At 49.2% G+C, this 71338-nt stretch overlaps 2 protein-coding genes and 2 pseudogenes across 3 annotated transcripts; 1 reads left to right on the forward strand and 3 right to left on the reverse strand.

The window, feature by feature from the left end:
- Positions 1–3179: 3179 nt before the first annotated feature.
- On the reverse strand, positions 3180–30002 carry LOC129627150 (liprin-alpha-1-like). Of its 2 annotated transcripts, XM_055546796.1 has the most exons (5): positions 29928–30002; positions 29142–29293; positions 28124–28299; positions 3998–4064; positions 3180–3283 (listed from the first exon to the last, which is right to left on the reverse strand). In XM_055546796.1, the coding sequence occupies exons 1-4, from the start codon at positions 29943–29945 to the stop codon at positions 4009–4011; spliced, it is 402 nt and encodes a 133-aa protein (XP_055402771.1). In that variant the 5' UTR covers positions 29946–30002; the 3' UTR covers positions 3180–3283; positions 3998–4008. The 2 variants fall into 2 exon arrangements, with proteins under 2 accessions (XP_055402771.1, XP_055402770.1); XM_055546795.1 differs by lacking the exons at positions 3180–3283; positions 3998–4064 and having other exon boundaries at positions 27944–28299.
- On the reverse strand, positions 8885–9003 carry LOC129627420 (uncharacterized; annotated as a pseudogene).
- LOC129627409 (uncharacterized) lies at positions 24395–24514 on the forward strand (annotated as a pseudogene).
- Positions 30003–34921: 4919 nt separating the features above from the next.
- On the reverse strand, positions 34922–48710 carry LOC129627262 (liprin-alpha-1-like). Its single transcript, XM_055546867.1, has 4 exons — positions 48686–48710; positions 48130–48203; positions 36892–37119; positions 34922–35116 (listed from the first exon to the last, which is right to left on the reverse strand). The coding sequence occupies exons 1-4, from the start codon at positions 48708–48710 to the stop codon at positions 35066–35068; spliced, it is 378 nt and encodes a 125-aa protein (XP_055402842.1). The 3' UTR covers positions 34922–35065.
- Between the last annotated feature and the right edge of the window lie 22628 nt (positions 48711–71338).

Consider the following 71338-nt stretch of genomic DNA (forward strand, 5'->3'; position numbering starts at 1 on the left):
TGCCTCTTCAGCCACAAATTTGTTGAGTCTTGTTTGTGCTGGGTGTGGGATGTACAGGGGTAAGTAAAGCAGATGTGGTCTGGAGCACAGCTAAGTGACAAGAGAGAAAAAGGAGCAGATTATTAAATGCTATCCCTATTATTAGTAAATACAATGCTGAGATGGATGGTGCATTGATTATGTACCAGATGCTGTGTGCGCCTTAGCAAGCAGGTGCTGCCCCCTCCCGATTCACAGAGGAGGACACAGTGACAGTCACGTGGTTAGGGAGCGGTGAGGGCAGGTTCACACCCCCCCAGTGGGACCAGGCACTTTGCCGAGCCCCAGCCACCTCTCTCGTGGATGAAACAGGAATGAGATGGGTCTATGGCATGATGGTTTAATGGACATGAGTTGGAGCAAACTCCAGGAGATAGTGAAGGACAGGAAAGCCTGGAGTGCTGCAATCCAAGGAGTGACAAGAGTCGGACACAACTGAGCGACTGAACTAAAACCTGAGTGTGTGCTAACCTGCTTCAGTCGTGTCTGACTCTGCGACCCCAGGGACTGTAGCCCGCTAGCTCCTCTGTCCATGGGATTCTCCAGGCAAGAAGACTGGAGTGGGTTGCCATGCTCTCTTCCAGGGCATCTTCTCAACCCAGGGATCGAACCCACATCTCTCGTTATCTATTGCATTGGCAGGCAGGATCTTTACCCCTAGCACCACCTGGAAAGCCCCAGTGAATGCTGACAACTAGAAACGCGGAACATAAGGGCCGCTCCTAAGTTAAACTGGAAGAGCAGCAAGCACAGGTTGTAAAGAGGAAAACACACGATGAGCGACAACAGCGAAATATCTGTGCCATTCGGAAGAGGAGCCCGTCAGCCCTTGGAGGGACAGCTGGAACCAGAATGAAAACCGAGGCCATGGTCAGCAGTGCCCACCACACGGCCTGGGTGGCGTGGTGTCACTCACCGGGCTTCCTGCATCCCCAGAGCTGCTGGCAGTAACATCTCTGAGTGCCAGGCGGGGCAGCGTCCCCGAGTGAGCTCAGGCATCACCGCTCTCCTTCCAGTGCTGCTCCAGGGCCCTCTGTGGGCGGCCACCCTCATCCCCTGCCCTGCCACTTGCTGGGGCCCAGCTGTCCCCCTGGGATCCTTTCAGCCCTTGAGCTTGGGTGTTCCCAGCCCTCTGCCACGCCGGACTGGGACGCAACTCAGGACTTGGGCTTGAGATATCAAGGAGACCGTGAATCTGGAAGGACACCACCCTGGGGCCTGTGAGAGAGCAGGAGAGCAAAGCCCCTACGGGGAGGAAGCAGAGCTGGGGAACGTGCACACAACCTCCACTGCCTCCTGCACAAGTGCCTTTTCTTTGTCTCTCCTTGACCTGAAACAAACGCCAGCTGCTGCTGCTCTGCAGGTGATTCCTAAAGATGCACCTCCTGCCAGAGCTATTGTCCTGCTGCTCTGGGGCTGCCTGAGTGTGCTCAGGAGTACCAGACAAGTTAGGGCTGCCACACCTCATACTGGAGGTGGGGGGCCTGATACTGGGGAAGGGTCGGAGGTGGGGGGAGGGTCTGAGGGTGGGGGAGGGCCTGATGCTGGACTGGGATCTGATGCTGGACTGGGGTCTGATGCTGGACTAGGGTCTGATGCTGAGGGAGGACCTGATGCTGGACTAGGGTGCATCATTCGGGTCCCCGTCAAGGTTGCCCTCGGACACCCCGCCCTGTGACCGATGGCGAGCCTCGACACCTGCACTTTGTTCCCACCCTCGGCCCGCTGCCCACGCCTCAGCAGCAGAGGGGCCCTGTCCCCGCAGATGCTGAAGTGATGGAGCCTCTTGTCTCCGGAGCCAAGGGAATGAACACACCGTCGGGCGCCCTCTAGGGACACCTATGCTTCCGCCTTCTGGCCTTTCCTTTGCATCCGTCCGTTTCTCTTAAGAGAATGTCCGTGTGATGACACGGGCTCCCGTTACCAGCTCTGGTCTGTTCTCAGTGAGAGTACAGCTTACCCTCGGCACTCTTTATTGGCCCTGGGAAATTTTGCTTCAGTACTTGATTGAAAGAAAGCAATAAATAATACTGTGATAAAAATAGTTCAAAAGTAGACTGTACATACTTTGTCACATATTCGGGAAGTTCACAAAAGATTAATAGGAAAATAGAATGATAACAATGAATTGTACAAGTAAATTAAAGGCGGAACCCACATGTAAAGAGACATGCTGTCTCTGTCTACCAAGATACCAGCTGCATAATAAATATCACACTGTGACCTGAACGCATCTCTTGCTGGCTTTTTTAATGTGCTGCTGAAAAAGTAAAGATTACATTTGCTATTTATACAATCCAGAATGGCTATGTCATCACAATCTAAAAATGTACGCCTAGGTCCATTCTTTACACGTTTACAAACATGTAAAAAGATGATTTACATAAAAATAAGGCCTTTGTCAGAGCTGCACTACCCTGTCTGTCTGGGAAGTGGCACCTTCACTGTCCAGCTCGATGGCTCTGCAGCAGGTGCAGGGCATCGCGATTGGTCCCCAAAGAGTCTCACGGGAGAGGAGGGATCCGGGTCCACAGAGACTAGGTTACAGGAGAGATCTTCATAGTCGTCTTCTAGGCATCCTTTCAGCCCAAATTTCATTAGAAGCTCACATTTAACACCCAGTACTTTTAAATCACTTCACGCTGTGGACAAAAACCATTTCTTGCTAGAAAAAGTACAGTTTAGGCCAGTCGTTAACATCCACCAACAATTGGTTGAAATTAAGTTTGCTTATTTCAGAGTGATTGTTGGAGAGCTTGGTTACATTCTGGAAGGATAATAATGCACACCGTGTTATGATGATTTTACAATCTCAGGAAAACCCCTTCTCTCATGGTTTAACATTGAAAAACAAGAATAATGACAATAAATGCATCATTTACAAAAGCCCTGTGTTTGTTCATAGGATTTATACAGACAAGCACTACAGTACATTCATTTGAAAGACTGAAATCAGGTATCAGAACATGAATGGATCTGAAAGGATATTCATAGCCTGAATATACAAGAAAAAGGAAGTAATTCTATAAATGAAGTCATAAGTTTACATAAATATCAGAAACATTAAATTCTAAAATATTTTTTCTCTATGGTCTTCATGAATTTTTCACTAATTAAAAACCCTGTAATATCTTCGGATCCATGTAACAAGTATTAACAGAGTAAAGATGACATCGAGTTCAAAATGTAGTCTTTGTTGTATACTGGATGCTGTATAAACATCTGGAGAATTCGTGCAGGTAAACTGGAAACAAACACACAGAAAAGTCAGTCCTGGGATGGCAGCTGGTGCCCCAGCCCCTGCCCCTCCTGACACCCCCACCCCCTACCCCATTTGGGGCTTCAGCTGCTTTGAGAATTCAGAGAAACATGGAGGACCAAGCAGATCAAGGAGAGAACTCGGTGGCTGACTTTATTCTGACATATAGCTAAAAGCTGCTGGTAAAAAAAAACCCTCAAAAGCCCAATCCAGCTTTCTAGCTGAGATGTGAACAGGACAGAGCAGACAGCCTCCTGCCCTCAGAGTTGCTCGAGCAGGGCTGGGCCCCAGGGCCGGACCCACCAGAGGACCACCCAGAGCAGCACCTGCAAGGGAGGGTGGCCCCTTAGTGGCCACCGAGCCCCAGATGCAGGTGCACCTCCGTGTGAAATGCTGGCCTCTGCACGGAGAGGTCCAGGGCAGGGCAGCCTCGTGAACCCTGACGGTCTGGGCCCTGTTCCCTCCGAGAACGTGCACGCAGGGCGTGGCCGGCAGCACTGCCACTGTGGGAGGGATACCCACGCGTCCCTATGCGAGGGGCCTTGGCCATGCTCTGACCACTCCGGCGGCAGTGGGGCGCCAAGGTCACGTTCTCTGCTGTGAGGGTTCTCCCAGGCTAACCTCCGGAGACCCGCTGACCCTCCACTCCCTGGGGCGTGGGCTCCGTGCCCCCGCAGGACCAGGCCGGCCTGTACTCACCCCGAAGCACATCAGGAGCAAGTCCTGACTGTAGCAGAATCCAGCCCCTGCGTTCCCGCCACGCTGCCTGGTCCCATGAGCGTGGGAGGAAGGGTGCAAACACAGAGTGCGGTTAGTCGTGCAACGTCACATGGGGCACGAGGACACACAATGCACACCTGCAGCAGTGCCCACTCCTACTGAGGGTCTGGGGAAACTTGTAGAGGGTGGATGAGCTGGAGAGAGCGAGCCTGGAGGCTGCCACGTGGGGGTCCCTGCCCCCCGGGGTGGGGGGAGGGCGGTCAATGGCACATTTGATAACGTAAACGTGGTCATGGGGACAGATACTCCACATCGGCAGCTGCCAGTCTCTCCTTAGACCTACGGATTCACAGAGCTCCAGATTCACAGATTCCACATAGTCTATTGTTATTCAATTTTACACTTCCCTCATTCCCTCAGCTGCCAGCTTTACGAGAAAGAGGTACGAGATGACAAGCCCACCATCAAATGGGAGCCCTCGAGATCAGACGAGATCAGGCGCGTTCAGGGTGGTATGGCCGTAGACGGAGGCGGCTGCCGCCGGGCGCCCTAAGAGCCCTGCGCTGCGCCTCCCTTTCGCTCTGACCTGCCGGTCGGGCCAGCCAGCCGCACCTCTCCACGGGGGCGCGCGCTGTACCTGAGCCGAAGGACCCGCGACCAGACTCCGGCCGGCCAATGCCGCCACGCCCCCGAACACCGCCGCCCCGTGGCCAGCAAACGCCTGGCCAGGTTCGGCAGCCCGGAGGGCTTCCAGGACCCCCAGCGGCATGCCGGGCGTGCGTGCGTGCGGGGCCTGGGGGGTGGGCTGAGGGGCGCGGAGGTCTCGGTGCCCTCCCACCCCGGGCCTCTCCAGGCCCGGCTGCGCTCGGCGAACCGGGCCTCCCCGGATCCCGTTCGCTGCTCAGGGCCGTGCGGCCCAGAGGTGTCTGGCTTTCGGACCTGCCGCCACCCGCTCCCCCGCGGCCCGCGGGCCTCTGAGCCTCCTGTGGGCCTAGGCGCAGCCCAGCCAGGGCCCTGAGCGCCCATCCTGCCGGACACCTGCCCGGTGCCCAAACCCACCGGGAGCCACGGAGGCGCAGTCCTCCCGAGCGCCTCAGTCCCGCCCCTTCGCCCTACCGAGCACCACCCCCCCTTTCCCCCACGCCGCCGGACAAGCACAGAACCTTCCTGAGAGAGCAAACGAGCGACAGGCAGTCACACGGACAGACACACAGACAGTCGACAGCCCGCCGTCGCAAGCTCGTCAGCCAGAGCCATAGCACCTGTGAGAGGCTGGGGCCAGAGGAACGGACGGGCCGCCGGGTGTCAGGAGAGACAGAGGCAGAAAGAGATGAAAGTTCAGAGACAGACTCCAAGACTGCGAGAGGGAGATACAGACAGACAGACAGACGCATGCGCACGCGCGTGCACACACACACACACACACACACACACACAGGGAGGCAGAGACAGATGGAGACACAGAGCGAGTGACAGAGAGACAGCAAACAGGAGACAGGGGAGAGAGGATGGCATCGGATCTGAGACAGACACACTGGCACAGCCCGTGACGCACCTCAGAGGAAGGCCACGCGGAAGAAGCAGCTTCCCCAAGGGAGGGGGCGTCAGCCTTGGGCCGGGCCCCAGCTGGACGCGGTGCCCTGGGGCTGGCGGTCACCCGTGGGGACCCCAAGACTTCCTCGAAGCCGAGGTCTCAAAGGTCCCCTTCGGCCTGGCTACCTAAGGCGAGACCCAGCCCCCACCCCCAGGCCAGAGGGTGAGTGTGTGAGAGTGTGTGTGAGTGTGTCGGTGGGTGAGGGTGGGGTCGGGTCGACTTGGGGCCGGGTGGATACCCAGAGTGGAGGGGGAGGGTGTGGAGGCCGGGGGTTGGGAAGCTTGCGTGTCCTCTTGCTGTCTCTCTCTCCCTCTTTCTCCATCTCCCTTACCTGTGGTTTCTAGCTCTTGACCTGTCTCGGCGGCAGGGTGTGTGTGTGTGTGTGTGTGTGTGTGTGTACCTCCAAACCCAAAGCAACTTTCTATGGAGACATAGTGAAGGGTAAATGCACTCTGACTCATCTGATATATGAGTCTAAAACACTGGACATGTCTGGACTCAAACTTCCAGGGCCGCCTTCCTGCCACCTCTGGCAAGCATTGATGGTGCCACTGTAATCCTCTAAAGGACCGAAAGTCCTGTACAAGTCCAGACATCTGCTCTGTACAGTCTCTGCCTACAGTACAGAAAAGTATAGAACAGAATGACACATTCTTTTTTAATTGTACAGATGAATCAGCTGCTATCTGCTGCCTAGTCAACATGGTCAACATGAGGGAGTCAAGCAAGAGTTCCAAATCTCTTGAATGTGGTCCTTGGAAATACTTCTGCTCTTAGTTGCTCAGTTGTGCCCAACTTTTATGCTACCCATGGACTGTGGCCCGTCAGGCTCCTCTGTCCGTGGCATTTCCCAGTCAAGAATACTGGAGTGGGTTGCCATTTCTTTCTCCAGGGGATCTTCCCGACCCAGGGATCAAACCTGAGTCTCCTGCAGGTGGATGCCTTCCCATCTGAGCCACAACTAATTGCCTACTCAAAATACAAAGAAAAGAGCTAGTGTTCTACTAAGTGGAAAGATGATTTAAGAAACGGAAGCTTTCCTTTGTTGGTATATTTGAATCTTCATTTAGTTTTATTTTATTTTTACGATTAAGGCTACATGAATTCAACGGAAAAAAAAAAAAAAAGGCTACTTGAACAAGGCAATGGAGAAACCCCAGAGTTGAAAAGCAATTGACTTTTTAAAAGAAACATGTGGCAGGTGAAACTTTCTTCATTTTTTAGAGTTGGTTCAATGCAAAATCTTTATTTGACAAATATGACTCTTGTGAACTTTATTTCAAATCTCCACGATGAATCACTAAGGCATCAAGGAAGAAAGGAGTAGAGGTGGAGAAAAAAAGAGCAACCTTTCCCCTTGGCTCCATCTCAACCAGCTGCTTAGTTCCTTCATCTCATGGACTATGATCTGGGATAATCTTGTTTGTCTGATTTTTGTTTGGGGACCGTTTCTAGTCACAGGGCTAGAAACAGTGGAGGGGGGAAGCCCTTCTTTCCATTCCACATCAGACCCAGTGGGCAGTCCAGGCCCTGCCCACTGCATTGAGTCTGTAGCAACAGAATCACCAGTGATGTTGGTTAACAATGCATGTTCCTGGAATCCACTCCATTCGCTACTGACTCTTTGAGGTGGTGGTCTGGAACCTATACCTGGAAACTTTCTTAATGATTCCAAATGACACCAAAGTCTGAGGACTATGGAAGATCTTCACATTTCTGGAAGAGCCACACACCTCCAGAAGGAACCACAAGACTTGCCTGAAATGGTAAAGGTATAAGTATTGGACTGAAAGTTGGAAGGTCTCCACCTTTGCTATGTAAGTAAAATGATCTTTCTTTGAAATGAAAATGGATAATACTAAAAGTTCACATTGTTCTAGAGCATTAAAAAAAACCCTGAATTATAGAAATATGATGTACGAGTTCCTGGAAAGCAAGAACCTATATTTATTGATATGTCTTCATGCCTTAGATCGTGCCTTGAATATAGTGTGCACATCAACAGAAGAAAGAAAAGAACTGAATCGACAAAGATACAAAGAGATCAAAAGTGCTGAGCCAAGTGAAAAGTTGAGGCTTCACAGAACTTTTCCGTCTTTCACACACTGAATAAATATTGAGCACCTACTATGAGCTAGTAGGCATGCAATATGTTTCTGGAAATAGAATGCGGAGAGAAGAAGAAACACAGTTCCTTCTTTCCCTGCGACTAATCTAATGATAAATAACAGGCAGATCCTTTGAGAACTTCTATAGGAGCCTCTTCCCTCACCAAAAACTGGGTGTCAGAGAAGGCTTTTCAGACTAATAATTGAGTTGAGATCCATAGGTTGAACCAACGTAAACCAGGGTTGAGATGCAGGAAGAATTTCAGGCAGGTAAAATAGCATCTTGGAAGGCTACGTGACAAGGGAACCTTAGTACATTCAAGAAATGAAAAATGCCCTATGGGATGGAACCAAAAGAGTGCAGAGGGCATTCCAGTGAAAAGAAATCAGAGAAGAAAGTGGGGACCAAGCAATGAAGGGATTTGGTCATATCTTCACTATGATGGGAAAATACAAGAGCAGTTGGAGCAGGGAGGTGATAGAACTGCATCTGCATTTTAAAAAGGTCATCTTGCTCCACATCAGTCATGATTGGACAGACTCAACTCCAAACTACAACGAGGTACCACTTCACATTAGTCAGAATGATCCTCATGGAAAAGTCTGTAGATAACAAATGCTGGAGAGGATGTGGAGAAAAGGGAACTCGCCTCCACCGTTAGTAGGAATGTGAGTTGGTAGAGCCACTATGGAAAAGAGTATGGAGGTTCCTGAAGGAACTAAACCTAGAAGTACCATATGATTCAGCAGTCCCACTCCCAGGCACATATCCACCAAAAGTATAACTGAACAAGATACATGCACCGTCTGTGCACATATATCTGTGTGTGCACGCAGATGCGCGCAAGCTCGGGCGTTCGCCTGCGAGGATGGGGGGGTGGGGGTGGGGCTGGGGGTAGGGCTGGGGCTGGGGCTGGGGCTGGAGCTGGTGCAGCCCCCCGGGGATTGACTGAGGCACGCCAAGGGAGCCCCAGACGGAGACCCGCGGGACGGTCGTCTGGTTTCTTGGAAGCCAAATGCGGAGGGGCTCGCGGGCCGCGCGGAGGCACCCCAGGTCTGCAGCGGGAGTCGGTGCCCTGGCCACCCACCCCCAGGAGGGGTTGGGGTGCGGGAGCCCAAGAGTTGGGACGTGGGGGCGGGGGCTAAAGGAGAGGGAAGGCAAAGAGCCTACAGCACCCGGTATTCCCAGGCGGTCTCCCATCCAAGTAAGAACCAGGCCCGACCCTGCTTAGCTTCCGAGATCAGACGAGATCGGGCGCCTTCAGGCCGATAAGGCCGGAGAGGGACGCGGCTTCCGCGGGGCGCCCTAAGAGCCCTGCGCTGCGCCTCCCTTTCGCTCTGACCTGCCGGTCAGCCATTCCGTCTACAAGTAATTTTACTCCCTCCCCTTTCTCTCCCTGCTTTCTGAGAGTCTCTCTCCTTCCATACTCGATGGTGTAATGAATGGATGCCTTAGATCATTTTCCCTCAACATTTTTTTCTCTTTATTTTTACATTGATTTCTATGAATTCATCTTCAAGTTTATGGATTATTTCTGCCAGCATCTCATATGTGCTATTGAACCTATCAATTTTTCATTTCAATTATTTTCGTTTTCAAATCCAGAATTTATGTTAGTTTCCTTTAAAAAAAATAATTTGTAGCTCTTCATTGGGTCTCTCTGTTTGTTGACTTAGTATCATACTGTCATCTAATTCTTCAAACATGGTTCCATTATTTCATTTTGTAGTTATCATTACTTTGATATTTTATCTTTTGACCTTCATACTGAATTTATAAGTGATATACTTATATGAGTTATCAGTGGTATGTTATACAAATGCTTTACTCACCACCATTACAACATTAGAGTTTTCTGATTTTAACTGTATACTTACCTGTCCCAGCAGGTTGATAAAGAGTCCAAGCCTAAAGCCCCTTTAAGGAGGAGGCAAGCTTGCTTGCTTTTTCACATTCTTTGGCCTAAGACAAGTAGGCATTGTAGGGAGCAGTATCTCAGGTTCAAGGACATTCCTCTTTTTGAGCTTTGGATGTATGCTATAGGAAAGGGTCTGGGCAAAACGCTCACATCCTTGAGATGTTTTTTGTCTATTCTCAGAGGCTAGTTGAGACGTATATATGGCCCCACTTAAATTAGTGAGCCCCTTCTGATGTCTGTGTCAGAAGCTTTTTCTGTCACCTTCACTTTAAATAAAATATACACAAAGCTCTGAGTGACTGAGACTGTCTTTGGCCCCAGAGTAATATCTTCTTCTTCAGACACCATGAATCCAGTGGCATCGGTCACCGTTGACTGCTAGGTTATCATCTTGGGGGCTTGTCCAAGATCTTCAAGACAAAGTAAGAACACTCAGAGTTGAGATTCTTTTGCTCGTTTACTGTGGTCTCTACTTTACTACGGAGAAGGCAATGGCACCCCACTCCAGTACTCTTGCCTGGAAAATCCCATGGGCGGAGGAGCCTGGTAGGCTGCAGTCCATGGGGTCGCTAAGAGTTGGACACGACTGAGTGACTTCACTTTCCCTTTTCACTTTCCTGCATTGGAGAAGGAAAGGGCAATCCACTACAGTACTCTTGCCTGGAGAATCCCAGGGGCGGGGGAGCCTGGTGGGCTGCCAACTCTGGGGTCTCACAGAGTCGGACACGACTGAAGCAACTTAGCAGCAGCAGCAGCAGCAGCAGCAGCAGCAGCAGCTACTTTACTAAATCAGAAGCATGTGGACTGAATTTCTTTTCCCCAGTCAGCTTTTCCTGGTCCCTCTGACCATTTCATATCTGCTTGGGGAATTAAAGTTATTAACCTCGTGTGCCGGATTGTAGACTTTCAAGGGACTTGCAATCCATGCTGTTATTGTGCTTTTCTAGCAAGGCCCCCATTCCAAGTTTTACAGGACACTGCAGACAGGAGCACTTTAGGGAGCAAGCTGGAGCTCTAGCTCCAGGGACATCTCTCAGACTGGAAATCACCATCCTGACCCCACAGACACACAGGCAAGTTCTTGTCGTGGCTATGCCTCTGGACTATATGGATTGAGGCATTGCTGGTGAGCATGAGATTTCTGAGGACACAGATTGGGACACCCCAGATTTGGGCAGATTGAAAGTGCATTGGGCTTCTTCCCTTAGAAGCGCTAGCTCTTAGCAGAGCAGACGAAGCCCTCCAGTGGCTCTTGTCTCAACTCCTTAGGTATTCTTTTTGTACAGTCTGAGGGACAGGAATCAAAAGGATGATGTTGGCACTCCATGCATATGAAGGATTAGTTTTTCCTCGCAGGCGGGCCCTCCATCGCCTCCTTTGTTATTAAATAGACTCGTGTGGCCACTCTCAGGAGGATGTCTTGGGTTTTCTGTTCATCCCTTTATGACTTGCCACTTATACTGTTATGAGGAATGTGCGCAGGTACACAGAAGTTGGGTGCTTCCCCTAGTGGTCTTGGCTCGGCGAGCATCCGGAAAACTACTCTGTTCCACCCCAGGTGGTGCCGGAATAAAAGGGAAATCAAACCAAGGTTTTAATGGTGAGGACCTGGACATCAATCTGGGATGCCATCAGGTCTAACCCTGGTGCATCTCCACCATGCCTGGGTGGTAGAATGAGGGGGGGGGTGGGAGTAGGACACCTTCACCTGTAAGAGACAGGTTAGCTCTGGCCAGGGAAGGAAGCTTAGGTGGAAAATCAGTCTCCAACCCCGTCTAGAGCAGGGGCAGACACCTCTGGTAGAAAAAAGCCATGGCACTGGGCACTGCTTTTTTCTCTCTTACAGATGGGGCTTAACAGTCCAGAACCACCACCCCCCCTTGAATAATATCTTGAAAAACTGGGATAATTTTGATCCTCAAGGCCTAAAAATCCCTTATATATGGGGTTTCTTTGCTTTAAGAGACGACCTCACCTGCCCAGAGAGATAATCCCTGCTGGGACATCTTCTCGATCAGTCTACCCCTGTCATCAGAGCCAATTTGAGCACTCTCTGGTTTAAATTTTAGCTATGAAGCTATGACTACATGAAGGAGAAATGACATTTTGAACCCTGAATGGCCATGTGTATTCTTTAGACTCCGGAGAAAACTAGGTAAAATGGAATCTTTTTGAAATTGCAAAACTGGTTCCTTTTGCACATGTAATTACTAAAAGTTTGACTTGTGAAAATACTCTTTTGGGGAGCTCTGATCCTGCCTGAGAAACAGAAACATGCCTGGGGAAAAACCTGAGTTAACTCTTATCATGTCCTTGAGATACACAGCCCACTCGATCCGGGACTCCAGCCATGAGCTGGAACTCAAGCCAAGAAAATAAAAGGGACAAAGAGACAATTTAAATTTCAGGTGGAAAACTGTGAGGTTTCTGTCTGTCCAGATTTGTGTGTGTCTCGGTGTATGTCTCCATCCTTGGAAAAAATTGCTAAAGGCTAAGTGGTTCAATGAGCTCTAATTAATTGGCCTAAAGAGAAGTAAGTGCTTACAAATCAAACAATTCTAAATTCAAGGAAATTAAAGTAAATGAATTCGAGGCTTGTGTGAACTGGGAAATAATCATTATTGTATTGATACGTGATACTGATGTTTGTTTATTGATCTAATTAACAGAGACATTGTGCAGATACTTTTATAAATGATATAACTTTGGGTGATTTATCCTTACCAATCGACAGAATGATGATGTAAAGTACAAGTCATGGTTTCTGAAGAAAAGTAAGATGTGTGTTTTTAATAAAAAGTAATAAGGAATGGAATTACATTCTATTAAGGAAAAGCAAAGTAAGTCTAAACGTACAGGTGGCTGTCCTCTAAGTGGACAAATGAAGTGACGAATACAGAAAGTGCAAAAAGGTGTGTTGCAAGTGAAAGAAGAGTTTTGTGCATGCTACAAGTTTGTTAAGACATTAAACTGCCTTTGAAGTCTTATTGTGACTATGACTAAGTGAATAACTATTGTTTCACAGTGAATATAAGCTGTTACCAAACTGGAATTTGGTTTTCTCTCACTGATTAAAAGAACAAAGTTTTCTTGGAATGTGGCTTTTGATAACAGACTACAGCACATATGAACACAGCTCATTCTGCTTCTACAAAAGTTAACGCCTCTTCAGGGAATTTAAAATGGATTAAAAATGGCCATAAACCAAAGGGTTGGGGCTATGAGAGGTCCAACGTGGCCACTTGGCTTTTCCTGGCTCCCTGACAAACCTCATTTTTATTTGATAATGCCTTTCCTGGCTTCAGAATTAATATCTCAGAATAGAAAAAATGGTTAAAAGGTGCTTTCCACAATCTCCAGTGATCAGGGCACCCACTTTGCTGGACAGGTCATACAGACATTCACAAAAGCTTCATGAGTTTCTTCGAGACTACTGCTTTCACTGATGTCCTTGGCCATTGGGCAAGGACAGCAGAACAAAGGGATCAATTGCATGGGATGGAGTAGACTGCTAAATATGACCGCAATTTTCACGACTTTTTGTCTGACATACTGTTGATTTTTACTCTGTGTTTTCAGATATAAAGAAGCACTTCTCCTCGAGTTACTGGTCATTTAAAACAATCTAGTGATTTACTCCTACGGGTGAAATTATACCTTTTTTCTCTCTGCCTCATCCCTCCAGAAGCTGGAGACACTTGGGTTCTGAACAGCCTTCTCAGGTAAATAAAAAGACTGTCTCCCGACATATACAGAAATCTCAACGTATACTGGGGAGCTCTAAAAGAAAAATCCACCTAACTGATGTCAGGCCTATGGCATCTATTATGTTTCACTGAATATTAAGTTCCAGTTTTTTAAGTTAAGGTCTGTATTTACTAAGACGCACTCCTGAGATAGTTCCTTGTGGTTATGTTACATTGCTAAGAGGTTTAATTAAGTTGTTAAAAAGGACATTCTGAGTTTGTTTCTAAAGCTTATCTCAATAACCAGTCTTTGAATCAAGATCAGATGCTCAGGATCTACAACCAGGATATCAACAGCAAGCTATAGTCATTTAGCAAACTAAGTCAGATGACATGGAGATGTCACTGGGCTACACCTACTAGAAGTTCTTGACTTAACTTCTTACTTATGATTCTACTATTACTGCTATTGTTTTCTATATTGCCTGTTTCAAGAAGTGTTGTTCCTTACATTATCAAGTGTGTGACTGAGCCACTAAGTGAGTCACTGTATGACTTAGCTGGAAAAAGAAGAGAAGTGAAAAGCAAAGGAGATAAGGAAAGATATAAGCCTCTGAATGCAGAGTTCCAAAGAACAGCAAGGAGAGGTAAGCAAGCCTTCCTCAGCGATCAATGCAAAGAAATAGAGGAAAACAACAGAATGGGAAAGACTAGAGATCTCTTGAAGAAAATTAGAGATACCAAGGGGACATTTCATGCAAAGATGGGCTCGATAAAGGACAGAAATGGTATGGACCTAACAGAAGCAGCAGATATTAAGAAGAGGGGGCAAGAATACACAGAAGAACTGTGCAGAAAAGATCTTCACGACCCAGATAATCACGACGGTGTGATCACTGACCTAGAGCCAGACATGCTGGAATGTGAAGTCAAGTGGGCCTTAGAAAGCATCACTACGAACAAAGCTAGTGGAGGTGATGGAATTCCAGAGGAGCTGTTTCAAATCCTGAAAGATGATGCTGTGAAAGTGCTGCACTCAATATGCCAGCAAATTTGGAAAACTCAGCAGTGGCCACAGGACTGGAAAAGGTCAGTTTTCATTCCAATCCCAAAGAAAGCAATGCCAAAGAATGCTCAGACTACCGCACAATTGCACTCATCTCACATGCTAGTAAAGTAATGCTCAAAATTCTCCAAGCCAGGCTTCAGCGATACACGAACCGTGAACTTCCAGATGTTCAAGCTGGTTTTAGAAAAGGCAGAGGAACCAGAGATCAAATTGCCAACATCTGCTGGATCATGGAAAAAGCAAGAGAGTTCCAGAAAAACATCTATTTCTGCTTTATTGACGATGCCAAAGCCTTTGACTGCATGGATCACAATAAACTGTATAAAATTCTGAAAGAGATGGGAATACCAGAACACCTGACCTGCCTCTTGAGAAATCTGTATGCCGGTCAGGAAGCAACAGTTAGAACTGGACATGGGAAAACAGACTGGGTCCAAATAGGAAAAGGAGAACGTCAAGGCTGTATATTGTCACCCTGCTTATTTAATTTCTATGCAGAATACATCATGAGAAACGCTGGACTGGAAGAAACACAAGCTGGAATCAAGATTGCCGGGATAATATCAATAACCTCAGATATGCAGATGACACCACCCTTATGGCAGAAAGTGAAGAGGAACTCAAAAGCCTCTTGATGAAAGTGAAAGTGGAGAGTGAAAAACTTGGCTTAAAGCTCGACACGCAGAAAACGAAGATCACGGCATCTGGTCCCATCGCTTCATGGGAACTAGATGGGGAAATAGTGGAAACAGTATCAGACTTTATTTTGGGGGGCTCCAAAATCACTGCAGATGGTGACTGCGGCCATGAAATTAAAAGACGCTTACTCCTTGGAAGAAAAGTTATGAACAACCTAGATAGCATATTCAAAAGCAGAGACATTACTTTGCCAACAAAGGTCCGTCTAGTCAAGGCTATGGTTTTTCCTGTAGTCATGTATGGATGTGAGAGTTGGACCATGAAGAAGGCTGAGCACCGAAGAACTGATGCTTTTGAACTGTGGTGTTGGAGAAGACTCCTGAGAGTCCCTTGGACTGCAAGGAGATGCAACCAGTCCATTCTGAAGGAGATCAGCCCTGGGATTTCTTTGGAAGGAATGATGCTGAAGCTGAAACTCCAGTACTTTGGCCACCTCATGCAAAGAGTTGACTCTTTGGAAAAGACCCTGATGCTGGGAGGGATTGGGGGCAAGAGGAGAAGGGGACGACAGAGGATGAGATGGCTGGATGGCATCACTGACTCGATGGACGTGAGTCTGAGTGAAGTCCAGGAGTTGGTGATGGAGAGGGAGGCCTGGCGTGCTGCGATTCATGGGGTCACGAAGAGTCGGACACGACTGAGCGACTGAACTGAACTGAACTGACATAACATAAGAAATCCCCACATAATAGGAATTAAACTCAATATATGAGTTTTCTCATACAGTGTGATTTACTAGCAAAAAGCAACCACCACCCCACAACCTGAACTGCTCATGAATCCAGACTGAATGAGGCAGGCAGAATAATGTCTTATTTTAAGCCTCATTCCGAGAGAGAGAGATTTGTATGAATGATGTCTCTGTGAAATGAAGCAATATATTCTGGCCTCTTTATTTCCTAGTACTTGTATTTATTAACAGGAGAGATAAGAATGGCATATATTGTAAGCATCTTTTTTAAAAATTCCTCACCCAAAATATCTGGTATTAAACTCTGTAGTTCATGGCTGAAGGTCATGGATTATGGTTTCTGCCTAATTTACACATGAAGGCAGAGCTGAGGTCTCTATGGAAGGCTGTTAAACACTATAAGCAAACACAGAGATGGGGATATTGAAAAATATCAGTTATTACCAGATATTCGCAACTATCTGGGAAGACGAATGGATGATCTTTATGAAAATGTAACTCCAAACAACTGATCCACTTGAGGAGATAATTCAATTGGGAAATTAAGTAAGATTTGGTTGATTTACATTATTTACAACATATTCATTCAGTTACTTTGATAACTTCTGCCTCCTTAAGATTATTATTTACAATTCTGAAACACCATTCTTTTTTGACATTTAAATATTCAGCAAAATATGCAAAATAATATTTGCAAAGTATCTTGCAAGTACAAACATAAGACACATACATATTCAGTTCAGTTCAGGCCCTCAGTCGTGTCTGACTCTTTGAGACCCCATGTACTGCAGCACACCAGGCCTCCCCGTCCATCACCAACTCCCGGAGTCCACCCAAACCCATGTCCATTGAGTCAGTGATGCCATCCAGCCATCTCATCCTCTGTTGTCCCCTTCTCCTCCTCCCCTCAACCTTTCCAAGCATCAGGGTCTTTTCAAATGCGTCAGCTCTTCTCATCAGGTGGCCAAAGTGTTGGAGTTTTAGCTTCAACATCAGTCCTTCCAATGAACACCCAGGACTGATCTCCTTTAGGATGGACTGGTTGGATCTCCTTGCAGTCCAAGGGACTCTCAAGAGTCTTCTCCAACACCACAGTTCAAAAGCATCAATCCTTCGGCCCTCAGCTTTCTTTATAGTCCACTCTCACATCCATACATGACTGCTGGAAAAACTATAGCTTTGACTAGACAGATCTTTGTTGCTCGTAAAGTAATGCTCAAAATTCTCCAAGCCAGGCTTCAGCAATACGTGCGCCATGAACTTCCAGATGTTCAAGCTGGTTTTAGAAAAGGCAGAGGAACCAGAGGTCAAATTGCCAACACCTGCTGGATCATCGAAAAAGCAAGAGAGTTCCAGAAAAACGTCTATTTCTGCTTTATTGACTATGCCATAGCCTTTGACTGTGTGGGTCACAATAAACTGTGGAAAATTCTGAAGGAGACACACACATAATATAGCCAAATATTAATATGGCCTATCTTTGTGTGGAGAACAGTTAACAACATTTTTATGACATAGTAATAATATGATTCTTTAAAATCCATCATCTGTCCTATTAATTCTAAAAAATATTACATTATTTGAGAGAGAAACATTAGAAAATATCCTATTACCTAAAATAAATCTATAGTATTAAATATAGTTTAACTCATTATATAGAATACAAATCTATACTAATAGTTACATTTTATATCCAAAACTATGCACATTTTCATAAGAAAATGCAGCAATCTTAAAAATGTATTTCAAACAAAATGTATACTTTGCCCTAGAAAATCATGAAAATCCTATAGGTATGGATGTATACACATTAGACTTCCCTGGTAGCTCAACTGGTAAAGAATCCACCTGCAATGCAGGAGACCCCTGGTTGATTCCTGGGTCGGGAAAATCCCCTGGGGAAGAGATAGGCTACCCACTCCAGTATACTTGGGCTTCCCTGATGGCTCAGTTGGTAACGAGTCTGCCTGCAATGTGGGAGACCTGGGTTCAGTCCCTGGCTTGGGAAGATCCCCTGGAGGAGAACATGGCAACCCACTCCGATATTTGTGCCTGGAGAATCCCCATGGACAGAGAAGCCTGGTCGGCTACAGTCCATGTGGCCACAGAGTCAGAAACACCTAAGCACAGCAGCAGAATATATATATATATATATATTCCCATCACTGAGTCTGATCTATATTTTGTCAAATATTATTTTAGGATTATTCTACACTTGAATTTAGATAGTAAGTGAAAGTCTTTTACTTTGAGATAAATCATCTGTTTTGAGGAACTAAAGGATTTATATTTTCTTCTTTTTTGTAGCAAAGTCAGTTGTAGTTTATTTATTCCTTGATCATGTATACTTAATGTCAAACCCAGTTCAAATCGCATGAGTTTGTATATATATATATATATATATATATATATATACACACACACACACACATACACATATATTTCCCCCAATACTTACAATGTTACTTCACAAACAGATCACACAGTGACTTGCTTTTCAGACTGTAAGACTTGCCATGTCGACTATAAGGCTGGACTTTACACTATGTTGTATTTAGATCTATATATTCTTTTCACTTAAGTAAAATAATAGCAGTTCACAAATACACACAAAAAAAATCTCTAGGTACTTGATTAAAAGAAATCTAGAGTTGTAGGATACAAGGCTAGGTATATAGTTCTGAAAGGAGTTTGCAGTATGTGATTGTTCTTATTTTCCTATAACTGCCTTTTTGTTTTTGTTTAGTCGCTGAATCATGTCCAGCTGTTTTGCATCCCCATGGGCTGTAGCCCACCAGATTCCTCTCTCCATGGGATTTCCCAGGCAAAAACACTGGAGTGGGTAGCCATTTCCTTCTCCAGAGGATCTTCCTGGCCCAAGGATTGAACATGTGTCTCCTGCATTAGCAGGTGGATTCTTTAACTGTCTTTTACCTTGTAACATATTATTACCTTTTATACCTTGAGGCCAAGTATTTTGAGAGCGAAGTCTCCCCCAGGTTTAGCCTTCAATACAGGCAGGATCACTCTCCCTCCAGATTTTTCAGTGTGTTTTTACTCTGTAAAAAGTTTCCTTTTCTTTTTTTTTAAACAAAGGGGATTATTAGTGAAAAGTGAAATCAAGGAAAACGCATTGAGAGGAAAATAAAGAAGAAACCACTGAAGGCAAGCTGTTGTTGGAGGCTTGGCTTTTACACATTCTGACTGATTTTCCCATTAGCAGGAGAGACTCAGCAACAGAGGGAGTGATGAGAAGACAGTCACTGGCGTCAGAGATGAATGACCTTCAGATCATTAAGCTCCTTTCCCAGAACCTTTTATTGCACCAAACTCTTCTTATGGAATTTTTCATCTCCATGTTTCTAAGTGTGTAGATAAGCGGGTTGAGCATGGGGACAATAATTGTGTAGAAGAGCGTAAACACTTTATCCTCTGGTAATGTTGTGGCAGGTCTAATGTAAACAAAGATGACAGGTGTGAAAAAGAGGATCACGGACTGTGATGTGGGAACTACAGGTGGAAAGTGCTTTATGGTGGCTTTCTGCAGAATATGTGCACACATTATACAGAATCAAAATGTAGGAGGCCATCAAAACCACAAAGAGCACCAGTCCCATCAAGCCAGAATTGGCAATGACAAAAAAGCCAATTTTGTGTGTATCAGTGCAGGCTAGTTTCAACAAAAGATATGCATCACAGAAATAGTGGTCTATTTCACTGGGGCCACAGAAAGGTAAAACAATCGCAAGAAGAAAGAGACCAAGAGAATGAAGAAGTCCCCCTGCACACGACGCTATGAGAATTGAGTGACGTTTTTGCCTGTTCATGGTGATGGCGTCGTGGAGAGGTTTGCTGATGACCACATAGCAGTCACAGGCCATCCCTGTGAGGGTGAAGACCTCATTCCCCCCTCCCCAAAGAAGTAGGTGGTGAAAAGCTGTGTCATGCAGTTTTTATAGGAAATGGCCTTTTTTCCATCAGTAAGTCAGTCATGAGTTTGGGTGTCACAGTGGAGGTGTAGAAGAGATCTGAGAGTGCAAGGCAGTTAAGGAAGAAGTACATGGGCTGGGTGATTAGCTGACTGCATGTAATAGAAATCACAATGATCAAATTCCCCAACCAAATAGCCAGGTAACAGAATAAGAAAAATAAAAAGCAGAGGATCTGGACTTTCTTGTCCATAGAAAGTTCTAAGAGGATAAATTCAGTAACATTATTTCTATCTTCCATGATCTGATGTTCAAGAAAGTTATCTGAAATGACAAAACCAATGAAACGAATCATTGATGAGAAAATGGAAACCTAATATCTACTTTAAATGGCACCAATGTGCCGGTGCTAGACGGCAAAGTCGATCAGGTCCCGAGAACGTGCACGGCGGGGCTGAGAAAAGAAACGAAAGCAAGAGAAATCTCCATCAAAGATGGGGTCGAGAGGTTCAGACACGTCTCCACGAAGGGACGCAGTCTGACACCAACTTTATTCAGCATCTCACATTTATACAGAAGAGCGTGAGAAAGACAAGACAGTTAACATTTTCTTTGTTTGACCTACACATCTTACAAACCGTCACAAGAAATCTTGAGAGCATGGGAATGGCACCCTGTTATTATTTCTTACACCAGATAATATTTCTCTGTGCGTGAGAAGTTTGCACAGAACTCCAGGTGCCTGCAGTAAATAAGCGCCTAATCTCGGGTGGCGGGACAGAGAGCTATGTTTGCAAGCAAACCCTCAAGGACTGAGGCAGCTCCCAGAGCTGTGTCCTTTGGACAAAGGACCCCGTTCTGACGGGCAGCTCCCCGCACCAATGCCTTTTAAAGACAAGTTCTTTTGAGACCCACTGAAATCATTTTCATTTAATACGAGTCTTTTGAATATCTAGTACTAATATTCCTCGAAGAGCTAAGAATACAGTGATAAATTAGACAAAGTTCCAGTTTTTATATAATTTAAATTATTTTGTGAGGAAGCCAGGAATTATATTTATCAAGAATTTTAAAAAAAGAGATAATCTTAATAGTGTTAAGTAGGGCGACATATAATGTGCCAATTTAGGATGTAAAATAGAGGTAACTATAGAATTTGCTTGATTAAGTGGTTTCTAATGAAGTCACAAAATTGGTGTAGGGTGTGTGGGTGGGCTTTGCAGTGCTGGCACAGAGTCAATGTTAAATAAATATCAATTAAATAAAAATCTGGAAAGTGAACAATGTGCTATAATTTTGAAGGAATAATACAATACATAATCATCCTTTAGTCAGGTAATTCATGATAAAACTGAAGAACAAATCATTTTTATGAGTGGACTCATGATCCTTTTTGACTTTTAAGTTAGTTAAGTTGCTCAGTAGTATCTGACTCTTCGCAACCCAGTGGACTGTAGCCCACCAGGCTCCTCCATCCATGGGATTCTCCAGGCAAGAATACTGGAGTGGGTTGCCATTTCCTTCTCCAGGGGATCTTTCTGACTCAGGGATCAAACCCAGGTCTTCTGCATTGCAGGCAGATGCTTTAACCTCTGAGCCACCAGGGAAGCCCTTTTGACTTTTAAGAGGAAATAATTCCTTCATGTGAAATACTCCATGAAACTTTCATATTTCTTAAACAATATTTGTAGCATCTCTAGGTTAATATATTGACAACTATGCTTTTCCTGTTTGTCTATATTTCTCTTGCAAGATTATTTCCTCTTTCAAAATCAATTAACATTCAGAAGTTATTTGAGTTACATCTTATCAGACTGTAATTATACTTGCCTAGTTTGGAAATCATATACTGAGAAATGGGCTCCTCTAATTCCAAAATAGTTCCCCCTAAACACAATACAATAGACAAGATGTAGCACTCCTTCCCTTAATTTCTTAGAGAATTCACCTACACAATCTGCATGTGGAGTCGAGTTCCCTTTGGTCCACATCTTCTCTAGCATTCGTTATTGACAGACTTTGCAATGAGGATTATTCGAACTCGTGGAAGTGGTCCCTCCTTGTAACTTGGAGTTGAGTCGCTCCAAACATGAGTGTTATGGAGCAAGATGACATTTTGGAAATGCAGAGAAATTCTATCATCTCCCTGCCCCAACTGCTCTTGTATTTTCCCATCATATTGAATATATGATCACATCCCTTCATGCTTGTTCCCCACGTTAGTCTCTGATGTCTTTTAACTGGAATGCCCTCTGTACTCTTTGGCTTCCATCCCATAGGGCATTTTTCATTTCTTGAATGTTCTAAGTTTCCCTGGTCACATAGCCTTCCAAGATGCTATTTTCCCTGCCTGAAATTCTTCCTGCATCTTAACCCTGGTTAACGTAGGTTCAACCTATGGACCTCAACTCAATTGTTACTCTGAAAAGCCTTCCCTGACACCCAGGTTTTGGTGAGACAAGAGGCCCCTCGATAAGTTCTCAAAGGATCTGCCTGTGATGTATCATTAGATTCGTCTAAGTGAAAGCAGGAACTCTGTGTCTTCTTCTCTCCGCCTTCTAGTTCCAGAAACTTATTACATGCCTCCCAGCTCATCGTAGGTGCTCAGGATTTACTTAGTGTGTGAAAGACAGAAAAGTTCTTGGAAGCCTCAAGGTGTCACTTGGCTCGGCACTTTTGATCTCTTTGTATATTTGGCGATTCAGTTCTTTATTTCCTGGGTTGACGTGTACACTATAATCAAGGCACAATCTAAGGCATTAAGACATATCCATAAATATAGGTTCTTGCTTTCAAGGAACTCGTACAGCAGATTTCTACAATTTAGGGCTTCTCAAAAGCTCTAAAAGAACGTGAACGTTGAGTATGATCCATTTTCACTTCAAAGAAAGATATTTTGATTTCCATAGAAAAGGTGGAGACCTTCCAACCTTTAGTCCAATACCTTGACCATTTCAAGCAAGTCTTGTGGTTCCTTCTGGAGGTGTGTGGCTCTTGCAGAAATGTGAAGATCTTCCATCGTCCTCGGACTTTGGTGTCATTTGCAATCATAAAGAAAGCTTCCAGATATAGGTTCCAGACCACCACCACACACAGTCAGTAGCCAAAGGACTGGATTCCAGGAATATGCGTTGTTAACCACCATCACCGTTGATATTTCTGCTGCACACTCAATGCAGCAGCAAGGGCCTGGATTGTCCACTGGGTCTCATGTGGAATGGAAAGAAGGGCTTCCCCCCCCTCCCAAACATCCACCCCACTCTTGACAGCCTTGTGACTAGAAACAGGCCCCGAAACAAGAATCAGACAAACCAGATAAGCCCAGATGGTAGTCCATGAGATGAAGGAACTAAGCAGCTGGTTGGGATGGCGCCAAGGGGAAAGGTTGCTCTTTTTGTCTCCCGCTCTACTCCTTTCTTCCTGGACGCCTTAGGGGTTCATCATGGAGATCTGAAATAAAGTTCACCAAAGTCATATGTGTTGAATCAAGATTTTGCATTTCACCATCTCTCAAAAACGAAGAGTGCTTAACCTGCACAGGTTTCTTTCAAAAAAGTCAATTGCTTTTCAGTCCTGGGGTTTCTCTCTTGCCTTGTTCAAGTAGCCTTAAGAGTAAAAATCAACGAAAACTAAAGAAAGATTCAAAGATACCAACAAAGGACACCTTCTGTTTCTTCAATCATCTTTCCACTTAGTAGCACACGAGCTCTTTTCTTTGTATTTTGCTTTGCCTAGGGAATTCGCAATGTGCTGGTTCAGATGGCAAGGCATCCGCCCGCAGGAGACTCGGGTTTGATCCCTGGGTCGGGAAGATCCCCTGGAGAAGGTAATGGCAACCCACTCCAGTATTCTCGCCTGGGAAATGCCACGGACAGAGGAGCCTGATGGGCCGCACTCCATGGGTCCTATAAGAGTTGGGCTCAACCCAGCAACTACGAACAGAAGTATTTCCAAAGACCACACTCGTGTGTGTGTGTGTGTGTGTGTGTGTGTGTCTGTCTGTCTGTCTGTGTGCCTGCCTGTGGTTCGTCTGCTCTCTCAGGAAGGTCGGGTGCTTGGCGGGCGGCGTGGGGACAAGGGGGGCGCCTCGGTAGGGCAAAGGGGCGGGGCTGAGGCGCTCCGGTCGACCGCGCCTCCGTGGCTCCCGGTGGGTTTGGGCAGCGGGCAGGTGCCGGGCAAGTTGGGCGCTCAAGATTCGCTGCGCCTAGGCCCGCAGGAGGTTCAGAGGCCCCCGGGCCGCGGGGATCGGGAGGCGGCGGGCCCCGAAGACCGACACCTCCGGGGTCGCGCGGCCCTGAGCAGCGAAGGGGATGGGGGGGGAGGCCCCGCTCAGCCAGCGCGGCCGGGTCTGGAGTGGCCGGGGGTGGGAGGGCGCCGAGACCTCCGCACCCCTCAGCCCACCCCCCAGGCCCCGCGCGCACGCACGCACGCCCTCCCGGTCACTGGGGGGTCCTGGAAGCCCATCGGGCCCCCGGGCCCGGCAAGGCGGTTGCTGGTCTGGTGTTGGCGGTGTTCGGGGGCCGGGCCGGCGTCAGCAGGCTGGAGTGCGGTCGCGGGTCGTGCGGCTCAAGTACAGCACGGCCCCCCGAGGAGAGGGGCGGCCCGTTGGCCCGACCTGCAGGTCAGAGCGAAAGGGAGGCGAAGCGCAAGGCTCTTAGGGCGCCCCGCGGCGGCCGCGTCCGTCTCCGGCCCTATCGGCCTGAAGGCGCCCGATCTCGTCTGATCTCGGAAGCTAAGCAGGGTCGGGCCTGTTCAGTATCTTGGATGGGAGACCACCTGGGAATTCCGGGTGCTGGAGGCTTTTTTGCCTACCAGAAGAGGTCCTTTAGCCCCCGCCCCGCGTCCCAATTCTTGGACCCACACCCCCCCTCGCCCCCCCGCCACCCCCGCAGCCCCAGCCCCTCCCGGGGCGGGGGGAGTGAGTGGGTGGCCGGGGCCCCGACTCCCGCTGCAGACCTGGGTTGCCTCCCCGCGGCCCGCGAGCCCCTCCGCATTCGCATTCGGCTTTCAGGAAACCAGACGACCGGCCGTCCCGTCTCCCTCTGGGGCTCCTTTGGCTTGCCTCAGGCAATCCCGGGGCTTGCACCGACTCCAGCCAGAGCCCCAGCCCCCGCCCCACCCCCAGCCTCGCAGGCGATCGCGCATGCGCATGCGAGCGCGCGCACAGATCGATGTGCCCAAACGGGGCATCTAGCTTGTTGGCTTGGACTGGGGGTGGATCTATGCCTGGGAGTGGGACTGCTGAACCATAGGCTACTTCTACGTTTAGCTCCTTCGCGAACCTCCATACTCTTTTCCATCCCGGCTGTACCAACTCCCATTCCTACTCAGCGTGGAGGCGAGTTCCCTTTGCTCCACAGCTTCTCCAGCATCTGCTATGGACAGACATTGCAATGAGGCCCAATCGGACTCGGGCGAAGTGGTCCCTCCTTGGCGTTTGGAGTTGAGTCTCTCCAATCATTAGTGATGTGGAGCAAGATGACCGTTTGGAAATGCAGATGCAATTCTGTCACCATCCTGCTCCAACGGCTCTTGTATTTTCCCATCATATTGAAGATACGACCAATTCCCTTCATGCCTGCTCCTCACGTTCTTCTCGGATGTCTTGTCCCTGGAATGCCCTCTGCACTCTTTGGCTTCCATCCCATAGGGCATTTTCATTTCTTGAACGTCCTAAGTTTCCCTGGTCACGTAGACTTCCAGGATGCTGTTTTCCCTGCCTGAAATTCTTCCTGCATCTCAACCCTGGTTTACGTAGGTTCCACCTATGGACCTCAACGCAATGGTTACTCTGAAAAGCCTTCCCTGACACCCAGGTTTTGGTGAGGGTAGAGGCCCCTCGACAAGTTCTCCAAGGATCTGCCTGTGATGTATCATTAGATTCGTCTCAGTGAAAGCAGGAACTCTGTGTCTGCTTCTCTCCGCCTTCTAGTTCCAGAAACTTATTACATGCCTCCCAGCTCATCGTAGGTGCTCAGGATTTACTTAGTGTGTGAAAGACAGAAAAGTTCTTGGAAGCCTCAAGGTGTCACTTGGCTCGGCACTTTTGATCTCTTTGTATATTTGGCGATTCCATTCTTTCCTTTCCTGGGTTCATGTGTACGCTATATTCAAGGCACAATCTAAGGCATTAAGACATATCCATCAGTATGGGTTCTTGCTTTCAAGGAACTCGTACAGCAGATTTCTACAGTTTAGGGCTTTTCAAATGCTCGAGAAGAATGTGAACGTTCAGTGTGATCCATTTTCATTTCCAAGAAAGATCGTTTGACTTCCATAGCAAAGGTGGAGACCTTCCGACGTGTAGTCCAATACTTAGACCTTGACCATGTCAGGCAAGTCTTGTGGTTCCTTCTGGAGGTGTGTGGCTCTTGCAGAAACGTGAAGATCTTCCATCGTCCTCGGACTTTGGTGTCATTTGCAATCATCAAGAAAGCTTCCAGGTATAGGTTCCAGACCACCACCGCACACACTCAGTGGCCAACGGAGTGGTTTCCAGGAATATGCGTTGTTAACCAGCATCACCGTTGATATTGTTGCTGCACGCTCTATGCAGTGGCCAGGGCCTGGATTGTCCACTGGGTCTCATGTGGAATGGAAAGAAGGGCTTCCCCCACCCCCCACCCCACCCCCCACTGTTGACAGCCTTGTGACTAGAAACGGTCCCTAAAACAAGAATCAGACAAACCAGATAAGACCAGATGGTAGTCCATGAGATGAAGGAAGTAAGCAGCTGGTTGGGATGGCACCAAGGGGAAAGGTTGCTCTTTTTGTCTCCCGCTCTACTCCTTTCTTCCTGGACGCCTTAAGGTTTCATCATGTAGATTTGAAATAAAGTTCACAAAAGTCATATGTGTTGAATCAAGACTTTGCATTTCACCATCTCTCAAAAACGAAGAGTGCTTAACCTGCACAGGTTTCTTTCAAAAAAGTCAATTGTTTTTCAGTTCTGGGGTTTCTCTCTTGCCTTGTTCAAGTACGCTTAATAGTAAAAATCAACGAAATCTAAAGAAAGATTCAAAGATACCAACAAAGGACACCTCCTGTTTCTTAAATCATCTTTCCACTTGGTAGAACACGAGCTCTTTTCTTTGTATTTTGCCTAGGGAATTAGCAGTGTCCTGGTTTAGATGGCAAGGCATCCGCCCGCAGGAGACTGGGGTTTGATCCCTGGGTCGGGAAGATCCCCTGGAGAAGGAAATGGCAACCCACTCCAGTATTCTCGCCTGGAGAATCCCATGGACAGAGGAGCTAGTGTTCTACAGTCCCTGGGGTCTCAGAGTCAGTCACGACTGAAGCAAGTTAGCACACACTCAGGTTTTAGTTCAGCCACTCAGGTGTGTCCCCCTCTTTGCCACTCTGTGGACTGCAGCACTCCAGGGTTTCCTGTCCTTCACTATCTCCTGGAATTTGCTCCAACTTACGTCCATTGAATCATCGTGCCATAGAACCATCTCATTCCGGTGGCATCCACCAGAGAGGTGGCTGTGGTTTGGCAAAATGCCTGGTCCCGCTGCGTGTGTGTGAACCTGCCCTCACCACTCCCTGACCGTGTGACCGTTCACCATGTCCTCCTCTGTAAATTGTGAGGGGGCAACACCTGCTTGGGAAGGGGCACACACAGCATCTGGTATATAATCAATGCACCATCCATCGCAGCGTTGTATATATTAATAATAGGGATCGCATTTAATAACCTGCTCCTTTTTCTCTCTTGTCACTTAACTGTGCTCCAGATCACATCTGCTTTACTTACCCCTGTAAATCCCACACCCAGCACAAATAAGACTCAACAAATTTGTGGCTGAAGAGGCAGGAACATATCCTGTCTTCAAGAAGATGAAGCCAAGTGAGATGAGGGCCTAGTGATAACCCTGTGTGATGAGGGGACCCCAGGAGGACCTGTGTGGCTGTGGGGTGGGGTGGGGGCATGGGCAGAACCCCTGATGAGCTCCTGGGATGGGGAAGGTGGCAGGAAGGAGGGCAGGCTATTCCTTTTGGGGTGTCCACAGATTGTACTTCACCCCTCACTGATGAGCACTTAGGCAGTTTCCAAACACGTGTCACTGTTAGGAGGAAACAATCATTGCCCAGCTCCTATTCAATCAATTTTGTACAATATGTTTCTAGCATTGGAGTACAATCATCTGCTTTATTCATTCCATGCTCCGTCCATCCACCCAGCCAGCCAGCCATCTGTTCATTCATCCACCACTCACTAATCAATCCATCCATCCACTCGTTAACTCATCTGATCATCTCAGACTCATTGAGAAGACAGACCCCTCTTCCGCTCCTGCTCCCAGGAGGACTCCCAGCGTGAGTGACTGGAGCCTCGTGGGGACAACAGGGGAGACACAGAAGGGAGATGCCTGCAGGCCCTCCTCCCTCTGAACGGTGAAGCACCCACCTGGTCCTAATGCCTCCTTGTTGGGGTGTTCAGCCGGCCCTTTTCCTTCTTGCGAAACAAGCAGCTGATGGAGGACTTGATTGATGCCCTTTTTCTTTGGGGCTTTGTGCAGCGAGTCCTGCCTGCTGGTGCTGCTGCTGGGGTTGTTCCCGGGGTTGTCCTGAGAGCCTGTCGAGCTTTAGGGAGAGAAAAGGACCTTTAACTGGCACCCTCGTGCAAACACACAGCCCTCCACAAGAGCTACTGATAGAAACAGGCACCCAGCAACACCCGCGCCTCAACCTCGCAGCAGGCAGTGGAGTCTCCTTCACCAAACACACTCCACACGAGCAATGCAGGCTCCGAGACACAGAGAACCACCCCAGGAAGTTGAGATTCTCTGCCTTGAGCTCTCCCCTGAGGAGGGCTTGACTCCAGGCCAGCTGGTGCAGAGGGCACTCCGACCCTCCATCAGGGTCGCTGCTCAGCAGGTGAAAACGCTCCAGCAGAAGGCAAGCTCCCCTGCTCTGGGCAGTTCCCCCCACCTCCTGCAGGGTGACTGTCCCCGGCCATGGCAGGAGAGCGACGGTCACCATGCAGGTCAGCTGGCCAAGTGACCACATGTGTCGTCCATCGAGTGCTGCCTGGCTCAGGATGGGAGCTTAGGTGGTGGTCTCAATGAGGACAGTGTCAGTCACAGGAGGGGACGGAGTCTCCTGAGAGGAGACCCCTGAGGAAACAGGAGGGACACTCAAGAGCGAACCTGAGAGGCACAGGGCCGTCACTGTCAGGAACGTGCCCCGGGCCGGGCAGACCTCTACCAAGATCAGGAAGAAAGCTCCCACAGGAGTCAATCTGTAGAGAAGGACGTTTTCTAAAATCACTGAGGTCACTGAGCTCTTCTTCCCCAGCACCTGAAGTTCACCACTAAATACAGGCACTGAACCCAATGGTATTCCTTTAAAATCATCCTTGCAACTCCTTCAAGACAAGAGGCGCAGGGCTCCTGAAACTGACGACGCGCACACAGGCCGCTTACTTGTGGGCGTCCCTGAGGTCCTCGTGGGTGGCTGTGTGCAGCGCCCCCGTATGCAGGCGGCTCAGCTGAAGGGACTGCGGCGAGGCGGGGGTCGAGGTTTCACATTTGATGGCGGTCTTGTCATCTCCTACCTCTTCCCGTAAAGCTGGCAGCTGAGGGAGTGAGGTAAGTGTCAAATTGGCTAACAATAGACTGTTTTGAAAATGGCAATCACACAGGCGTTACATTATAACCAGAAACTTATTTGAAAATCTATTAGCTATGCTTTCCCCCAAGTACAAAAAACCCCCTTGTTCTAGCTTAATGCCATCTTAAAGGACTGTCTTGTTCAAGAGAAGCAGGGCTATGGGGCAGCGAGAGCATCTGACTGAGTGCAGAGACCCCGGACGGGAGCCTCCCTGCAGCCGGCCTCGGCCCTCCCTGGAATCCAGCGACCAGATGGCCCTGCCGGGCAGGACAGCAGAGCGACCCTGGCACCGTGGACCCTGCATGGCATGAACTGCCCTGATGACAGGACTGTGCTCATCGCCAGATGCTGCTCAGAAGCACCACAGCTAGAGTACGAAACCTCTCAGCAAAGCCGTCCAGACCTTTCTGTTTGAAGGAGAAAAAGACACAGCTTGTGCCACCATCCAAGATCATTTGTAGTGATGATGCAGGTTACTGGAACCCATGACAACAAGAGAAACACAGAAAAGGTACCTAACCCCTCCACACCAACACCATGTGCCTGGATCATATTTCTCGGTAACATACAGACTCGGGGCTCCCCACTGAAGTACTTACAGGCAGTTCGAGTGTCATTCGCTCACAGTGGTTTCCATAAAGCACCCCCTGGTCTTCACTAAGAGATGATCTTGTATCACCCTAGAGGGGTGGGAGGTTCAAAAGGGAGGAGATATATGGGTACCTATGGCTGATTCATGTTGAGGTTTGACAGAAAAGAAAATTCTGTAAAGCAATTATCTTTCAGCTAAAAAACAAACGAATTAAAAAAAACAAAAAGAGAGATGATCTCTCCTGGACTCCCAGCTTTTCTGCTGGTCCTGGGTGTGAGGACAGGAAAGACAGTGGTGGCAACAGTGTGGGGACAGATTAACCCATCAGGGTCCAGACAGGTCTCACTCATACATCTGGGTGTGTGGTTAAGCCAGGGGAGGTTTTAGGAGACATGCATGGCATGTATTTTTATAAACAATGAGTGTGCTGTTTTAACCAACTAACCTGTGCCAATTTAGTGGGATTCTGTAAAGAATACGGACCCTGTGCAGTCCCACGAGAGCTTGGTGACAACAAAGTGACAGTGCAAAATGCAGCTGAACTCGTTTAACAGCAGCTGGATAAACTGGGCTCCCTCCCCTGAGCTCTAACAAGAACCCTCAGACAACAGAAGGCTACAAAGGCTAGAAATTTTCCACATGGAACTGAACAGGGATCAATCTCAAATTCAAGTTAAAATAAGCATTTATAAAAATCAGAAAACAGCAACGAACAGAGCAGGGAAGTGACACACCTGGGTTGACTATGGACTCAGTGGAGACAAACACCTGCCTCAAAGTCAGGGACTTTGGCCAGCCCCTTCCCCCGGGCCTCCTCCTGAGGAAGGCCTCTGGGTCCACAGCCTGGCTGCCCTCCCCCAGGATGGGAGCCACACCACTGGTGCCCACGTGGCCAGGATGGGCAGCACCGTGTCCACTTAACAGGAGGGCAAAGCAGGCCACAGAGCAGGCGAGCGGCACACCCAGGTCACCAACCCCAGGGGGACGGCGCTGGTCTGATGTGCCCAGCAGAAGGGCTCCCGGGCACTGAGCCGCCTGAACTGGAGCACAGCCACCCCAGTCCTGCGGGAAGGCCCAGGAGTGCTCGGTCAGCGGGCTGGGAGCAGGAGAGGGACAAGGAAGGCCAGCCCTTGGGGCACTGGACTCCAACAACAGGGGCTCATCCAAGTGACCCGAGGGGAGAGGCAGCGAGCTCCCTCCTGATGCTCCCTCCATCAGGGATGCCGTGATGGACACGAGAGCCTCAGGAGGAAAGGTGGCTGGATGGCACCATGTTTAAGTGTCCAGGCTCTGATCAGACCAGTCTGCACCATGCTGCTGGGTGTGAGAGCCTGGGCAGGGTGCCCGGCCTCCCTAAGCCTCAGTGTCTATGTCTGCTGAACGGGGATAGCAGTAGACTGGACCTCACCTGGGGATGAGATGACAGACTCGGAAAGCACGTGCCCGGCACACAGAGTCTCCTGCACACTGCTACCCACCATCATTAAATTGGCTTCCCGCAAATCTAACATCTATGGCTCTGATTCAGTCATTTCTTATAAGAAAACACTAAGTGGAAATTCCATGGTGGTCCAGAGGTTAAGACTTGGCACTTTCACTGCCAGGACACTGGTGTGATCCCTGGTTGGGGAACTAAGATCCCATAAGCTGTGCAGCATGGCCAAAAACATAAGTAAAGAACATTTTAAAAATAATAAATAATACTATGTCTATTATAAACAAGCATGAGATGATCAGAAGGCCAACAAGTGGGAGAAAGGCACACTGTTACAATTGTCCCAACGAATGACCAATTTCCAACAGAACCATCAGCACATTTTAAGTGGTGGGTGAGTTTCATCACTTCCATTAAACCGTCAATTATTCACCAGGACATAACCACACAGTGTTCATTCACGTTAAACGATAAGGACTCTTCAATACTTCACAGAGAAACAAAGGCCTGCTAAATTACTAAATAGTTTACCTTTTGACGCTGCTTCCTTAAATCACTAGGCTGACAGATGCATGCAAAGAAATGAAGAGAAACCAGATTCATTGCGACTTTGAAGCTAAAATTTCAAGAATCCGTAGAGGCAAATACAGTAAAGCAAAAATGATGGCAAACATGTAAGTGACATGAAGATTTAGAGAAATGTGACTGGAAGCAGAACATTTTTTTTTGACCACAGAAGTTAAATAAGCTATTCAAGATTTACTAGAGGAACACTATAAATTATTACTCAGGAAGATACCATTCTATTACAACATCATGATTTATTAAAGCACAGCATTCTGTACAACAAAGGGCCTTAACAGGTGTCTATTCTCAGCCAAATCTCTCTATAAGTTAGTTTCTCTTAATCAAAAACATGTTATACTTTAAATTAGTAATTTAACTGATGAGGAAGTTACCATAATACCTAGTTTAACGTTGAACAAATCTAACCACCTCTTGGACATTAATGTAAAATCCTGACATAGAATTTGATTTAAAACTTCTCACAATAAATTCATTAAAGCAAGTTCCCTGTGAAAATACGTAAGAATGAAAGCTAGCATAATAGCAGGTGCAGTCTTTACATTTTATTAACCATAGAAGATACTTTTTTAACGAGTCTAATAGAGACATTAACTGTGCAAAAGCTGATGAGATTTACAGTCTTAAATACAAGCACCAACACAGAAAGGATATTGTGTCAGTTCAGTTCAGTTCAGTCGCTCTGTCGTGTCCGACTCTTTGTGACCCCATGAATCGCAGCACGCCAGGCCCCCCTGTCCATCACCAACTCTCGGAGTTCAACCAAACTCATGTCCATCGAGTCGGTGATGCCATCCAGCCATCTCATCCTCTGTCATCCCCTTCTCCTCCTTCCCCCAATCCCTCCCAGCATCAGAGTCTTTTCCAATGAGTCAACTCTTCACTTGAGGTGGCCAAAGTACTGGAGTTTCAGCTTTAGCATCAGTCCTTCCAATCAACACCCAGGACTGATCTCCTTTAGAATGGACTGGTTGCATCTCCCTGCAGTCCAAGGGACTCACTCTCAAGAGTCTTCTCCAACACCACAGCTCAAAAGCATCAATTCTTCGGCACTCGGCTTTCTTCACATCCCAACTTTCATATCCATACATGACCACTGGAAAAACCATAGCCTTGACTAGATGGACCTTTGTTGGCAAAGTAATGTCTCTGCTTTTTAATACCCTATCTTGATTGGTCATTAACTTTCCTTCCAAGGAGTAAGCGTCTTTTTAATTTCATGGCTGCAATCACCATCTGCCGTGATTTTGGAGCCCACAAAAATAAAGTCTGACACTGTTTCCCCATCTATTTCCCATGAAGTGATGGAACCAGATGCCATGATCTTAGTTTTCTGAATGGTGAGCTTTAAGCCAACTGTTTCACTCTCCTTTTTCACTTTCATCAAGAGGCTTTCTAGTTCCTCTTCACTTTCTGCCATAAGGGTGGTGTCATTTGCATATCTAAAAGTCCATTAATTCTACACTTAAGAGGATCATTTCTTTATGTAAGCACAATCTCATTTATGAATTACACATAATATGTAGTTTAGGATCCATCTACATTATGCTTATACCTGCGTGCTGCTGCTGCTAAGTCGCTTCAGTCGTGTCCGACTCTGTGCGACCCCATGGACTGCAGCCTACCAGGTTCCTCCGTCCATGGGATTTTCCAGGCAAGAGTACCGGAGTGGGTTGCCATTGCCTTCTCCTGTAACTGCATAGTGATACACCAATTCAAATTACTGCTATGGGGGAAAAACACCATTTAATGAGACATGAGGACAAAGCACAAACCCGACTAAGGGGACTCACGCTGTGGACCACAGCATGGCTATGACCACAGGCAGTGGGGGGACGGGGGAGGGGAGATGGATGGGTAAACAACAGCCTCCGGGGCTGGGGGGAGGGGTCTGGATTGACGACGACTAAGCAGACAACAGGATGAGACAGGAAATCAAAACCAATGATGAAAGCAGACACACTGTCAGAGAACTCCAACAGCAAGGAAAACATACAGAACTGTTCTTTTCATAAATATTCGGAAAGAAATCAAGCATGAAACCACAGAGAAATCGTCAAAGAATTTTAAATATCAACTAATTAGCCAATGATGCAAATTATAAAAACAGTGTGTCAAAAGACCACAAAATGGACTAGTTACCACTTCACAGGCCTCTAAAATGATTCACGGTTAATTTAATTATAAGCTGACTAACAATGCAGCTAACATGAAATGGGTGGTAACAGAAAAAAGAGATAATACAAGTCCAGTTACAAAGCAGAGTGTTGTACACGTGATTTCATGGGGTAAACAGCAATGCACTCACAACACCTAAGCTAAACACGCAAGAAAGCTGGAATATGTGCTTTAGGGCTGCACACTTTGTCACCAAAAGCCCTAGGTCGTCATCCCAGTTTTAGACTCGGAAAAATGAGGCAGCCCGATGTCTTCCCTGGGGCCCTGGGGCCCTGGGCTTTTAACCTGGTTTCACATGCAGAGCTGGCCGGAGTGCGTGGCCAGGTTCATCAGCAAGCAGACCAGTGTAGATTCTTGGTTTTGTTCCCACCACATGCCCTGCACCCTGTAGCCAGGCATCCCCAGTGGAAAATCTGCTGCATGGCTTTCCCATGCCATGAGAGCTGCCTATGGTTACTTTCACGAAGCTGTCTGCTCCCTGAGAACAGAAACTTCCCTGCAGCTGCTGTGCCCTGCACAAGGCCAGGCCCAACGTTACAGAGGCAGGCTCTGGCTGAGTTCATGATGACGTGCTAAGTGGTGGTCCAAATATCAAGACTAATTTGTCGCTGTGCCATTGTGGAATGATTAAAGACGAGGCAGTTTAAAAACTTTTAGACCTCTGAGCGTAGCAAATGTACCTGATTTTCTTCTGGGTATAAAGAGAAAAAACAAAAAACAAACAAAAAACAGCATGCTGGGGGAGGGATGCGGCAGGGAGGAGGCAGTCACATACCAGAGTCATGATGCCCAGCTGGTCTGCCTCCTGCGCCAGGCTCTGCTGCCTCCTTCTGGGCTTGGGCAGGGGCGGGCAGGAGCCAGCATGCGAGGAGGTGGGAAGCAGGTTGAGGGAGCTCACTGATTTAAAACGACGGAGGCTGCCTAAGCTCCCCCTGCCCTCCCTGCTCTCAGTCTCCTCGGCCCGCTGCTCCGTGTTCTCCTTCTCTTCTTCGATCAACCTAAAATAGAATAAAAGGCGTCACCTGCCTCTGTCAGCAGAGGAACCTGTCTGGACAATAAATTTGGGCTGGCATTCTGTGTCATGATTAGCAAATTCCAGAAACAGTTGCTCAATTAACATCTCAGCCAAAAGGTTCTACCTTTCCTCTTTGGAATATTCTCAAACTTAGAATAACTTAGCCTTGAGTCTTACAAACTGGCCCTGATCATTCATGCTTGATTTCACTTATTTACTCTAACATTCTGAAGGGGCCCCGGTGGCAACTCTCTTTCCTGTGAAGAGAAACCTCAAGTTGACAACCCTTGCCTCCCCTGCTCTCAGGGCAGAGATGCACGTCAGTGCCTCAAGTCTTTTCCGCTGGGAATCAGGAACTCTGTATAATCAAAACAGCAATTCACAAACAAGCTGCAGTTTCTAAACACAAGTCTCCAGACCAGATGAAGTGCTGAGTTGATCATTTTTTTTTTTAAGGTTGTATATATACAAATGCATCACTCGATGAAGTTCTCCACCAGCTTTGTGTGAGTTTCTGGATTCATGTCAATGTGCTGCATTAACCTAGAATTCACAGTTTCTGCTCTTCTCCCCTAATGTGTGGTGGATGTTTTTATATAGCAGTTTAAATACACGATTATGCGAATAAAATGATTTTCAAATTAAAATACAAGATTCTTATAGGAAGTAAACTCTCCAGCTTCACTTCTACTCATACATCTGGAAAGTTTTTCACTGTTGATAACAATTTGAAGGACAGAATTGACCATTTACATCAAGTCAACTTGTCGCATAAGGAAAAATCACTTTTACCTGACAACTTGCTGTAAAATAAAAATAATATATAACCGTTCCATATTTCCTGCGGGAACGTGGAAAGACCATCTTTCTGAGCTCATCTGTGCTCAAACACGGCCCACAAAGCTGTGTGTCTCGGCGTCAAACGGGCAGGGGGCACCACCTGCGTTTGCTGGCTGTCCCATTCACCCCCTGCCTTTCCCCCAGCCCCCACGCTCGGCCGACAGAAACGGGCACCTTGGCCTGGGCTGACGTGACGAGAAAAGTCTGAGCAGCCACTCTGTCTGGTCCTGTGCAGGGTCACCGGCCTGCGGCCACTCTGAACATGGACTCGGGACACGGGCATAGCTGTGCGGGTGTGGCATCAGGCGGCCTCGGGGCCCCCAGCCACCCAGCTGCACCCAGACCCAAGGCCCCCTGCTTACCACCAGGCGGGCCTTTGGATTCTATCCCATTTTGAAAATTGTTATAACTGCCAAGAGGGTGTCTAAAGAAAACATCTTAAATATACTGATGAGATGAGAAAAACTCAAACATATGTCCTTGGACCACTGTCTTACAACAAGCCAATCTTCATACTACATTAAGTTAAAAAGGAAAAGGCAGATCTGAGTGGGAATTTGCCAACCCCAAAACCCCAGCTTTCACCAGGTGGCTTTTCACCAGAACGTGGGGGGCTCTGAGGGACACAGGAAGGTGCATGGGCCGCAGGGGACACCGCCTCGGCACCTCACCTACCTTGGGGCTCAGAGCTGAGGGGGGACACCCCACAATGCCCCCCCCCACAGAGTTCTGACACCACACCGTGGACAGAACGCCCCGGCTGCCCGAGCTCTGTAATCAAGGGCCATCTCAAAACTGAAAATTCTTGAAGCAGACCTGAGGTCAGGTTTCTTACTATGGAACACTCAGGTGTCCCTAGGAGAAGACAGCTCCTCAGAGAAACCGAGTTTCTGGGGACCTGAGTTCGCGATCACCCACCAGATCTCTTCGTTGATGGCGTCCAGCTGCTCCTGAAGCAACACGTGTAGTCAGAGTCTTGGCATCGGCCTGCCCGCTGGGTGACAGTTGAGTGGCCAAGCTGAAGAGGGTGACCCTGTCGCCCTCACCGTCAGACATGCCCACGTCACTCTTGAACGCCTGGGCCACGTCGGCCAGCATGCTGGCTTGCTGCGTGTGCTCCCAGTCCTGCTCCTTTGGGGTCTGCACCTGGGCACGAGAGGACCAGGTCTCGTCAGCGACATTCAGGGCAGCTCAAGTCTATCAGGAACTGAACCCAATTTTACATGGAAGCCCTGACTGTGGATAAATGTGCCATGCTCATGAGATACTGCCATCTCTTAAGCGAGCAGGACTGAAGAAACGGGCAGGGCAAGAATCCAGTTCCTATATGGCCTGGTGACACTCAGGTCTCATCGTGGACGGCAGGCAATCCTATGAGGTTTTTCACACGGGTGTGCTGATGGAGTCAGAGACAGAAACCATAAATTACAAAAATACATCCATGCCTCCATCAGCCAGGCTGGAGGAAAATAGGAAAAAAGAACCCTTCAGCTCGGCAGCCGCTGGGTCCCCTTCAGTGGTCATCACTGGTCCTTGTTCACTGGAGAGTGCCATCCTCCGTTTCCCAGGCTGGTCTGAACACCCACAGACAGGATCGAGCAGGGGCAGCCAGGGGATGGGAGGGCCAGCCCCACTGTGGCTCTCCTCTCAGGGCACAGGCCCTCGGGCTGTTCTGGGGGACGGCCCCTCGCACCACAAGGGCGGCTCTGTCATCAGAGGCACACAGGGCAGTGCCCACAGTGCCCCGTGCTGGCCTCCCATTCTCACACCTCACACCCTTCTCTCTGCAAATCTCCCCCCTGCCACAATCTCAACCCAGGTCCTGTCTTCTTTTCCCAGACATGACCTCAAAGCAACCGAAGGGCAGCCTTGAGGTGCTGGCTTGTTGGCTCCCTGTCCCCTATGGCCAGTACCCTCGCCTCCTGTCTTCATCACGACCCCGCCCCAGGGCGGGGCCACCCCATCACTGGCTCCAGGATCACCTGCCATCATTCCTGCTCCACTCCAGAGAACCAGCTGCCTATGAGTTCACCCCCATCAGCCCGGTCAGCACGTCCTCTCCCTCCTCTTGCCTTCTGATCAACCAAGGGGAACCAGCAGATTCCTCATCCAGGGCTCCCTGCAGCACCCACTGCGGGTCTCTGAAAGCTCCCTGGGAGCAGCCTCTACGGTCCCCCTCCCCACCCAGTCTCCAAGTCTCTGCCAGCAGGCAGTGTGCCCCGCCCTGCAGGGCAGCTCCCTGGGGGCTCTAGGAACCCACGTTACCAAACCCCCCTCCCCTGTTGCCCTCCCCCACGCCTGCCCCAGCATGTCTCTCCCTGGGCTCCAGGCCCCGCCCTCCCTGGGGTTATTCCTCAGTCCCTTGCACCCCTTCTCAACCTTGGAATGTGGGGCACCCCACGGCTCTACCCTTGCACCCCATCTCTCTCCACCAGCACCCGCCTGGTGACTTTACCGTGCTCATACCTTTAAATGCCATCTGTATGCCCATGACCTCAGTCCACCCTGAGCTGAGTGAGTCCTCTCCCGGATGCAGGCCGGAACACTCAGCTGCTCTCCTGACACGTGCCCTGGACATCCCATGGGCTCGTCCACCTCAACAGGGCTGAGGCCCGGCTCTTAGCTCCCCGCCCCGGCAGCCCTCCTCACCTCAGGAAACAGGCTCCGGCCTCGAGCTGCTGAGGCCTGAGCCCGGGCTCCTCCCTGATGCGGCCCACTCTCTCCCTTCTCCCTGCTGGTTGACATGACCCTTTTTCTATCTCCGAGTGGCTACTTCTTTTCCTGCCTCCGGGTCTCTGGTTCAAGGTCATCCTCCTGGTGTCACCTCACTGGCCACTCTTCACACACAATCATCCCTTCCTCCTCAGACAACTCGGGCACTCTGGTCTCCTTTCCCTGCTCATTACTGTTCGACAGGCTGCAACGGGCTTAAAAAGGGGTCCACAAATTCTTCCATCCTCCTCCTTTCAAGAGGCAGAAGGGGCGACTCCTGCTCAGGCCCTGAGCGAGGCAGGACTTTGCAGCTCACTCTCGCAAACAGAAGTGAAGGTGTGTGGCTTCAAGACTGGGGAGCGAAAGGCCCCGGGCTACACCCCACAATCTTGCTCTCAGAGGGTGTTCCAAGGAAAGCCAGGCCATGAAGAGGTCCACCCAGCAGGGACCTGGGCCTGTCCCCAGCAGCCAGGTGAGTCTGAAAGCCTGCCATCCAGGCTGTCTGTGCCCTCAGGAGGCCCTGAACCAGGCCCGCCTGCTACAATGCACAGGCACTGTGGACTGTGAGCTGCTCCCTGGGAAGTCACTAAGTTTGCCGTGATCCATTACATAGCAGTGGATAAAGAACACACACAGTTTTTAATTCACTGTTGGAGTCCTACTTCTGACCATGTCTGGCCCAAACTAACTGTTCAACAATATAGAAGCTCAAAACACAGACATGTATGAACAAATACATGCCATGAATGAGGTGAAAAGATAAAGGCACTTAAACTTCCAATGAGAATTCTTCTCACTATAAGCTGATGGATATGTGTATCCATTTACTCGTAGGACGATTTCAAAACTGTGCTAATTAGTACCATGCTGAGCCTCACAGTAGGCCACAAATTATCAAAATTGGTTAAGAAAAAAAAGCATGCCTTAAAAGCAAACTCTTAGCCAGAAAAAGGAAAATGGGAAAATGTAAAGCGATCTATCAGTGCTTTGTTCCAAACCCACCTCAGGACCACAGTGTGAGGGGGCAGGTGCCTCACAAGGTGCCCACCAGGGATGGGAAGGGGGCGGCGGGGTCCTTGCCTTGGATGGCTCGTTCTGCAGCGCTGCCAGCTGGCCTTTCTGGGGGGCACCGCAGCAGCGCCCTGTTGCCCGAGGAGTCTGCCGGCCGGTCCGCCACAGGGAATCTGAGGTTTGGGGCACTGCCCAAGTAGGGTCGGCTGCCGGGAGCCGGCATATTGCATATTGAGTGCATATTGCATATTGAGTGCAGCACTTTCCACAGCATCATCTTTCAGGATCTGGAATAGCTCAACTGGAATTCTATCACTGCCGGGAGCCAGCGTGAGGAGCTCCACCCATGACAAAGGTCATGAGGAAGGAGGCTCGGCATACGCAAAGGCGGGATCGAGCCTCAGGAGTCCCCCTGGAAATTCTCGAGCATCTACCCCCCAAAACCAGAGTCTGCCTACTTTCTGCTTTGTGCCCTGGCGAGCTCCCTCCCGCTCTGCGCAAACCTTTAAAAAAAAAAAAACACAAAAACTTATCCACCACTTTCTGATTTAAGGCCATCGCCGCCACCTCCGTTTGCGCCTTTCAGGGCTCAAGAGTTCCCCACTTTGCCCCCAAAGCCTCTCAAAGTGTTGCCTAAGCCTGAGGAAGATAAAAAGTTTTTGAACAGTGGAGCTTTTAAAATAGATTGCGTGCACAATATGCAGAGCGTGCTCCTTGGAGAAAACCCCCTCAGGGGGGTCTCACCCAGGCTAAGGGGATTTAGCAACAATATTAACCCCTCACATGCCCCGATTCCAATGGGAGTGGCTGGGCCCCTGCCTGAGGGCATTGTAGGACTTGTGCTAGGGCGTAGCTGGCTTTCTTTTCAAGAAATTTTGGTGGTGTATGGTGTGGTAGATTCTGATTATATTGGAGAAATTAAAGTTTTGATCTCGCCGCCTACCAAAACTGTGCAAATTAATAAAGGTCAAAGAATAACACAGTTTTTGCTTTTACCTTATCAGACAGGAAAAAATTTGACTTCTCAAGCTAAGAGCCACAGAGCGTTTAGATCTAGTGATCTAGCCTTTTGGGTGCAGGAAATTACAGCTCCAAGGCCTTTAAAAGATCTTTTAATTAAAGAAAATAAAATGTCAGGGCTATTAGACACAGGAACAGACGTCTCTTAACATTTCTGGGAAAGACTGACCCAGCTCCTGGCCAACACATACTACTGAAAATGAGTTGGTAGGATTAGAGAAAGTGGTATGCAGGGTGGGAATGCTGTAGAGAAAAAGGTGAGAGAGAGTTTAAAACCTTGAAGAGTAGTGAGTTCCCCGTTGCTGGAAGTATTCAAGCAAAGATTAAATGGTTGCTTGTTATCTAAAAAGCTATAGACCAGATTTAGGTTACAAAACGATAACTGGAGAAACTTATAAAGATGTTGTGCAACACCTCTTTACTTGCTTCTCATATTTAGGTCTGCCAAAAGTTTTAAAAACTGATAATGCCCCTTTGAAGCTGTGGAGAGATTGTTTACTAACTTTAAATGATTTCCAAAAATTATTAGGGGACATTAATTGGATACGCCTACATTTAAAACTGACTACTGCAGATTTAAAGCCTTTGTTTGATTGCTTAAAAAGCGATCCTAATTCCAGTTCTAAGAGAAAGTTGACTAATGAGACAGAATCGGCTCTTGTTAAAGTAGATGAGACTTTAAATGATCAGTTAATTAGGATTAATATTACCAAAAGATGAGATTAAATTATTCTTGCCACAAAACATACACCTACAAGGTGCTTGTGACCAAAAGGCCCATTGGTTCCATCTACCAGTGACTCCAAGAAAAATAGTTTTATCTTATCCCAGCTCGGTGGCACAATTAATTATAAAAAGAGGAAAAAAGTGTGGAACTTTTTAGAAAAGAAGTAGCAAATATAATCATTTCACTCAATAAGGATCAACTGCAAGTCTTTTACAAAATAGTGATAATTGGCAAGTTGCCCTGATAGATTTCAGGGGTCAAATTTTGTTTCATTTGCCCTCAAGCCCCCACAGTAGTTAAAAGTTCAAAAATGTTAGATTGGCAGTTTGAGGATACCTGTGGAGCTTTCCAACCCTATGTAGTTCCTACGCTCCCCTTTACCCTATGGGGGAGGGACATGCTATCTCAAATAAGAGATATTCAGAGAAGGAGTTTTCTCAGTTTCTTAGTTATCAACAGGAGGTACAATTAACAAGACTTTATATGTTGTTATAAATACATAATATAAATATATTTGCATAATTACAGTTTGCCTAATTAGGTATGGGTATAAATAAAATATAATAAAGGTATACCTAATTCTATTTATAGATCTATACTTAATTAATTTGTATATAAATTAATATGTATGCTATATATGCATATTATATATATACTGTATAATTAAATGTATATTGCAGTAATATAATGTGTGTGTGTGGCTGATATTAATTGGTATAGATTGATGTGCTGTGATGATATATGTTCTATATACTGTATAATTATATATGTGTGACATGTATTATTGCAGTACATTGGTTTGTGTTGGTTGGTATTAGCTGTGTACGTGTTGTATTGCTGTAATATATATATTAATTAATATATTAATTATAAAGATTAATTCAAGTATATCGATTTATATATATTATATGGCAACAAGTATAAACTATATAAATACATTTTGCATTTAGGTATATCTGTATACTAAAATGAGATAAGGAGGTTATACATTTATTATTTAAATTTATACAGAGACCTAAACTAAGCATTAGACCTAAATTAACATATCTCTAAATTTATGTTGTTAAAACGTAAATTTTAAAAATTAAACTGACAACTGCTTGACAATTCCTTTGCCATAAAACCCCCATAGGTGTAATTTGGGTAACCAGACAAAAAATTGGTTTTATGGCAAAACGGCCCCCTAGAGTGGGTCCATCTTCCCGCTCAAACTAAAAAAGTAGCGGCTTCTTATCCAGGATTGATAGCTACTTTGATACTAAAGGAAAAAAGCGGAACATTAAATTACTTGTTAAAGAGCCATCAGAAATTGTAATTCCATATAATAAAGAACAACTTGATGCTCTTCTAATGTTTGATGAGGACTGGCAGATTGCCGTCGGAAATTATTGTGGTCAAATTCTGCATCATTTACCTTCGCATGTTTTGCTGAATTTTATATCCAGACATCCAGTTATTTTTCCTGTCAGATGTAAACAGTCTCCTATTCCAAATGCTCAGATAGCCTTTACTGACAGGTTAGCAAATAGTAAAGCTTCCATAGTGACTAAAAATCACCAAAAGGTTTTAGAAACACAGGAAACTTCAGCTCAAAGAGCTGAAATAACAGCAGTCATAGAGGCTTTTGCTATGTTTGCAGATGAGGAATTTAACCTTTATTCTGATTCTCAGTATATTGTCAGGTTGTTTCCACATATTGAAACTGCGGTTTTGCCTGAAAATAAAACTACCATATTTCATTTGTTAACTAAATTACAACAACAAATTTGGAAAAGAAATAAAATATTTTTCACTGGACACATTTGGGCTCATTCCGGATTGCCCGGCCCTTTAAATGCCTTTAATGATTTGGCTGACTTGTTAACCAGAAATACAGTGGCTGCTGTGATCGAGGAGGCCAGAGCCTCTCACTCACTTCATCATCAATACGCTACTGCCTTAAGGTATCAATTCCAAGTTCCCAGAGAGACTGCTCGAGAGATTGTGCGTTCTTGCTTACACTGCCCTACTGTTTCTAATAGTCTACCTATGGGAGTTAATCCTCATGGTCTCAAACCTAACGAACTCTGGCAAATGGATGTAACTCATGTTTCTTCATTTGGAAAACTGTCCTTTGTTCATGTAACTGTAGATACCTTTTCTCACGTTATTATTGCAACTGCTTGTACCGGAGAGGCAGTTAAAGATGTGATACAACATCTCTTTACTTGTTTTTCATATTTGGGCCTGCCAAAAGCTCTGAAAACTGACAGTGCTCCTGCTTACACTTCTAAGTCTTTTCAGGAATTTTGTATAAAGTTTCAAATTAAACATAATACAGGCATCCCTTATTATCCACAGGGACAAGCCATTGTGGAAAGAGCACATCAAACATTAAAAATCCAAATTCAAAAATTAAAAGAAGGGGAGTTTAAGTATAGCTCTCCCCATCAAATCTTGCAACATGCTCTTTTCATAATAAATATTCTAAATACTGATCTGGCTGGAACTACTGCAGTGCTTTGTCATTGGTGCCTGGAGCAATTAAATGCAAAACCATTAGTCAAATGGAAGGACCTCCTCTCAGGACAATGGAAGGGTCCTGACCCATTATTAACTAGCGGTCGAGGATGTGCTTGTATTTTTCCACAGGATGCAGATTCTCCAATTTACATCCGGGACAGGCTGATTCGCCATGTTGCAGTCCCCCAGACATCCAGTTCCCCCACTGCTTCGATCACAAAAGAGGAGCCCGCCAGAAGGGGAGGCAAGATAAACATCGAGATCCCGGCGAGACCGACAGGGCTGCTGCAGCGCGAACTCCAGCCAAAAAATAATTCTACTTATTCTGTTTTGGCTTGTCTACCCTCTTCTTATGTTTTTCTCTTTACCAATGATTCTGGAAAACTTAATCTACATATGACTTTCACTGGTGGACCCAATGTAGTGACTTGTGAACAATGCATGCTCTCATCTTGTTTAAACCCTCAATATAATGTTTGCTCCTTTGTAGTATTACAACGTCCACCTTATCTTATGATGTAACCACTTATTGATATGATAATTTTGATCTTGCTGTATTACAACAACTACAGGATTTAATGCGATCGTGACAGTTTGTGGGTCTACTTATTTTAGGAATATCAGCTTTAATAGCAGCTTTAGTAGCAGCAATATCATTGACTCAACAAGTGCATACTGCCCAATATGTTGATACCATGTCTAAAAATGTTTCTTTAACTCTAGCAACACAGGAAGCTATAGATAGGAAATTAGAGATGAGAGTAGACGCCTTAAAAGAGGCAATAATGCATATTGGGACTGAGTTACAGGCTTTAAAAGTGAAAATGGCTTTGTCTTGCCACGCTGATTAGCGGTGGATATGTGTGACATCTTTAAAGGTAAATGAGACAGATTATGAATGGGAGAAAATAAAAAATCATATCTCAGGTGTTTGGAACAGCTCTGACATTGGCCTGGACTTAGGGAAACTTCATAATCAAATACAGACCCTGGAACACTCTCGACTGGATTTTACCGCCGCTGGAGCAGCTAATGACTTTTTTCACACCTTCTATAACTTTATTTCTGGAAAAAAACATTCTGTCTAATCTTCTCATAATCATTTTTCCTTGTATTGTCAGGATTCTTCGGCAGAACATTCAGAAGCTTGTGACTGAGCTGCATCTGGCTGTTTTAAGAAATAAAAAAGGGGGAGATGCCGGGAGCCGGCATATTGCATATTGAGTGCATATTGCATATTGAGTGCAGCACTTTCCACAGCATCATCTTTCAGGATCTGGAATAGCTCAACTGGAATTCTATCACTGCCGGGAGCCAGCGTGAGGAGCTCCACCCATGACAAAGGTCATGAGGAAGGAGGCTCGGCATACACAAAGGCGGGATCGAGCCTCAGGAGTCCCCCTGGAAATTCTCGAGCATCTACCCCCCAAAACCAGAGTCTGCCTACTTTCTGCTTTGTGCTTTCACCTGCACCTCTGACTTTACGGGGGGCTGTCCCCCACTACCTCTCTCTGAAAAAAGAGTTGGCTTACAGCTCCAGTTAACAATTCCTGGGTGTGACAGTGTTTCAACCTACAAACTCCTTTGGAAATCCTCTAGCCTGCATGAATAGGTTTTTCCGGCCACATGTGATTGCTCAGAGCCTCCCAACTGTGAGAGGCATGAGATGTTCTAAACTGTCTAAACACAGATTCCTTTGAGCAGTTACAAGATTGATTAGAAATTGTATTTGGTGAAGGGATTTTCACTTGTTGGGCCAATGTTTGCTGCTAAGTTTCCATATCCCTTACCTGCTGTGTCCCTGGCAGTGTATTGATTAATAAAATTGGTGTAAGTAGTAGCTTTAATGTTTGTAACCTGGGACCCTTGAGTTAATTCTTTTTCTTGTTATAGCCCACCACACCTTTGCTCTGTAGGAATGCAACTTTAATGCTTTTGGAGGGTGGCTCCTGACCAATCACCTTTAGAGAAAAATAAGCCTTCTGAAGAAAGGGTCTTAAAATGTTAACAGGCCTCCGGGCCAGAAGATGATGCAAATCACCTAAGCTTTTGCATATGATAAGTTTGCAGGAAGAAAGCCTGGCTTGCTGCATGACTCTACCCCTTCCCCCATTATCCTCTATGCATAACTTAAGGTATAAAAACTACTTTGGAAAATAAAGTGCGGGCCTTGTTCACCAAAACTTGGTCTCCCCATGTCGTTTTTCCTCTCATCTTCTGGCTGAATTATTCAGCCTCTTTTCTCCACTGAATTTCCTCACTGAGCTATTCTTATTTCAGCCTCTTTTCTCCACTGAATTTCCTCACTGAGCTATCCTTATTCTATTACTCTATATCCTTAATTAAAGTTTAATTAAGCAGTTGTTTCCTGATCCTCGCTGACGCCGTCCCCGCTTCGAATTCCCTGGATCCACCGGGGCTGGACCCCGGCAGTCGGCTGAAACACACGGGAAAGAATAGCACTGTTAGAAGAAAAGAGTTCACTCTGTCAGTCGAGCCAGAGCCTGTCCATTTGGAAGATCGGCAATTTCACAGCAAAAGGGCCCCTGGGAGGGCCCTCCTGGCTCCAACAGCAACAGGCTGCCCACTGCCCCACATACACTGAGGGCTCAGCCCCACCAGCTGGAAAACTTCTGTATGTGGGGAAGGCAGCGCTGATGCGAGGGTGTGGAGCTGACTAGGACAGGATCGGCTGTCTGGGATGGGGCGTCCAGGGTCGCCCCAGAACCCACCCTCAGGTCCCAGGGCGGGGCCTGCACCTGCTCTGCTTTCTCCTTGGCACCCCACCTCCTCTTCGGCCTGCGCCTGCTCTGATCTCCAGGAGAAGGTTTCAGAGACAAGGTGACCAATTCCTCTGGGAGGTCCCACCAAATACGCCGTGCCTGCCCTGCCTGTGAGCCAGGTTTTCAGTCCCCACTCCCTTTCTCCTGAGCCAGCATAGTGCCCCCCACCCAGCCCACAGTGCCCACAAGCCCCACTCCGAGGCCCCACCTGTGCTGCTAAGTCACTGCCATGACCCCTCGAGAGCTGCCTCCTGGAGACACCCCTCCCTCGCACCAGCCGCTGTGGCCCATTGCTTCCTCTTCTCATCTCTCACTCTCACTGACACACAGGGGACTGGTGACCAGGCCCCAGGCTTCTCCATCTGAGCCCCCCAACCATGCCAGGCCTCGGGTCCTGGCACCCGGGCCCTCCTCTTTACCCAAAAACCCCCAAGAGCAGGAGGGCATGTCCACCTCCTCTTTCTCCACTGTCTACACAGTCCGCCTCACACTCACCTTGTCCACCCCGGGAGCAGGGGTTCCCCATTTCTGACAGCACCAGCCCCTCACCTTGGGGGAGCTCTACCAGCAAGTCCGGCCATGTCCCCTATCCGTTCTGCAGGGCACGGGCTCTCCTTGAACTCCACCCACTGTGGTTTCGGACTCCACCTGCCAGTTTCTGGCTCTGCCTTTGTCTCAAATGATATCCCCTTACTCTAGAAGAAAGCTGGGTTGGGGCCCTGGACTTCGAGGATCCCCTAAGCACACAAACACAGAAATATGCATATGGGCTCCAAACTGTCTCCTAAGTCAGGCTTCAAGCAGTAGTCGATTTCCTACAGATGAATGAATGTCACCAGTTAAGCACTTAATGACCTTTGCTAAAGTTTATCTCTCACTTGTGACCATTTTCCATTAAGAAGCCAAAGAAACATTTAAATACTTAATAAGAATTATCGCCCCTAGAACAACAAGTAAGAAAAAATCAGAATGCTCAGTAATCTGCTCGCCTCATTCACAAGCCAGGTGATTCCTCCCACCACAGTCAACGGCAAGTCATGTCTCAGTCTCCATTCATGTAAAAATGACTACAGGTCATTAACCTTCTGCGACTCTTCAGAAACATCAGTGTCACAGTCTGTCAGGCCCCTCAAATGAATACGCCCAAATATCAACTGATCGCCCCCACACTTCCAAACCTCTGCCTGTGGTTTTGAGTGTTCTCAATCCTGTGACTACCACTCCATGGTACCAAGTTTGACCCTAAGGAACGATGCTTGTCTCTTCCCTCTCGCTGGCCACAAAGCTACAGGCTCCTTGAGGTGCGACCATGAGCAACACCCAGTCATACTGTCCACACACCAGACAGGCCCTTGTCACACTCGACAGCGCTGAGGGGAGCTGCCCGGGGGAGCAGCCTACCTGTGGTGGAAGGGAGCCCCTCGCAGTCTCGTCTGGTCCACTTCGGCTCTCAGGGGTTCCAGGTTTAGAATCAGCTGGTCCTACGAAACAGCAAATGACACAGCCTGCACCGCTTGCTTTCCGGATGCAAAATGACTTGCACCGAAATGTGCAGAACAGGTTACGTGAGTAGGTATCAACTCCCAACATTTTAATTCTGAGAAAATGTTCTCTAGGTGTCCCTAGAAAATATAAACACTCAGAACAATATTCACCCATAAACCATAATGAGGAGGAAGTTCCATCTCAGGTGTAGAAAAGGTTTCTCTGGAGGAAACATGGCAAGCCATTAACAACGACGAAGTCTGTAGAGAGAAGCTGGACTTCAGGCGGGGGTTCGGGTCAGGGGGACACGACTCACTCTATTGCCCTCACTCCTCTCATTGCTTTAAACGGTCTCCATGGAGCTCACCTGCATTCCTGGGCATTCCTCACATTCATTCCTCTACGCCCACTTCACTTCCTCATGGGGTAAAACAAGTCAAACGGGCCAAGTTTCCGAGTCACTCGCCTCAACCTGGCAGCTCTGTGCTGTCGGCCATGGCAGTCACTCGCCTCGTGCCGCCCCTGGGCACGTCAGACAGGCTGGTGCAACACTAGATGTGGAAATCACACAGAAGATTTCAAGACTCACAGTGAAAGAAGGATGTCAAGTAGCCCGATGGGTTTTAGGAAATTTTAGATTGTGTAGGTGGCTCGTATTATCTTCCTGATGCACAGCACAGTCCACGTGAAGGGCTCATGCTTTGTCTCAGCTTTCGGGTGATCCCAGAAAGGACTACTCAGAATTCTGAACCACACATAATGGCCACACACTCTAAACCCAACTATAATGCAAACACATTCAGTGTTCAAAACCAGAAATGCTATACGTGTTACAGCAGTGGATTAGCCATAAGGAAAATGTAACTCGACTATTGCTAAGCATCTGCTCAAACTCATGTCCATTGAGTTGGTGATGCCGTCCAACCATCTCATCCTCTGTCATCCACTCTCTTCCTGCCTTCAATCTTTCCCAGCATCAGGGTCTTTTCCAATATGAAAATTCATATTAAAAAACTGGAAATAATTACCTCAAGCAATTTTTAAAGTAATAACAAAGTTGGCAAGGCTGTGTTTTATAAAATGAGCATCAATTTCAAGGTTTAAAAAGCTGTTTTAGAACCTACCGTATAAAAAAAAATGGAGAGAAGACAGAAGAATGATCTATTTGAGATGGGCTTTGTGTTAAAAATTGCTGAGACTAATTGACGGGTCATGGGTATTTATTATACTACTCCATCCACTTTTGTGCCTGTTTGAAATTTTCCATTATAATACATTTAAAAACAGTTTATTTTCTGTTAGAACAGAGTCTTCTCCAGCAACACAATTCGAAAGCATCAGTTCTTCAGGGCTCAGCCTTCTTTATGGTCCAATTCTCACACCCATCTGTGACTACTGGAAAAACCATAGCTTTGACTATATGGATCTTTGTCGGCAAAGTGATGTCTCTACTTTTCAATATGCTGTCTATGTCTTGTCATGGCTTTCCAAGGAGCAAGCATTTTTTAATCTCATGGCTGCAGTCACCGTCTGCAGTGATTTTTGAGCCCAAGGAAACAAAACCTGTCACAGCTTCCACAATAAGGCATTGGCATTCAAAGATTTTTAAAGCAAAACAAAAGTTGACTTTGAATTGGCTTAGTCATAAACAGCATCCTGATCTCAACAGCCTCTGAATAGCAGTTCTGAAAGTAAGGAAGAGCACCCCTGATTGGGAGCCATTGAGCTCTCTGCCTAAGCCGGGAGGGCGCCTCACCACAGAGCTCACTATGGGAGTCAGAACCATTGCCCCCTGGGAGTCCATCTTTGAGGCTCTGCAGTCCAGGCCCAAGAACACAGGCATAGTGGGGACAGTACTGACATGTGAAGCTGGACCCGGGATCCCCACTCCATTTCCTGAATGGTCTGTATCGCCGTGTGGCCAACCTTTCCAGGAAACCTCTCTCAGGACTCGGTGACGCGAGCCTCCACCATCACCCTTTCCTGACGCGCCTTCTGTCGCAGCGCAACTGCGCTTCTCCTGTCTAGAGGCAGCCATCCTACACACACACCGTGTCTGGACCAGTGGTTTGGCATGTGGGACTCCAGCGCCACGTCCGAGGCAAGCAGGCTCCACACCTGGGCGCCATGCCTTCAGTTTCATGGGCCCCGGGCTGGCACCCCAGGTTTGTCTGAGGGGCAGTCGTGAGGTCCACCTGTATCCCAAGCAGCTCCCCGGACTGACTGGTCAGAGCAACAAGCAGCCTCTTTGAATGTGGGGAAACCCTGGCTCCTGCCCACTGCCTATGGGCGACCACCTCTGGCCCTGCTCCCGAGGAGGTGGGTGCCCAGATCAGCAGATGGGGCCACACAGGCACACACTTGGAGGCAGAGATGGGAGCAGCGAAGAAAGGCAGCACTGGCCCCCACCCAAGCCTCATCTCCCGCCCAGACGCTGCCTCCCCATCAGCACAGGCACCCGCTGCAGCTCCTTGTTCTTCTCCTCCAGTTGGGCCTCCATCTGGTACAGCCTATCCTCGATGCTGCCGTGACTCTCTCCCACCTGTTGGCCAAGAACAGCTTCAGCTCCGCTCGCAACGACCCTGTCCTGACGGCACGCGGGCTGTGACTGTACGGGCGGCAAGTGGGCCATGCTCTGTGCGGACCACGGGCCCCGGGCTCGTGGGGGGCATGCCCGCGTGCCTGCTCACGCAGCCTGTGTGGCTTTGTGTGTGACGCCTGGATCACGGAGGGTGCTGGTGACCGGCTCGTGAGAGGAGACGTACTCCCTCTGCCCCGGCCCTGCAACCGCGGCCGCTGCGCCCCCTCTTCGGACTGCCTGTGGCAAGCCAGCACAGGCAGCAGGCAGCGCCAAGTGCGGGACGCGCGAGGCACACATTCTACCTTCCTAAGCTGGGAGGGAAGTTCGAACCGTTTAGCCTCCTTAGAGGCAGAGCTTCCGAAGACGAAAGGTCGGACTACAAGGCCAACCTGGGACAGACAGCAGACATGCCAGGGGAGAGGAGAAACCAAGCCTGAAGAGGAATATCACGGGCGAAGGGCGCCCCCTGGCGGCTGTTAGTGACCCTGCTCTGGGAGGGTTTGCGAGCGCGCCTGACACCGCAGGCCGCCCACCAACGGACGGCCCCACAGCTGCTCACGGGGCTCCGGGCAACGCTCCCAACAGCCGCGCCAGCACAACCCCGCCTGACTCTCCATCCCCAGCCACTGCCCCCTGGCAGCGCGGGGCAACACTTCCCCACCAGAAGGACAGGGTGGCTGGCTGGCTGGCTGGCTGGCAGTGGGGACGATTCCCCCAGCAGCGCCACATCCCCGGGATGTTTCTCATAAATCATGACCCCCGCAGACACGACCGCCAGAAACATTATGATTCCACACGGTCACACAGCTCGGGCCTGAGGATCCCAGGGTGAGCAGACGCCACGACTTGTCTGACCGCCGGTATCACTGGCACACATCCCTTCAAGGAGCGGAACCTCAGAAAACTAGAGAAGATGGCCAGGCAAGCTGCCTCAGCAGAGCCCACACAGCATGCTCCCATCTCTCTGAGAGAACGGGCTCCACAGATGTCACCAGACTCGTCTGAGGGAATCAGAAGGAAATTTCAGCATTCAACAGGCAGGTGGAGGCGGGGATGAACTGGGAGACTGGGGTTGACATATATACAGTACTGATACTACACATAAAGTCCATGAGTAAGGACCTAGTGTACAGCACAGGGAAGTCTACTCAGTGCTCTGTGGTGAAGTAAATGGGCAGGAAATCTAAAAGAGAGGCAGATAGATAGATAGATAGATAGATGATTGATTCACTTTGCTGTACAGCAGAAATTGGCATAGCAGTGTAAAGCCACTATACGCCAAGAAATGAATGAACGGATGAATGACTTTTTACAAAAGGAGCACACTGGGCCCCCTAGAACTTGTGGAAAGGAGGAGTCCACACCCAGGGTGCAGCACAGTGCCAGGGCTGCCCTCGTGTTGGTCCACTGCCAACGGACTGCCTGGACCAGGCCTCTTCTACCCCAGAGAGCTCGACGCAGAGGTGGGGAGGCAGCCAGTTGTGGTCTCTGCAGTGCTCTGCTCTTACTCACGCAGCCATCCCAAGGCTGAGATCACCGGGAGAAGAAGGGACCCACAGTCCACCTCAGGCAGACACGACCGCCGTCACTCACTTCGCGGATGTCCCACTGCAGTTTCGTGTTCCTGTCCTTAGACTTGAGGAGGTCCTTCCTGGCCGTGTCCAGGTCTTCCTCCAGATCTGTAACGTGGAAAGAGAGGGCTGCCAGGCGCTCCTTCAACTGGCTCTCCTCCTGTGACTGCTTTTCTATGACTTCCTGAGTGCAATCACCTTAGTCAGGTCTTCCTCATGGCTTAGAGAGCCGTAGGAGAGTCCCTAAGGGGGAAAGGAAGCCTTAGCCCTGTTTTGAGAGGGAAGGAACACAGCACTTCCAGGCACTCGGTGAGGTCAAAACAAGGCACTAAGTGTACAAATCCAGGATGGATGGGTGGCTGGTACCTTCTCGTCCAGGGCCTTGTGGTGCTCAAACAGCAGTTTCCGTGCCCTGAGCACCTCCACCTCGCTGGTCATGTTAGCTGGGGACTGTGCCTGCCGCTTGCCCACTGTAATCCGGAAGGATGGAATGTACCGGGCAACCAGTAACCCCAGGTGCTCCAACAGCAGCTGCAGGGCAGGGCCAAAGGGGCACTTTCAACCTCATGCTTGACTTCAGGCCCGATAGCTCCTTTCAGCCTCACGCTACAGCTGGAAACATGCTAAGGCACGTTGGAATCCTGCCAGTTCAGTCTAAAGTTAAGAGTGGACTTCCCCAGGGGCCCAGTAGTTACGACTCCACCCTTCTGCAGGGGTCATGGGTTTTAATCCCTGATTGGGGAACTAAGATCCCACACAAAGTGTAGCATGGACAAAAATGTAAGCTGAGAACTCCCCTCTCAAAGGCACTAAAATTACATTAGCTCTCATCATAAATTTGAAGTAAGGTATGAGAACCACAAACTGATCCACCCTGGTCTTCTCAGTGGGAAGATGTGAAAAATGACTTGAAAATCAGACAAGAGTTTAAAGACAGCAACACGGAGGCTAGCGGTGACCCACGTGGGGCAAATGTCAACACGTGAGAATCCCCCTGCTGACCCTGGTGTTGCTTCTTTCTGCTTTCAGTTCAGCAATTTCTCCTTCTCTTTTAAGAAGCTGCTCCCTGCATGTTTTGAGTTCTACACTAGGAGTTGGAAACTCCTAGAAAACACTTAAATGAGAAACTAAATGCAAACATAAATTAAAAAGAGAGCAAGACTGTGAAGACTGACCCTGTCAAGTCTCTCCAGGCTTCACACAGAGGATCTCCTTGCCCCTCCAGAGAAGAGGGGGTCCACTGACCCCAAGACCACACAGACCACCACAACTCAGACTGGCCTTTGGCCTCCACCTCGACCTGGCAGGCACGCAGCAGGGGAGAACCCGGAATCCAAGCCTGCCTTCTCAAGACCCAGGGACGCCTGAGAAGCTTTCCAAAACATAAACCTAGCAACAAAGTGGATAAAGAGATTCTTAAATGACACACAGACCAATGACCTAGAGCCACTGGGGAGAGTGAAGAATAAAGGGAAGGTCTACAAGGCCACCAAGCTTTGGAGTGTTCCTCTGGGACAAAGGCAGATGGCACCCCAAGGCCATCTGTTAGCCTGACTCCACTGAAGCCACCCAGTCATTCAGTCAACTGGGTAAAATGTAAAATTTATGTTATATGTATTTTACCACAATTTACATGCTGTTAGTGACCCTGCTCTGGGAGGGTTTGCGAGCGCGCCTGACACCGCAGGCCGCCCACCAACGGACGGCCCCACAGCTGCTCACGGGGCTCCGGGCAACGCTCCCAACAGCCGCGCCAGCACAACCCCGCCTGACTCTCCATCCCCAGCCACTGCCCCCTGGCAGCGCGGGGCAACACTTCCCCACCAGAAGGACAGGGTGGCTGGCTGGCTGGCTGGCTGGCAGTGGGGACGATTCCCCCAGCAGCGCCACATCCCCGGGATGTTTCTCATAAATCATGACCCCCGCAGACACGACCGCCAGAAACATTATGATTCCACACGGTCACACAGCTCGGGCCTGAGGATCCCAGGGTGAGCAGACGCCACGACTTGTCTGACCGCCGGTATCACTGGCACACATCCCTTCAAGGAGCGGAACCTCAGAAAACTAGAGAAGATGGCCAGGCAAGCTGCCTCAGCAGAGCCCACACAGCATGCTCCCATCTCTCTGAGAGAACGGGCTCCACAGATGTCACCAGACTCGTCTGAGGGAATCAGAAGGAAATTTCAGCATTCAACAGGCAGGTGGAGGCGGGGATGAACTGGGAGACTGGGGTTGACATATATACAGTACTGATACTACACATAAAGTCCATGAGTAAGGACCTAGTGTACAGCACAGGGAAGTCTACTCAGTGCTCTGTGGTGAAGTAAATGGGCAGGAAATCTAAAAGAGAGGCAGATAGATAGATAGATAGATAGATGATTGATTCACTTTGCTGTACAGCAGAAATTGGCATAGCAGTGTAAAGCCACTATACGCCAAGAAATGAATGAACGGATGAATGACTTTTTACAAAAGGAGCACACTGGGCCCCCTAGAACTTGTGGAAAGGAGGAGTCCACACCCAGGGTGCAGCACAGTGCCAGGGCTGCCCTCGTGTTGGTCCACTGCCAACGGACTGCCTGGACCAGGCCTCTTCTACCCCAGAGAGCTCGACGCAGAGGTGGGGAGGCAGCCAGTTGTGGTCTCTGCAGTGCTCTGCTCTTACTCACGCAGCCATCCCAAGGCTGAGATCACCGGGAGAAGAAGGGACCCACAGTCCACCTCAGGCAGACACGACCGCCGTCACTCACTTCGCGGATGTCCCACTGCAGTTTCGTGTTCCTGTCCTTAGACTTGAGGAGGTCCTTCCTGGCCGTGTCCAGGTCTTCCTCCAGATCTGTAACGTGGAAAGAGAGGGCTGCCAGGCGCTCCTTCAACTGGCTCTCCTCCTGTGACTGCTTTTCTATGACTTCCTGAGTGCAATCACCTTAGTCAGGTCTTCCTCATGGCTTAGAGAGCCGTAGGAGAGTCCCTAAGGGGGAAAGGAAGCCTTAGCCCTGTTTTGAGAGGGAAGGAACACAGCACTTCCAGGCACTCGGTGAGGTCAAAACAAGGCACTAAGTGTACAAATCCAGGATGGATGGGTGGCTGGTACCTTCTCGTCCAGGGCCTTGTGGTGCTCAAACAGCAGTTTCCGTGCCCTGAGCACCTCCACCTCGCTGGTCATGTTAGCTGGGGACTGTGCCTGCCGCTTGCCCACTGTAATCCGGAAGGATGGAATGTACCGGGCAACCAGTAACCCCAGGTGCTCCAACAGCAGCTGCAGGGCAGGGCCAAAGGGGCACTTTCAACCTCATGCTTGACTTCAGGCCCGATAGCTCCTTTCAGCCTCACGCTACAGCTGGAAACATGCTAAGGCACGTTGGAATCCTGCCAGTTCAGTCTAAAGTTAAGAGTGGACTTCCCCAGGGGCCCAGTAGTTACGACTCCACCCTTCTGCAGGGGTCATGGGTTTTAATCCCTGATTGGGGAACTAAGATCCCACACAAAGTGTAGCATGGACAAAAATGTAAGCTGAGAACTCCCCTCTCAAAGGCACTAAAATTACATTAGCTCTCATCATAAATTTGAAGTAAGGTATGAGAACCACAAACTGATCCACCCTGGTCTTCTCAGTGGGAAGATGTGAAAAATGACTTGAAAATCAGACAAGAGTTTAAAGACAGCAACACGGAGGCTAGCGGTGACCCACGTGGGGCAAATGTCAACACGTGAGAATCCCCCTGCTGACCCTGGTGTTGCTTCTTTCTGCTTTCAGTTCAGCAATTTCTCCTTCTCTTTTAAGAAGCTGCTCCCTGCATGTTTTGAGTTCTACACTAGGAGTTGGAAACTCCTAGAAAACACTTAAATGAGAAACTAAATGCAAACATAAATTAAAAAGAGAGCAAGACTGTGAAGACTGACCCTGTCAAGTCTCTCCAGGCTTCACACAGAGGATCTCCTTGCCCCTCCAGAGAAGAGGGGGTCCACTGACCCCAAGACCACACAGACCACCACAACTCAGACTGGCCTTTGGCCTCCACCTCGACCTGGCAGGCACGCAGCAGGGGAGAACCCGGAATCCAAGCCTGCCTTCTCAAGACCCAGGGACGCCTGAGAAGCTTTCCAAAACATAAACCTAGCAACAAAGTGGATAAAGAGATTCTTAAATGACACACAGACCAATGACCTAGAGCCACTGGGGAGAGTGAAGAATAAAGGGAAGGTCTACAAGGCCACCAAGCTTTGGAGTGTTCCTCTGGGACAAAGGCAGATGGCACCCCAAGGCCATCTGTTAGCCTGACTCCACTGAAGCCACCCAGTCATTCAGTCAACTGGGTAAAATGTAAAATTTATGTTATATGTATTTTACCACAATTTACATGCTGTTAGTGACCCTGCTCTGGGAGGGTTTGCGAGCGCGCCTGACACCGCAGGCCGCCCACCAACGGACGGCCCCACAGCTGCTCACGGGGCTCCGGGCAACGCTCCCAACAGCCGCGCCAGCACAACCCCGCCTGACTCTCCATCCCCAGCCACTGCCCCCTGGCAGCGCGGGGCAACACTTCCCCACCAGAAGGACAGGGTGGCTGGCTGGCTGGCTGGCTGGCAGTGGGGACGATTCCCCCAGCAGCGCCACATCCCCGGGATGTTTCTCATAAATCATGACCCCCGCAGACACGACCGCCAGAAACATTATGATTCCACACGGTCACACAGCTCGGGCCTGAGGATCCCAGGGTGAGCAGACGCCACGACTTGTCTGACCGCCGGTATCACTGGCACACATCCCTTCAAGGAGCGGAACCTCAGAAAACTAGAGAAGATGGCCAGGCAAGCTGCCTCAGCAGAGCCCACACAGCATGCTCCCATCTCTCTGAGAGAACGGGCTCCACAGATGTCACCAGACTCGTCTGAGGGAATCAGAAGGAAATTTCAGCATTCAACAGGCAGGTGGAGGCGGGGATGAACTGGGAGACTGGGGTTGACATATATACAGTACTGATACTACACATAAAGTCCATGAGTAAGGACCTAGTGTACAGCACAGGGAAGTCTACTCAGTGCTCTGTGGTGAAGTAAATGGGCAGGAAATCTAAAAGAGAGGCAGATAGATAGATAGATAGATAGATGATTGATTCACTTTGCTGTACAGCAGAAATTGGCATAGCAGTGTAAAGCCACTATACGCCAAGAAATGAATGAACGGATGAATGACTTTTTACAAAAGGAGCACACTGGGCCCCCTAGAACTTGTGGAAAGGAGGAGTCCACACCCAGGGTGCAGCACAGTGCCAGGGCTGCCCTCGTGTTGGTCCACTGCCAACGGACTGCCTGGACCAGGCCTCTTCTACCCCAGAGAGCTCGACGCAGAGGTGGGGAGGCAGCCAGTTGTGGTCTCTGCAGTGCTCTGCTCTTACTCACGCAGCCATCCCAAGGCTGAGATCACCGGGAGAAGAAGGGACCCACAGTCCACCTCAGGCAGACACGACCGCCGTCACTCACTTCGCGGATGTCCCACTGCAGTTTCGTGTTCCTGTCCTTAGACTTGAGGAGGTCCTTCCTGGCCGTGTCCAGGTCTTCCTCCAGATCTGTAACGTGGAAAGAGAGGGCTGCCAGGCGCTCCTTCAACTGGCTCTCCTCCTGTGACTGCTTTTCTATGACTTCCTGAGTGCAATCACCTTAGTCAGGTCTTCCTCATGGCTTAGAGAGCCGTAGGAGAGTCCCTAAGGGGGAAAGGAAGCCTTAGCCCTGTTTTGAGAGGGAAGGAACACAGCACTTCCAGGCACTCGGTGAGGTCAAAACAAGGCACTAAGTGTACAAATCCAGGATGGATGGGTGGCTGGTACCTTCTCGTCCAGGGCCTTGTGGTGCTCAAACAGCAGTTTCCGTGCCCTGAGCACCTCCACCTCGCTGGTCATGTTAGCTGGGGACTGTGCCTGCCGCTTGCCCACTGTAATCCGGAAGGATGGAATGTACCGGGCAACCAGTAACCCCAGGTGCTCCAACAGCAGCTGCAGGGCAGGGCCAAAGGGGCACTTTCAACCTCATGCTTGACTTCAGGCCCGATAGCTCCTTTCAGCCTCACGCTACAGCTGGAAACATGCTAAGGCACGTTGGAATCCTGCCAGTTCAGTCTAAAGTTAAGAGTGGACTTCCCCAGGGGCCCAGTAGTTACGACTCCACCCTTCTGCAGGGGTCATGGGTTTTAATCCCTGATTGGGGAACTAAGATCCCACACAAAGTGTAGCATGGACAAAAATGTAAGCTGAGAACTCCCCTCTCAAAGGCACTAAAATTACATTAGCTCTCATCATAAATTTGAAGTAAGGTATGAGAACCACAAACTGATCCACCCTGGTCTTCTCAGTGGGAAGATGTGAAAAATGACTTGAAAATCAGACAAGAGTTTAAAGACAGCAACACGGAGGCTAGCGGTGACCCACGTGGGGCAAATGTCAACACGTGAGAATCCCCCTGCTGACCCTGGTGTTGCTTCTTTCTGCTTTCAGTTCAGCAATTTCTCCTTCTCTTTTAAGAAGCTGCTCCCTGCATGTTTTGAGTTCTACACTAGGAGTTGGAAACTCCTAGAAAACACTTAAATGAGAAACTAAATGCAAACATAAATTAAAAAGAGAGCAAGACTGTGAAGACTGACCCTGTCAAGTCTCTCCAGGCTTCACACAGAGGATCTCCTTGCCCCTCCAGAGAAGAGGGGGTCCACTGACCCCAAGACCACACAGACCACCACAACTCAGACTGGCCTTTGGCCTCCACCTCGACCTGGCAGGCACGCAGCAGGGGAGAACCCGGAATCCAAGCCTGCCTTCTCAAGACCCAGGGACGCCTGAGAAGCTTTCCAAAACATAAACCTAGCAACAAAGTGGATAAAGAGATTCTTAAATGACACACAGACCAATGACCTAGAGCCACTGGGGAGAGTGAAGAATAAAGGGAAGGTCTACAAGGCCACCAAGCTTTGGAGTGTTCCTCTGGGACAAAGGCAGATGGCACCCCAAGGCCATCTGTTAGCCTGACTCCACTGAAGCCACCCAGTCATTCAGTCAACTGGGTAAAATGTAAAATTTATGTTATATGTATTTTACCACAATTTACATGCTGTTAGTGACCCTGCTCTGGGAGGGTTTGCGAGCGCGCCTGACACCGCAGGCCGCCCACCAACGGACGGCCCCACAGCTGCTCACGGGGCTCCGGGCAACGCTCCCAACAGCCGCGCCAGCACAACCCCGCCTGACTCTCCATCCCCAGCCACTGCCCCCTGGCAGCGCGGGGCAACACTTCCCCACCAGAAGGACAGGGTGGCTGGCTGGCTGGCTGGCTGGCAGTGGGGACGATTCCCCCAGCAGCGCCACATCCCCGGGATGTTTCTCATAAATCATGACCCCCGCAGACACGACCGCCAGAAACATTATGATTCCACACGGTCACACAGCTCGGGCCTGAGGATCCCAGGGTGAGCAGACGCCACGACTTGTCTGACCGCCGGTATCACTGGCACACATCCCTTCAAGGAGCGGAACCTCAGAAAACTAGAGAAGATGGCCAGGCAAGCTGCCTCAGCAGAGCCCACACAGCATGCTCCCATCTCTCTGAGAGAACGGGCTCCACAGATGTCACCAGACTCGTCTGAGGGAATCAGAAGGAAATTTCAGCATTCAACAGGCAGGTGGAGGCGGGGATGAACTGGGAGACTGGGGTTGACATATATACAGTACTGATACTACACATAAAGTCCATGAGTAAGGACCTAGTGTACAGCACAGGGAAGTCTACTCAGTGCTCTGTGGTGAAGTAAATGGGCAGGAAATCTAAAAGAGAGGCAGATAGATAGATAGATAGATAGATGATTGATTCACTTTGCTGTACAGCAGAAATTGGCATAGCAGTGTAAAGCCACTATACGCCAAGAAATGAATGAACGGATGAATGACTTTTTACAAAAGGAGCACACTGGGCCCCCTAGAACTTGTGGAAAGGAGGAGTCCACACCCAGGGTGCAGCACAGTGCCAGGGCTGCCCTCGTGTTGGTCCACTGCCAACGGACTGCCTGGACCAGGCCTCTTCTACCCCAGAGAGCTCGACGCAGAGGTGGGGAGGCAGCCAGTTGTGGTCTCTGCAGTGCTCTGCTCTTACTCACGCAGCCATCCCAAGGCTGAGATCACCGGGAGAAGAAGGGACCCACAGTCCACCTCAGGCAGACACGACCGCCGTCACTCACTTCGCGGATGTCCCACTGCAGTTTCGTGTTCCTGTCCTTAGACTTGAGGAGGTCCTTCCTGGCCGTGTCCAGGTCTTCCTCCAGATCTGTAACGTGGAAAGAGAGGGCTGCCAGGCGCTCCTTCAACTGGCTCTCCTCCTGTGACTGCTTTTCTATGACTTCCTGAGTGCAATCACCTTAGTCAGGTCTTCCTCATGGCTTAGAGAGCCGTAGGAGAGTCCCTAAGGGGGAAAGGAAGCCTTAGCCCTGTTTTGAGAGGGAAGGAACACAGCACTTCCAGGCACTCGGTGAGGTCAAAACAAGGCACTAAGTGTACAAATCCAGGATGGATGGGTGGCTGGTACCTTCTCGTCCAGGGCCTTGTGGTGCTCAAACAGCAGTTTCCGTGCCCTGAGCACCTCCACCTCGCTGGTCATGTTAGCTGGGGACTGTGCCTGCCGCTTGCCCACTGTAATCCGGAAGGATGGAATGTACCGGGCAACCAGTAACCCCAGGTGCTCCAACAGCAGCTGCAGGGCAGGGCCAAAGGGGCACTTTCAACCTCATGCTTGACTTCAGGCCCGATAGCTCCTTTCAGCCTCACGCTACAGCTGGAAACATGCTAAGGCACGTTGGAATCCTGCCAGTTCAGTCTAAAGTTAAGAGTGGACTTCCCCAGGGGCCCAGTAGTTACGACTCCACCCTTCTGCAGGGGTCATGGGTTTTAATCCCTGATTGGGGAACTAAGATCCCACACAAAGTGTAGCATGGACAAAAATGTAAGCTGAGAACTCCCCTCTCAAAGGCACTAAAATTACATTAGCTCTCATCATAAATTTGAAGTAAGGTATGAGAACCACAAACTGATCCACCCTGGTCTTCTCAGTGGGAAGATGTGAAAAATGACTTGAAAATCAGACAAGAGTTTAAAGACAGCAACACGGAGGCTAGCGGTGACCCACGTGGGGCAAATGTCAACACGTGAGAATCCCCCTGCTGACCCTGGTGTTGCTTCTTTCTGCTTTCAGTTCAGCAATTTCTCCTTCTCTTTTAAGAAGCTGCTCCCTGCATGTTTTGAGTTCTACACTAGGAGTTGGAAACTCCTAGAAAACACTTAAATGAGAAACTAAATGCAAACATAAATTAAAAAGAGAGCAAGACTGTGAAGACTGACCCTGTCAAGTCTCTCCAGGCTTCACACAGAGGATCTCCTTGCCCCTCCAGAGAAGAGGGGGTCCACTGACCCCAAGACCACACAGACCACCACAACTCAGACTGGCCTTTGGCCTCCACCTCGACCTGGCAGGCACGCAGCAGGGGAGAACCCGGAATCCAAGCCTGCCTTCTCAAGACCCAGGGACGCCTGAGAAGCTTTCCAAAACATAAACCTAGCAACAAAGTGGATAAAGAGATTCTTAAATGACACACAGACCAATGACCTAGAGCCACTGGGGAGAGTGAAGAATAAAGGGAAGGTCTACAAGGCCACCAAGCTTTGGAGTGTTCCTCTGGGACAAAGGCAGATGGCACCCCAAGGCCATCTGTTAGCCTGACTCCACTGAAGCCACCCAGTCATTCAGTCAACTGGGTAAAATGTAAAATTTATGTTATATGTATTTTACCACAATTTACATGCTGTTAGTGACCCTGCTCTGGGAGGGTTTGCGAGCGCGCCTGACACCGCAGGCCGCCCACCAACGGACGGCCCCACAGCTGCTCACGGGGCTCCGGGCAACGCTCCCAACAGCCGCGCCAGCACAACCCCGCCTGACTCTCCATCCCCAGCCACTGCCCCCTGGCAGCGCGGGGCAACACTTCCCCACCAGAAGGACAGGGTGGCTGGCTGGCTGGCTGGCTGGCAGTGGGGACGATTCCCCCAGCAGCGCCACATCCCCGGGATGTTTCTCATAAATCATGACCCCCGCAGACACGACCGCCAGAAACATTATGATTCCACACGGTCACACAGCTCGGGCCTGAGGATCCCAGGGTGAGCAGACGCCACGACTTGTCTGACCGCCGGTATCACTGGCACACATCCCTTCAAGGAGCGGAACCTCAGAAAACTAGAGAAGATGGCCAGGCAAGCTGCCTCAGCAGAGCCCACACAGCATGCTCCCATCTCTCTGAGAGAACGGGCTCCACAGATGTCACCAGACTCGTCTGAGGGAATCAGAAGGAAATTTCAGCATTCAACAGGCAGGTGGAGGCGGGGATGAACTGGGAGACTGGGGTTGACATATATACAGTACTGATACTACACATAAAGTCCATGAGTAAGGACCTAGTGTACAGCACAGGGAAGTCTACTCAGTGCTCTGTGGTGAAGTAAATGGGCAGGAAATCTAAAAGAGAGGCAGATAGATAGATAGATAGATAGATGATTGATTCACTTTGCTGTACAGCAGAAATTGGCATAGCAGTGTAAAGCCACTATACGCCAAGAAATGAATGAACGGATGAATGACTTTTTACAAAAGGAGCACACTGGGCCCCCTAGAACTTGTGGAAAGGAGGAGTCCACACCCAGGGTGCAGCACAGTGCCAGGGCTGCCCTCGTGTTGGTCCACTGCCAACGGACTGCCTGGACCAGGCCTCTTCTACCCCAGAGAGCTCGACGCAGAGGTGGGGAGGCAGCCAGTTGTGGTCTCTGCAGTGCTCTGCTCTTACTCACGCAGCCATCCCAAGGCTGAGATCACCGGGAGAAGAAGGGACCCACAGTCCACCTCAGGCAGACACGACCGCCGTCACTCACTTCGCGGATGTCCCACTGCAGTTTCGTGTTCCTGTCCTTAGACTTGAGGAGGTCCTTCCTGGCCGTGTCCAGGTCTTCCTCCAGATCTGTAACGTGGAAAGAGAGGGCTGCCAGGCGCTCCTTCAACTGGCTCTCCTCCTGTGACTGCTTTTCTATGACTTCCTGAGTGCAATCACCTTAGTCAGGTCTTCCTCATGGCTTAGAGAGCCGTAGGAGAGTCCCTAAGGGGGAAAGGAAGCCTTAGCCCTGTTTTGAGAGGGAAGGAACACAGCACTTCCAGGCACTCGGTGAGGTCAAAACAAGGCACTAAGTGTACAAATCCAGGATGGATGGGTGGCTGGTACCTTCTCGTCCAGGGCCTTGTGGTGCTCAAACAGCAGTTTCCGTGCCCTGAGCACCTCCACCTCGCTGGTCATGTTAGCTGGGGACTGTGCCTGCCGCTTGCCCACTGTAATCCGGAAGGATGGAATGTACCGGGCAACCAGTAACCCCAGGTGCTCCAACAGCAGCTGCAGGGCAGGGCCAAAGGGGCACTTTCAACCTCATGCTTGACTTCAGGCCCGATAGCTCCTTTCAGCCTCACGCTACAGCTGGAAACATGCTAAGGCACGTTGGAATCCTGCCAGTTCAGTCTAAAGTTAAGAGTGGACTTCCCCAGGGGCCCAGTAGTTACGACTCCACCCTTCTGCAGGGGTCATGGGTTTTAATCCCTGATTGGGGAACTAAGATCCCACACAAAGTGTAGCATGGACAAAAATGTAAGCTGAGAACTCCCCTCTCAAAGGCACTAAAATTACATTAGCTCTCATCATAAATTTGAAGTAAGGTATGAGAACCACAAACTGATCCACCCTGGTCTTCTCAGTGGGAAGATGTGAAAAATGACTTGAAAATCAGACAAGAGTTTAAAGACAGCAACACGGAGGCTAGCGGTGACCCACGTGGGGCAAATGTCAACACGTGAGAATCCCCCTGCTGACCCTGGTGTTGCTTCTTTCTGCTTTCAGTTCAGCAATTTCTCCTTCTCTTTTAAGAAGCTGCTCCCTGCATGTTTTGAGTTCTACACTAGGAGTTGGAAACTCCTAGAAAACACTTAAATGAGAAACTAAATGCAAACATAAATTAAAAAGAGAGCAAGACTGTGAAGACTGACCCTGTCAAGTCTCTCCAGGCTTCACACAGAGGATCTCCTTGCCCCTCCAGAGAAGAGGGGGTCCACTGACCCCAAGACCACACAGACCACCACAACTCAGACTGGCCTTTGGCCTCCACCTCGACCTGGCAGGCACGCAGCAGGGGAGAACCCGGAATCCAAGCCTGCCTTCTCAAGACCCAGGGACGCCTGAGAAGCTTTCCAAAACATAAACCTAGCAACAAAGTGGATAAAGAGATTCTTAAATGACACACAGACCAATGACCTAGAGCCACTGGGGAGAGTGAAGAATAAAGGGAAGGTCTACAAGGCCACCAAGCTTTGGAGTGTTCCTCTGGGACAAAGGCAGATGGCACCCCAAGGCCATCTGTTAGCCTGACTCCACTGAAGCCACCCAGTCATTCAGTCAACTGGGTAAAATGTAAAATTTATGTTATATGTATTTTACCACAATTTACATGCTGTTAGTGACCCTGCTCTGGGAGGGTTTGCGAGCGCGCCTGACACCGCAGGCCGCCCACCAACGGACGGCCCCACAGCTGCTCACGGGGCTCCGGGCAACGCTCCCAACAGCCGCGCCAGCACAACCCCACCTGACTCTCCATCCCCAGCCACTGCCCCCTGGCAGCGCGGGGCAACACTTCCCCACCAGAAGGACAGGGTGGCTGGCTGGCTGGCTGGCTGGCAGTGGGGACGATTCCCCCAGCAGCGCCACATCCCCGGGATGTTTCTCATAAATCATGACCCCCGCAGACACGACCGCCAGAAACATTATGATTCCACACGGTCACACAGCTCGGGCCTGAGGATCCCAGGGTGAGCAGACGCCACGACTTGTCTGACCGCCGGTATCACTGGCACACATCCCTTCAAGGAGCGGAACCTCAGAAAACTAGAGAAGATGGCCAGGCAAGCTGCCTCAGCAGAGCCCACACAGCATGCTCCCATCTCTCTGAGAGAACGGGCTCCACAGATGTCACCAGACTCGTCTGAGGGAATCAGAAGGAAATTTCAGCATTCAACAGGCAGGTGGAGGCGGGGATGAACTGGGAGACTGGGGTTGACATATATACAGTACTGATACTACACATAAAGTCCATGAGTAAGGACCTAGTGTACAGCACAGGGAAGTCTACTCAGTGCTCTGTGGTGAAGTAAATGGGCAGGAAATCTAAAAGAGAGGCAGATAGATAGATAGATAGATAGATGATTGATTCACTTTGCTGTACAGCAGAAATTGGCATAGCAGTGTAAAGCCACTATACGCCAAGAAATGAATGAACGGATGAATGACTTTTTACAAAAGGAGCACACTGGGCCCCCTAGAACTTGTGGAAAGGAGGAGTCCACACCCAGGGTGCAGCACAGTGCCAGGGCTGCCCTCGTGTTGGTCCACTGCCAACGGACTGCCTGGACCAGGCCTCTTCTACCCCAGAGAGCTCGACGCAGAGGTGGGGAGGCAGCCAGTTGTGGTCTCTGCAGTGCTCTGCTCTTACTCACGCAGCCATCCCAAGGCTGAGATCACCGGGAGAAGAAGGGACCCACAGTCCACCTCAGGCAGACACGACCGCCGTCACTCACTTCGCGGATGTCCCACTGCAGTTTCGTGTTCCTGTCCTTAGACTTGAGGAGGTCCTTCCTGGCCGTGTCCAGGTCTTCCTCCAGATCTGTAACGTGGAAAGAGAGGGCTGCCAGGCGCTCCTTCAACTGGCTCTCCTCCTGTGACTGCTTTTCTATGACTTCCTGAGTGCAATCACCTTAGTCAGGTCTTCCTCATGGCTTAGAGAGCCGTAGGAGAGTCCCTAAGGGGGAAAGGAAGCCTTAGCCCTGTTTTGAGAGGGAAGGAACACAGCACTTCCAGGCACTCGGTGAGGTCAAAACAAGGCACTAAGTGTACAAATCCAGGATGGATGGGTGGCTGGTACCTTCTCGTCCAGGGCCTTGTGGTGCTCAAACAGCAGTTTCCGTGCCCTGAGCACCTCCACCTCGCTGGTCATGTTAGCTGGGGACTGTGCCTGCCGCTTGCCCACTGTAATCCGGAAGGATGGAATGTACCGGGCAACCAGTAACCCCAGGTGCTCCAACAGCAGCTGCAGGGCAGGGCCAAAGGGGCACTTTCAACCTCATGCTTGACTTCAGGCCCGATAGCTCCTTTCAGCCTCACGCTACAGCTGGAAACATGCTAAGGCACGTTGGAATCCTGCCAGTTCAGTCTAAAGTTAAGAGTGGACTTCCCCAGGGGCCCAGTAGTTACGACTCCACCCTTCTGCAGGGGTCATGGGTTTTAATCCCTGATTGGGGAACTAAGATCCCACACAAAGTGTAGCATGGACAAAAATGTAAGCTGAGAACTCCCCTCTCAAAGGCACTAAAATTACATTAGCTCTCATCATAAATTTGAAGTAAGGTATGAGAACCACAAACTGATCCACCCTGGTCTTCTCAGTGGGAAGATGTGAAAAATGACTTGAAAATCAGACAAGAGTTTAAAGACAGCAACACGGAGGCTAGCGGTGACCCACGTGGGGCAAATGTCAACACGTGAGAATCCCCCTGCTGACCCTGGTGTTGCTTCTTTCTGCTTTCAGTTCAGCAATTTCTCCTTCTCTTTTAAGAAGCTGCTCCCTGCATGTTTTGAGTTCTACACTAGGAGTTGGAAACTCCTAGAAAACACTTAAATGAGAAACTAAATGCAAACATAAATTAAAAAGAGAGCAAGACTGTGAAGACTGACCCTGTCAAGTCTCTCCAGGCTTCACACAGAGGATCTCCTTGCCCCTCCAGAGAAGAGGGGGTCCACTGACCCCAAGACCACACAGACCACCACAACTCAGACTGGCCTTTGGCCTCCACCTCGACCTGGCAGGCACGCAGCAGGGGAGAACCCGGAATCCAAGCCTGCCTTCTCAAGACCCAGGGACGCCTGAGAAGCTTTCCAAAACATAAACCTAGCAACAAAGTGGATAAAGAGATTCTTAAATGACACACAGACCAATGACCTAGAGCCACTGGGGAGAGTGAAGAATAAAGGGAAGGTCTACAAGGCCACCAAGCTTTGGAGTGTTCCTCTGGGACAAAGGCAGATGGCACCCCAAGGCCATCTGTTAGCCTGACTCCACTGAAGCCACCCAGTCATTCAGTCAACTGGGTAAAATGTAAAATTTATGTTATATGTATTTTACCACAATTTACATGCTGTTAGTGACCCTGCTCTGGGAGGGTTTGCGAGCGCGCCTGACACCGCAGGCCGCCCACCAACGGACGGCCCCACAGCTGCTCACGGGGCTCCGGGCAACGCTCCCAACAGCCGCGCCAGCACAACCCCGCCTGACTCTCCATCCCCAGCCACTGCCCACTGGCAGCGCGGGGCAACACTTCCCCACCAGAAGGACAGGGTGGCTGGCTGGCTGGCTGGCTGGCAGTGGGGACGATTCCCCCAGCAGCGCCACATCCCCGGGATGTTTCTCATAAATCATGACCCCCGCAGACACGACCGCCAGAAACATTATGATTCCACACGGTCACACAGCTCGGGCCTGAGGATCCCAGGGTGAGCAGACGCCACGACTTGTCTGACCGCCGGTATCACTGGCACACATCCCTTCAAGGAGCGGAACCTCAGAAAACTAGAGAAGATGGCCAGGCAAGCTGCCTCAGCAGAGCCCACACAGCATGCTCCCATCTCTCTGAGAGAACGGGCTCCACAGATGTCACCAGACTCGTCTGAGGGAATCAGAAGGAAATTTCAGCATTCAACAGGCAGGTGGAGGCGGGGATGAACTGGGAGACTGGGGTTGACATATATACAGTACTGATACTACACATAAAGTCCATGAGTAAGGACCTAGTGTACAGCACAGGGAAGTCTACTCAGTGCTCTGTGGTGAAGTAAATGGGCAGGAAATCTAAAAGAGAGGCAGATAGATAGATAGATAGATAGATGATTGATTCACTTTGCTGTACAGCAGAAATTGGCATAGCAGTGTAAAGCCACTATACGCCAAGAAATGAATGAACGGATGAATGACTTTTTACAAAAGGAGCACACTGGGCCCCCTAGAACTTGTGGAAAGGAGGAGTCCACACCCAGGGTGCAGCACAGTGCCAGGGCTGCCCTCGTGTTGGTCCACTGCCAACGGACTGCCTGGACCAGGCCTCTTCTACCCCAGAGAGCTCGACGCAGAGGTGGGGAGGCAGCCAGTTGTGGTCTCTGCAGTGCTCTGCTCTTACTCACGCAGCCATCCCAAGGCTGAGATCACCGGGAGAAGAAGGGACCCACAGTCCACCTCAGGCAGACACGACCGCCGTCACTCACTTCGCGGATGTCCCACTGCAGTTTCGTGTTCCTGTCCTTAGACTTGAGGAGGTCCTTCCTGGCCGTGTCCAGGTCTTCCTCCAGATCTGTAACGTGGAAAGAGAGGGCTGCCAGGCGCTCCTTCAACTGGCTCTCCTCCTGTGACTGCTTTTCTATGACTTCCTGAGTGCAATCACCTTAGTCAGGTCTTCCTCATGGCTTAGAGAGCCGTAGGAGAGTCCCTAAGGGGGAAAGGAAGCCTTAGCCCTGTTTTGAGAGGGAAGGAACACAGCACTTCCAGGCACTCGGTGAGGTCAAAACAAGGCACTAAGTGTACAAATCCAGGATGGATGGGTGGCTGGTACCTTCTCGTCCAGGGCCTTGTGGTGCTCAAACAGCAGTTTCCGTGCCCTGAGCACCTCCACCTCGCTGGTCATGTTAGCTGGGGACTGTGCCTGCCGCTTGCCCACTGTAATCCGGAAGGATGGAATGTACCGGGCAACCAGTAACCCCAGGTGCTCCAACAGCAGCTGCAGGGCAGGGCCAAAGGGGCACTTTCAACCTCATGCTTGACTTCAGGCCCGATAGCTCCTTTCAGCCTCACGCTACAGCTGGAAACATGCTAAGGCACGTTGGAATCCTGCCAGTTCAGTCTAAAGTTAAGAGTGGACTTCCCCAGGGGCCCAGTAGTTACGACTCCACCCTTCTGCAGGGGTCATGGGTTTTAATCCCTGATTGGGGAACTAAGATCCCACACAAAGTGTAGCATGGACAAAAATGTAAGCTGAGAACTCCCCTCTCAAAGGCACTAAAATTACATTAGCTCTCATCATAAATTTGAAGTAAGGTATGAGAACCACAAACTGATCCACCCTGGTCTTCTCAGTGGGAAGATGTGAAAAATGACTTGAAAATCAGACAAGAGTTTAAAGACAGCAACACGGAGGCTAGCGGTGACCCACGTGGGGCAAATGTCAACACGTGAGAATCCCCCTGCTGACCCTGGTGTTGCTTCTTTCTGCTTTCAGTTCAGCAATTTCTCCTTCTCTTTTAAGAAGCTGCTCCCTGCATGTTTTGAGTTCTACACTAGGAGTTGGAAACTCCTAGAAAACACTTAAATGAGAAACTAAATGCAAACATAAATTAAAAAGAGAGCAAGACTGTGAAGACTGACCCTGTCAAGTCTCTCCAGGCTTCACACAGAGGATCTCCTTGCCCCTCCAGAGAAGAGGGGGTCCACTGACCCCAAGACCACACAGACCACCACAACTCAGACTGGCCTTTGGCCTCCACCTCGACCTGGCAGGCACGCAGCAGGGGAGAACCCGGAATCCAAGCCTGCCTTCTCAAGACCCAGGGACGCCTGAGAAGCTTTCCAAAACATAAACCTAGCAACAAAGTGGATAAAGAGATTCTTAAATGACACACAGACCAATGACCTAGAGCCACTGGGGAGAGTGAAGAATAAAGGGAAGGTCTACAAGGCCACCAAGCTTTGGAGTGTTCCTCTGGGACAAAGGCAGATGGCACCCCAAGGCCATCTGTTAGCCTGACTCCACTGAAGCCACCCAGTCATTCAGTCAACTGGGTAAAATGTAAAATTTATGTTATATGTATTTTACCACAATTTACATGCTGTTAGTGACCCTGCTCTGGGAGGGTTTGCGAGCGCGCCTGACACCGCAGGCCGCCCACCAACGGACGGCCCCACAGCTGCTCACGGGGCTCCGGGCAACGCTCCCAACAGCCGCGCCAGCACAACCCCGCCTGACTCTCCATCCCCAGCCACTGCCCCCTGGCAGCGCGGGGCAACACTTCCCCACCAGAAGGACAGGGTGGCTGGCTGGCTGGCTGGCTGGCAGTGGGGACGATTCCCCCAGCAGCGCCACATCCCCGGGATGTTTCTCATAAATCATGACCCCCGCAGACACGACCGCCAGAAACATTATGATTCCACACGGTCACACAGCTCGGGCCTGAGGATCCCAGGGTGAGCAGACGCCACGACTTGTCTGACCGCCGGTATCACTGGCACACATCCCTTCAAGGAGCGGAACCTCAGAAAACTAGAGAAGATGGCCAGGCAAGCTGCCTCAGCAGAGCCCACACAGCATGCTCCCATCTCTCTGAGAGAACGGGCTCCACAGATGTCACCAGACTCGTCTGAGGGAATCAGAAGGAAATTTCAGCATTCAACAGGCAGGTGGAGGCGGGGATGAACTGGGAGACTGGGGTTGACATATATACAGTACTGATACTACACATAAAGTCCATGAGTAAGGACCTAGTGTACAGCACAGGGAAGTCTACTCAGTGCTCTGTGGTGAAGTAAATGGGCAGGAAATCTAAAAGAGAGGCAGATAGATAGATAGATAGATAGATGATTGATTCACTTTGCTGTACAGCAGAAATTGGCATAGCAGTGTAAAGCCACTATACGCCAAGAAATGAATGAACGGATGAATGACTTTTTACAAAAGGAGCACACTGGGCCCCCTAGAACTTGTGGAAAGGAGGAGTCCACACCCAGGGTGCAGCACAGTGCCAGGGCTGCCCTCGTGTTGGTCC

Source organism: Bubalus kerabau, chromosome 14 (genome assembly GCF_029407905.1).
Source record: "Bubalus kerabau isolate K-KA32 ecotype Philippines breed swamp buffalo chromosome 14, PCC_UOA_SB_1v2, whole genome shotgun sequence".
Taxonomy (NCBI): Eukaryota; Metazoa; Chordata; class Mammalia; order Artiodactyla; family Bovidae; genus Bubalus; species Bubalus kerabau.

Excerpts from the sequence above, each read along its gene's own strand:
- LOC129627262 (XM_055546867.1), bottom strand. The coding sequence starts at position 48,710 with ATGGCCGACAGCACAGAGCTGCCAG. Across the intron at positions 37,120-48,129 it reads GGGGCTCCCTTCCACCACAG|GTGCAGACCCCAAAGGAGCA; the intron begins GTAGGCTGCTCC and ends TCTCGTGCCCAG. Across the intron at positions 35,117-36,891 it reads GCCATCAACGAAGAGATCTG|GTTGATCGAAGAAGAGAAGG; the intron begins GTGGGTGATCGC and ends ATTCTATTTTAG.
- LOC129627150 (XM_055546795.1), bottom strand. Across the intron at positions 28,300-29,141 it reads GACCTCAGGGACGCCCACAA|CTCGACAGGCTCTCAGGACA; the intron begins GTAAGCGGCCTG and ends CTCTCCCTAAAG.